The 72,089-nt window shown below is 36.7% G+C and overlaps 3 protein-coding genes and 1 pseudogene across 3 annotated transcripts; 3 read left to right on the plus strand and 1 right to left on the minus strand.

Moving 5' to 3' along the window:
* Positions 1-19,212: 19,212 nt before the first annotated feature.
* LOC128567376 (keratin-associated protein 26-1) lies at positions 19,213-19,845 on the plus strand. Its single transcript, XM_053564599.1, has one exon. The coding sequence runs from the start codon at positions 19,213-19,215 to the stop codon at positions 19,843-19,845; it is 633 nt and encodes a 210-aa protein (XP_053420574.1).
* Positions 19,846-45,347: 25,502 nt separating this feature from the next.
* Positions 45,348-47,788, plus strand: LOC128567377 (keratin-associated protein 25-1). The gene is given in 2 exon segments (XM_053564600.1): positions 45,348-45,506; positions 47,519-47,788. Coding segments are annotated over 2 exon segments (429 nt in total).
* A 3,675-nt stretch (positions 47,789-51,463) lies between these two features.
* Positions 51,464-54,585, plus strand: LOC128567379 (keratin-associated protein 24-1). The gene is made up of 2 exons (XM_053564601.1): positions 51,464-51,566; positions 53,846-54,585. The coding sequence occupies exons 1-2, from the start codon at positions 51,464-51,466 to the stop codon at positions 54,583-54,585; spliced, it is 843 nt and encodes a 280-aa protein (XP_053420576.1).
* A 10,216-nt stretch (positions 54,586-64,801) lies between these two features.
* The window catches only part of LOC128567380 (myosin regulatory light chain RLC-A-like), a 21,574-nt pseudogene continuing 14,286 nt past the window's right edge, over positions 64,802-72,089 (minus strand).

Here is a 72,089-nt window from a genome sequence, read left to right on the forward strand (position 1 = left end):
TGGAGGCTGCAGCTGATAGTGGCTTGGTCCCCAGGAGTCTGGTTTAATTTCCTGCAGTGAATAACTGCAAATCAAAGCATTGAGCTTGAGAAAATCCTGGAGGGGTTCTTAATCCAAGGCCAGAGCTCAGGTGCCCTGAGGCTGCAAATGGAATGCTCAGCAATCAAAAAAGAATATTCTACACTTTGAGCCATTGAGCTTTCTTCAAAGGACAAATATCAGCCCAAGCTGTGTTTTGCTCTGAAAGCTGTCTCCTTAGAGTTAAGTCTTTCCTATACTTCTACCAGGTACCTCAATGAAGTGCTAATGCCCTGTGTACTTGTGATAAAGGTCAATTGTCTGTTACCCTTGTTTTTTTTTCTTTCTTTCCTTTTTTTTTGCAGCTTTTGGCCAGGGCTGGGTTTGAACCCGCCAACTCCGGCAAATGGGGCCAGTGCCCTACTCCCTTGAGCCACAGGCATTGCCCACCATGTTTTTATTCTTATGCTGCTTCATTTATAGCACAATTGTATTTTCACAGAATCATAACTATCTAAGTGTGTAAGAGATCCTTAGTGAGCCTCGTTCACATACAGTTGAGCAAATACAGCTGCTGAGGTTAGGTGACTTACTTAAGATCATATAGCTCATTACCTGCAGAGTCAGGGCTGGGACTCAAGCCTGTGACTCTCTCACTCTGAGGGAGGATACCTGGGAAAAGTAAAGTCTGAAAGAACACGGGCTTCTCACAGAAGCCCAAGGACAGTCCTATAAGGTCCTCCTCATGGTAACCCAGCCCCTGAAAGCTTGTAAAACTTAGCTCCCTGAGTCCTTGAAACTAACACTTGATGCCTGCTTCCGCTTCTGTAAACCTTGCACATGACACCTCCCATGATAGGCAATGTGGTAATTCCTTTGTCTGGCTACTTGTGAGTCCAACAAAAGGACAGAGACAGAGCTGATTGAGGAGCTCAGCCATTCTGGACTCCAGTCTGCCACAGCTCCGCCAGCTGGAGTAAAGTCTCTTTCTCTTCTATCTCCAGTGTCTGGGTGATTCTTTCTCTCCACCAGGCCTAGTTTCCTGCCAGAATTCCAGTGCCCAACCGACTGTTCCTCAAAGTGGTCCTTCTGAGAAGTTTATTAAAATGTTTAAATGTACTAAGCACATTAATTTTTAGTGAGTCCTGTATGTACATTAAAGGCCACAGATAACATACATGAAAACCAGCAGGGAACAGCAGCTCACACCTGTAATCCTAGAACTCTGGGAGACTGAGATGAGTGGACTGCCTGAGCTCAGGAGTTCACGACCAACCTGAGCAAGAGTGAGACTCCAGGACCCACACCTTTCCCCACTCACAAAAATTGATTCAAAATGGATAAAGGACTTAAATTTAAGGCATGAAACAATAAAAATCCTCAAGGAAAGCTTAGGAAAAACACTGGAAGATATTGGCCTGGGGAATGACTTCATGAAGAAGACTGCCATGGCAATTGCAACAACAACAAAAATAAACAAATGGGACTTCATTAAACCGAAAAGCTTCTGTACAGCTAAGGAGACAATAACCAAAGCAAAGAGACAACCTACACAATGGGAAAGGATATTTGCATATTTTCAATCAGACAAAAGCCTGATAACTAGGATCTATAGAGAACTCAAATTAATCCACATGAAAAAAGCCAACAATCCCATGTATCAATGGGCAAGAGACATGAATAGCACCTTCTCTAAAGATGACAGACGAATGGCCAACAAACATATGAAAAAATGTTCATCATCTCTATATATTAGAGAAATGCAAATCAAAACAACCCTGAGATATCATCTAACCCCAGTGAGAAAGGCCCACAGCTTCTAGAAGGAATAAAAGTTGTTAAGTAAGTGCAGAAGATTTACCTAGCTTCTAAACTTAGGTCGTCATGTCTTTTGATAATTGTTCTGCTGCAAACTACAGCTGTCATCCCTCAGGGGTCATCAACTTGGTTCTGTCATCTCCTCTAATCTTCAGAGATGTCCTTTCCTAAACCTGCAGCAGCTGTGGCAGAACCCAGCTCCTGAGAGACAGCCAAGAAACCTGAGAGGAACCACCAGCTGCCAACCAGCAGGCCATATCCCGGGCTCTGCTAAAACCACTCCCTCCACCCCGTCTGCTTGGGATGTGTCCAGAGCCTGCCACACAATCATTCTCTGCCCTTTTCTTCCTAAGTCTTTAGTGCTTTGCACCCAAACAATCTACACTCAACACTTTGGGCTAGGTGGACGCCAAGGCTGGCCGGATTACACCTGTTCCCTGGCTGGCTGTCACATTCATGATTAGACTTTAGCAGCTGCTGACCCCTAGTGGAATGTCTTTGCTTAGTAACAAAAGAGCCATATATTCAAAAGCTTTTGCCCCTGACTTCCGTATCTTATACCCTGAGGCATTTTGAGTACTTCCTTGTAGCAACCGATTTCTAAATAAAGTCTCTAAACATGTCTACCTAGCATAGTGGGTGGAAGTGAGCAACCTCATGAAAGATTATGACTGGATTGCAAAATCTGGTAGACCCATTTCTTTCCCTGCTAGTTGGCCTTAAGACTATTTGTTAACTAAATCATCGTTGATATGTTTTCTTTTAACACCTTGTAAGCTACGGAGATGTTTTCAGTAGAGCATCATGCGGCTTTCTTTGTCTTCTCATGTCTTCTATCAGTCTCTGCTGCTCACTGCTACACCTGGGGATGATTTCCCCCAACAGTACCCAACCCTTGTTCTTTTACTTGCAGTTTCTGGGGGAATTTTCCTATGAGTATGGCCTTCTGCTGACTACTCTGATTAGTCCGGCCTACAGACATTGCCACCAAATCTCTTCAATACATCTCACAAAGCATTCAGGTAAGGACACTAGTAACAAGATTCCAAGCAGCTTCAGTTGGAGGCACGTTCCCATGACTAAGGCTCCCATCAGTAAAATCATCAATCACAGTGACTTATAGTTCAAAGAGTCTGAGAAGGTACCAGCACTTCCGCACAGACAATCAGGAGAACCCCTTTTGGAATTTACAGACTAGGGAAGTATAGATATAAACACATACAACAATAAAAGTATAGTCAGCTCTCCCTATCTATAGTTTCAGCATCTGTAGATTCAACCAAACACATATTGAAAACATTTTTTAGTTTTTCCATATTAAGAGAAAAAAGTGGATTGTCTCATACATATTGAACATGTGTACAATTTTCCACCTCTTTATTATTCCCTAAAAAATGCAGTACAACTATTTACATAGTATTCACATCATATTAAGGGTCGTAGGTAATGTAGAGGTGATTTAAAGTATATGAGAGGACATGCATGGGTTATACACAAAAACTAAACCACTTTATACAAGGAACTTAACATCTGTGAATTTTGGTATCAGTGGAGATCGTTGCCCAATATTTCAGGAATATTGAGGGTCAACTTATTTATTTATTTATTTATTTGAAGGCAAATAAATAATAAAAGGGAGCAGATGAGTGCATAACTGACCCGGTGGCACAGCAGAGCACAGTATTCTTGTGATTTATTTGAAGGCAAATAAATAAATAAATAAGTCACTTCATTTATTTTATTTTATTTTGTTTTATTTTATTTTTCACTATTGGGGAATCATTGAGAGTACAAAGAACCAGGTTACCCTGATTGCATTTGTTAGGTAAAGTCCCTTTTATAATTGTGTCCCACCCCCAAGAAGTGTGACACACACTGTTACCCCCACCCCCTCTCTCTCTGTCCTTCTCTCCACTCCCCCATTGCCCCCACACTCCACCATATACTAGCATCAATCGTCCTCATATCAGAATTGAGTGCATTGGATTCTTGTGATGCTTTACGAAGAAGAAAGTGTTCCACCTCCATCCAGGTTAATACAAAAGATGTAAAGTCTCCATCTTTTTTAATGGCTGAATAGTACTCCATACTATACATAAACCATAGCTTGTTAATCCATTCCTGGTTTGGTGGGCATTTAGGTTACTTCCACATTTTGGTGATGTAAATTGAGCTGTGATAAACAGTCTAGTGCAAATGTCCTTATGATGAAAGGATTTTTTTTCTTCTGGGTAGATGTATAATAGTAGGATTGGAGGATCAAGTGGGAGGTCTAATTTGAATTCTTTAAGGATTCTCCGTGCTTCCTTCTTAAAAAACTGTATTAGTTTGCAGTCCCACCAGCAGTGTAAAAGTGTTCCCTTCTTTCCACATCCATGCCAGCATCTGCAGTTTTGTGCTTTGTGATGTGGGCCATTCTCATTGGGGTTAAACGATATCTCAGGGTGGTTTTCATGTGCATTTCTCTGATAATTAGTGGCAATGAGCATTTTTCATATGTTTATTAGCCATTGGTTTGTCTTCTTTAGAGGAGGTTCTATTCATCTCACTCGACCAACCATTGATATGAAGGATTGTTGGCTCTTTTTTGTTGCTTAATTTGAGTTCTCTGTAGATTCTAGTTATCAAGCTTTTGTCCAATTGATAATATGCAAATATCTTTTCCCATTCTGATGATTGTCTATTTGCTTTGGTTGTGTCCTTAGCTGTACAGAAGCTATTCGGTTTAGTTAAGTCCCATTTGTTTATTTTTGTTGTTGTAGCAAGACAATATCTTAAATGGGCTCGAGGGCCCGCATCCCCAAGGTCATATTATCCTCCCTTCCCCACTGTGATCTCCTCAAAAACCTCATTAGCTGGATCCAAGCATTCCCCTTTTCCTTGCACCAGGCTGGGTAGAATGGCAACTTGGGCTTCTGTGTGTGATAGAGCTGTAAATATTTGAGTCCCTTTTTCCCCTGAACCTAGGCAGAGAGCAGAGATTTTTTGACTAAAGTCTTCCTCTGTATTCTTCTCTGTAAAATAAATCCTGTCTTACCATTCACTGATCTGTGGTCCCTGGATTTATTCTTAGAATCCCTGAGACCAAGGACCTACTGAAGAAAAAAAAATCCAGTAACACTGTTAAGCATAGTATTTGGTCACCCTGTTCCCTACTCATTCCAAGGAACTGCCCTTAAATTCCATTAGTCTGTGAGATTCTCCTCTTTTGTCTTTCAAAAAAGCCATGTCAGCATTCTTTTTTTTTGTCACCTAAACAAAAATGAGAAGGTTTGTGAGTGTGCATGGAAAAAGGAGCAGATGAGTGCATAACTGACCCGGTGGCACGGCAGAGCACAGTATTCTTGTGACTATTTAAGGCATCTAACCCATTCTCACTCTTTTTTTTTTGGCTGAAAATTTATTAAATTTCTCATATAAGAAAATGAGCTACTTGTTTCTGGTTTGAATATTAAGCCTAGTAATACTTCTTTTTTTTTTCTGAACACTTATTTCCAAGCCAATACATCAAAAGAAACACTACCCGACAAGCAGGGTAGTTGTCCAGTGCTCATGGGTAGCGACCAATGACCAGTCTAGTTTGAACCTTTGTATTCTTTTTCATTTCTTTGATCTTATTCATAAATTCATTATGTGTATCTATAACACAGTTCACTCATGCTCAAACCTAATGTTAAAATGATATATATTGGATGATTATTATGAAATGTCCTACATTTTTTATCATGAAGTTAGTTCCTTAATGGTCTAAATTATGTTTCATATCACATTCAAGGTTCTTACTGATTTAGTGGTTTTTTGTTTTTGGTTTTATCTTAAAGGGTCATTTGTTGCATAATCCAATCCACAGGCATTTCAGATACTGACCTTCCATTATTTTCAAAATTGCACTGCTTTCCTCTGGAGAAGGCTTCTTGGTGAGATAAAGTAGTTGAGAGCTGAACAGATCCCCTTTACTTACCACTAATATGAAAAACTGCAGCTTCTATTGATAATAGCCAACTCCCAGGATTTCAGAGTGTTCTTCCAAAAATTAATTTCCTTGTAGTTAGAATAAGACCATATCTAGAGGTATTGGTCCAGAAAGGTTTTAAACATAAGAAAACTTTCAGGAAAAAAAAATCCCTTTAACTCAGAAAAAAGCTATATTATCAGAACCTGGAAATGGCCTGTGATAGAGATCAGGATAAAGATTTGAGTCACTTAAATGTCAGTCTTTGAACTGAAAAAGAGTGATTTGTTATCTTTTATGGAGTGTTATAAAATAATGCTTCAGCATAAACACACGTTTTAGCCAATTCTGAGCTTTTATTTGTCCTGAGTGCTATTCTATGTGGTAGAATGAAAGTTCTCTAGGACCAAATTTCTAGAAATTACCCACTTATTTTAATATGACTGTTGAGTTGTTGACAAGTATTGCTATTTTGAACTAATGTTCTGTTAAAAAAAAAAAAAAAGGAAGTAGAAAACTTCTATACCCCAGTTTTCCTGCGTGACTAGAAAGTGTGGAGAATAAAGAGGCCAGGAGAGATACTTGTGATGTACAGGAAAGTGTCTAAGCAAGTATCCTCTGTGACCTGGAAAGTGAAGTGCATTCTTCTCCACTCTAAAAAGGTCCCAAAGACAATAGGTTCTAATTAGTAAAACTAGGGGTCAAAAGAGCCGAAGATACACATTTGCATCTAAATGGATAGAATAGAACCAAACAGAAAATATTACCTAAATCAAGACAAACTTTGCAAATGTCTAGTCAGTTTTCCATCATATACCTTAATATATATGCAAATCTTCATTCCTATGTGAAGACTACTTGAGATAAAGTAAGAGACAATAAAATGCACAGACTTAATAGAGAAAAACAATGAGTAAGTCCTTTTTTTAGTCATCATTTGAATAAATATTTACAAAAATAGTTAGCATGTTGGGCATTATAGCAATATAAACAAATCAGACTATGTTTTTTTAAGACAATTATTACTCAGAAGCAAAAATAAGATGAAAATTGAATAAAAAATAAGGTATGAACTAATTAGTATAATAGGAGATATGAAACATTGAAAAGAGCTCAAAAAGATGATAAATTGGGCGGTGCCTGTGGCTCAAAGGGATAGGGCGCCAGTCCCATATGCTGGAGGTGGTGGGTTCAAACCCAGCCTCAGCCAAAAACCACAAAAAGAAGAAGAAAAAAAAAAAAGATGGTAAATTACTTCGGTTAGGCAGAAATGATGGTCTCCTTATAGTGATTATGTTTGACTTGAGCCGTAAGAGTAAATAGACAAGGTGGAAGAAGATTTAAAACAACAAAAAGGAAACCAGAAATGGACATGATACATATATTGAGAGTGACAAACAGGGTCATCTGGAATTCTACATAAAGAAGATCTGAAGGAATCATGTTTGGAAATGTACGTTGGAAGCATATTGTAAATAGCCTGGAATGGCAACTTAAGGAGATTTGGTTGCATTCTGTAGCAATACAGAGGATTTCAAGATAGCTGTAACCAAGAGAGAGATATTACCAAAGTTGTATTTTACTATTAATCTCACTTCAAGGAATAGGATATAAATAAGAGGTAATCATAAGAATAGTTATATAACAGTGTAAGCCTCTGTGACTAAGAAAATAAGGTACCCTAAGTAGAAATAAAGCTCATGAAAGAAGGAATCAAGTGTAGAGAAAGCTTTATGTGTGAATAAATATTTAACTTGAAATGGAAGTTGTTCCCAGTGGAATAATCTAGACAGACAATTGCAAATGAAGGAAGACAGATCAATAAGGGAAGCAATTCTATGATTATGAATCTAGGAGAATTCATGTAGAGTTTTTAATTGAACACTTAAGACAAATAAAATGCGAATTGATAAGATTGAAGAAGAGGAGGATTAAGAAACATCTATATTTGGAGGAATAGGGTAGGAAAAGAGACAAAATCTGTTTGACAACAAAGGTGATATTAACTGTGATATAAACGGAACCATGAGATTAGAGCATTTCTGAAATTGAAGTAGGATAAGATTCATAATAGGAAGTATAAACAGCAGTATCAAATGTGCTCAAAGGAGTTAAGATTGAGGGAAACAATTTACATTGGATCTAGAGAAACCATCACTGATAATATTAAAGATAATAGATTAAAATATTGGGGAATATAGATGCTAGGTTTTTAAAAATATACAATAAAAGGAGAAAACCTTTAAGACTTTAGAATAAATAAAAGTGTTTAAGATACAACACCCAAAACACAATTCATAAGGTAAAAATTAGTAAAGTGTACTTCATCAAAATTAAACATATCTGTTCTTCAAAACTCATATTTGCATGTATGAAAAGACAACAACCCAGCCTGGTAGAAGATATCTGGAAATCATATCTGATAAAGGATTTGTATTTAAAAATAGTTAAAAAAAAACTTTCCACGCCCAAAAATAAGAAGCCAAACAACCAAATAAAACCATGGACAAAACATTGAATAGGTCCTTCACTAAAAAAGATACCAAGAAAACAAAAATAAATGAGACTTAAACTAAAATTTTTCTGCATAGCAAAAGCAATAGTTAACAGAGTACACAAACAACCTACAGAATGGAAGAAAATATTTGCAAACTATACATTTGAGAAAGAATTAACATTCAGAATCTACAAGGAACTCAAACAAATAACCAAAACCAAAAATAACCCCATTAAAAAGTGAGCTACCCAAGATGAAGGGGAAAGGGAAAGGGGAGGGGAGGGGGAGGATGGATGGAGGGAGGGTAATTGGTTGGACCACACCTATGGTGCATTTTACAAGGGTACGTGTCAAATCTACTAAGTGTAGAGTATAAATGTCTTAACACAATAGTTAAGAAAGTGCAGTGAAGGCTATGTTAACCAGTTTGTTGTAAGTATTTCAACTTGTATATAAAACCAGCCCATTGTACCCCATAAATGGATTAATGTACACAGCTATGATTTAATAATAAAAAAAGTAAGCAAAGGACTGGCATTGTGGCGGGCGCCTGTAGTCCCAGCTGCTCGGGAGGCTGAGGCAAGAGAATCACATAAGCCCAAGAATTAGAGGTTGCTGTGAGCCGTGTGACGCCACGGCACTCTACCCCAGGGCGGTACAGTGAGACTCTGTCTCTACAAAACAACAACAACAAAAAAAAGTAAGCAAAGGAAAAGGATAGATATTTCTCAAGGAAGATACACAGATGGCTAATGAACACATGAAAAGAAATGTTCAACATCAGGGCGGCGCCTGTTGCTCAGTGAGTAGGGCGCCGGCCCCATATGCCGAGGGTGGTGGGTTCAAACCCAGCCCCGGCCAAACTGCAACAACAAAAAAATAGCCGGGCGTTGTGGCGGGCCCCTGGGAGGCTGAGGCAGGAGAATCACATAAGCCCAAGAGCTGGAGGTTGCTGTGAGCATGTGACACCATGGCACTCTACCAAGGGCAGTAAAGTGAAAAAAAAAAAAAAAGTTCAGCATCAGTAACCATCAGTACAATGCACTTTAAAACCACAATGAGATACCACCTTATTCATGTCAGAATGCCCATTATTTAAGTCAAAAAAGCAGTATATGTCAGCACAGATGCAGTGAAAAGGGAACAGTTATACTCTATTGGCAGGAGTGTAAATTAGCACTTCTATGGAAAATGGTATAGAGATTTCCCCAAAGAACTAAGAATAGATGTATCATTCAATCCAGCAATCCCACTACTATGCATTTAACCAAAAGGAAAGAAGTCATTATAGCAAAGACACTTGTACCTGTATGTTTATTGCTGCACAATTCACAACCGCAAAGATCTGGAATCAACCTAAGTGTCCATCAATTGATGAGTGGATAAAGAAAATGTATTTTTTTATAGAGATAGATGATTGATAGATATATAGATAGCATAGAACACTATTCAGTCATATGAAAGAATGAAATACTGTCTTTTGCAGCAACTTGGATGAAACTGGAAGCTATTGGTCCAAGTGAAGAAACTCAGGAATGAAAAAAACAAATAATGCATGTCCTCACTTATAAATGGGAACTAAATGATGAGCATACAACTCTACAAAATGGTATAATAGACTTCGTGGACTCAGAAGGCAGATATAGGAGGGGGTTAGGGATTAAAAATTACCAATTATGTACAATATATACTATTTGGATGATGTATACCCTAAAAACTCTGACTTCCCTACTGTACAAATGATCACATAATAAAAACAACTTGTATTTTCTAAACTACTGAAATGAAAAAAATAGATGTTAAGATTGTAAAATTTTTAAAGTCTGACTATAACAAATGTTGCGGGGGGAAAAGCCATGAAAAAACTGGAACTCTTCTATACTACTGCTGGAAGTATAAAATTGTGCAGTCACTGATAAAAGAGTTTGACCATTTCTCAAAATATAAAATGTTGACCTATTATATGAAGTCTGATAATTAAGTCCACAGACGTGCAACTGTGTGCTTATGTTGGCAACACTGTACAAACACCTTGGTAAAGTTTCATAACCTTGGTATATCAGTGACTCACAATGTGTGTTGATGTGTGGTGTTGTCTTGCTAAGTGGTATTCATTATTGTTGTTGTGTGTTTTTTCCTGCTATTGCAAAAATTTCAGAGTTTGAATTAGAGAAATAAACAGACATTAAATTCCTTGTTAAACTTGGCAAGAGCGAAGTGAAATCAGAGACATGTTAGTCCAAGTTTATGGGGATAATCCCATGAAGAAAACAGCAGTGTACAACCCTGAAACAAAAGTATCAAAGTGTGTCATGGAAGTCAGCCAATTTTCCACAACCAAAAAGTTCTGTCAGTCCAAATCCAAATTCAAAGTAATGCTGCTAATCTTTTTTGTTGCGAGAGGGATTGTTCCTTATGAATTTGTGCCGTCTGGGAATATAACTAAATTTACTATTTGGAAATGTTGAAAAGGCTGCATGAAAATGTTAGATGAAAACAAAATGAAGTTTTTGACAACAACTAATGGCTCTCGTAGCATGGCAATGCACAAGTTTACACGGCACTGTCTGTGAGAGAGTTTTGAGCCAGGAAACAAACAACTACATTGGAACACCCTCCCTACTCATCTGTTCTATCCACAAATAACTTTTTTCTTTACTTGAAGACAAAGGTAATATTGAAAGGAAGACATCTTGATGTCAAGACATCAAATATAATAATATAATAACAGCTCTGATGGCCATTCCATAGAAAGAGTTTCAAAATCGCTTTGAAGGGTGGACTAGGCACTGGAGTCAGAGCACGGCTTTCCAAGGAAAGTACTTTAAAGTGACCATAATGATATTCATCAATGCCATATGTAGCACTTTTTTAGGATGTGTTCACGCTGATTTATGTCAGACCTCTGTATGACATAATCCTATATATGCAAAACCCTAAAGACTCTACCCCAAACTATTAGAACTAATAAATGAATTGGGTAAAGTTGTGAGATACAAAAATCAACATATAACAATCAGTAGCATTTTCAAACACTGAAAACTATCTGAAAAAGAAATGAAGAAACCAATTCCATTTATAACAGGATCAAAAATATAGAAATGTTTTGAAATAAACTTAACCAAGAAAGTGAAAGATTTGTACGCTGAAACAAAACACCGATGAAAGAAATTGAAAAAGACAAAAATAAATGGAAAGATATTCATAAATATGTCTTTGAAGAATTAATATTAAATTTTTCATAACTGCTCAAAAAAATGTATGTATTCAACATAATTACTATCAAAATCCCAATGGAATTTTTCACAGAAATAGAAAAAAAAAATCTAAAATTTATATGTAACTACAAAAGACATCAAAAGGCAAAACAATATTGAGCAAGAAAAACAAAGCTGGAGGTAGCACATTTCCTTATTTTAAAACATAGTACAAAGCTAGAGATATCAAGCCATGGCTCCAGAAAGAAAATATACAGACCAACGGAAGAAAATAGAAAGCTTAGAAATAAAATCACACATTTACAGTCAACTCATTTTTGACAAAATTTCCAAGGACAGATAATGTGAAAAGAGTGTTTTCTTCAATTAAATTGTTCTTGGGAAAACTGTATATCTACATGCAGAAGACTGAAATTTGACCCGTATCTTACACTAGATGCAAAAGTCAACTTGAAAGGGATTAAAACTTAAACATAAAACATAAAACCAGTTCCTGTAAAACTACTAGAAGAAAACAGAGAGAAAAACTCCTTAATGTTGGTCTTAGCAAAGAGATTTGGCTATGACAGAAAATGCATGGGCAATAAAGCAAAACAGACAAGTGGAATTTCATAAAACTAGAAAGAAGACAATTAATAGAATCAAGAAGCAACCTACAGAAGGAGAGAAAATATTTTCAGACCATACATCCAAAAAGAGGTTAATATCCAAAATATGTAGCAACTCATACAACTCAATTGCAAAAGAAAAAATAATCTAATTTGAAAATGAGCAAAGAATCTGAAAAGGTATTTTTCCAAAGAAGGCACCGAAATGGCCAACAGATATATGAAAATGTGCATCAGTAATCATCAGGGAAATGAAAATCAAAACTACAATGCGATAGACTCTCGTACTTGTCAAAACAGCTACTGTAAGAAGATAGAGATACTTGTTGGCAAAGATGTGGCAAAAAGGGAAACATTGTACATTGTTAGTGGGAATGTAAGTTTATACACCCATTATGGAAAACAATCTGAAGTATCCTTAAAAATTAAAAATAGAACCACCATATGACCCAACAACTTTTGTCTATGTAGCCAAAGGAAATAAAATCAGAAATTTAAAGAGGCATCTGCACTCTGATGTACTTTACCACATTATCACAATAGCAAAGATGTACAATCAAGATACTTGTCCATCAATAAATGAAACGATCATGAAACTGTGGATGTTATTCATCCTCACAAAAGAAGTAAATCTTATCATTTGTGACATCATAGATGAACCTGGAGCACACTATGCCAAGTGCACTAAGCCCGGCACAGAAAGACAAATATTATACGAAATCACTTATTTGTGGAATCTACAAAGTCAATCACACAGAGGCAAAGACTGGAATGAAGGTTATGGGGGTTGAAGTTAGGGAAAATGGAAAGATGTTGGTCAAAGGGTATAAAGTTTCAGGTACACAGCATGAGTAAGTTTTGAATATATAATATATAAAGCACAGTAACTATACTCAATAGTACTGTATTACATATTTAAAATCACTAAAACAATAAATCTTAAATGTTTTCTTCAAAAAAAGAAACACAATAACAAATGGTAACTGTGTGAGGTGATGGAAATGTTATTAATTTGCTTATGGTAATCATTTTACAATGTACGTGTATATTAAAGCATCACATACACTTCAAATGCATTTAGTTTTTATTTGTCAATTTTATTTCAAAAAAACTGGAATAAAATGAAAAATGAAAGTCTTTCATATTTAAAAAGAAAAGTAAGGCAAAGGGAGAAAATTGGGAAAGATCTTGTAAAGATGAAAGGGTCACAATTCAAATAATGGAAGGAATACCTCCAACTTCAGAGTCTTTCCTATGGGTATAAAAGAATGTGTTAATAAACACAAAACAACAAATGGATTAATAAATTGTGGTATATGTACACCATGGAATATTATGCAGCCTTAAAGAAAGATGGAGACTTTACCTCTTTCATGTTTACATGGATGGAGCTGGAACATATTCTTCTTAGTAAAATATCTCAAGAATGGAAGAAAAAGTACCAAATGCACTCAGCCCTACTATGAAACTTGGGGCTTTCACATGAAAGCTATAACCCAGTTACAACCTAACAATAGGGGGAAGTGGGAAAGGGAGGGGAGGGAGGGGAGGGGAAGGAGGGGGTAGTGGGTAGAGGGAGGGAGATTGGTGGGATCATACCTGTGGTGCATTTTACAGGGGTATTTGCTAATCTTGGTAAATGTAGAATGTAAATGTCTTGGCACAGTAACTGAGATAATGCCAGGAAGGCTATCTTAACCATTGTGATGAAAATGTGTCAAATGGTCTATGAATCGAGTGTATGATGCCCCATGATCATATCAATGTACACAGCTTTGATTTAATAAAAAAATAAACACAAAAACAGTTTTCTACCATCATTGGGGAATATTTTGCATGTGAATGAAGAAGAAATGAGGAAGCAAATAACGTTCAAATCATATATCCTTTCCATACTAAAGAGTGCTGTAATATTGTAAAAATTCAACTGAAAGTAGATTTTTACCTGACAATATGATCATTTACTCAGTTTTCTACATAGTGGATCAGAGAATTACTCAATTCTTTCAATCGGTTATAATTCAATGATTTTGCAAATGGCATCGAACAGGGGATGCTATACTTTGGTCACTTTATTTTATTGTAGGTTACAATAAACTAATTCCAGTTCGTTGATTATCTTCTGTAAGCCAAGCTAAAATGAATATTAATTAGAAAAAAAAAAAAGATAAAAACTTGACAAAGTGTGTGAAGTCTTCCCAAACTTCCTTCTATCCTCATTTCTTTTATATACAATGGAAGTTGATTTTCCCAGATGAAAATCAAAAGACGATGTGAATAAGCTGTACAAAAGACATTATTGACTTAATTAAGCAAAGGTATATGTCTATTTGATAAGGAAAACTAAAGTTGTATTTTATGTTTGTTGTGATACTGGTCAGCCCATGTATATTAAGACTAGATTAAGTTTCCTTACAAGTCTTGAGAATAATGATCACAACTCCTCAAACAGAGACAGTACCTGGTATATGAAAAGGGGTCTAATAAAAGTTCTATAATAAATGGGAAATAAGACACACAAAGAATATTTGCTTGCAAAGCAAGTGTGTTTGTGTGCACACGCGCGTGTGTGCACGTGCTCATGAGAGAGAAAGAGCACTGAAGCCCATGAGAAAGACCTACATGATGATAATCACACAAACTTAAAAGCTGGACAGATTTAGTTTGGTATTAGTGGTCTGGAAACTATTTACAAAGAAGGAGCTAATGTACCTGAGGTCTGAATGAGAGATAAAATTTAAAAATTATTCCAAATGAAAGAAAGGGTAGATGAGAAAATGAGGTGAAAAAAAAAAATGATGGAAACCCAACCAGGCAACGCAGAAAGGTAGACGATGTTTACAGGGAAGCAGAGAAGGACCCGCCCGGGGTCTGAAGAATTCTCTGTGTACGAAGTTTCAGTTTGTGAATAAAAGATTTATATGACGAAATTAATTTCAGGAGTATTAATTTAAATACAAATAGACAAAATAGAAGATTACAGAGATAGGCTAAAATGGCAGTAAAAATTTCACCAAATGGGAACAAAACCCAATGGTAGTGAAAACAGAAAGGGAAAACTGGATAAAAAGATAAAAAGGCATAATTAAAGGAAGAAAGCATTATAATGGGTTTTTCTACTTTCCACCCTATACTGAAAATTAGTCTGAGCACTCTCTTCTTGAAATTAGTTACTGGACTACCATGCGTTAGAACAAAATCTTAACTGCTCCCTTGCTAAGTGAATGGGATTCAGCACGTGAATCCAAGTTTGGTTGCTACAGCTGGATTCTAATATTCCTTCAGTGAAAGCCACGAGTTGTCATTCTTTATGCCTAAATGGCTCCCTCTTCCACAAACCCTCTGGAATTTCCACCCATTCTTCAAAATTAATAGCAAATGCCAACTGTTAAGTAAAGTCAATGAACCCTGTTTGCCCTTCTTTGTACATGACTTATAGAATTTAATAGACACTGGCATGGATTATGTCTCTGTCTTATTGATACTGGAATTTCGACTTCAGTAGGTCCTTGGTCTCGGTGACTGGAAGAATGAATGCATGGACCACAGATCAGGGGTAAGACAGGATTTATTTTACAGACAAGAATACAGAAGGAAAAAAAAAAAAAAAACACCAAAGCTGGGAAGAAAGCTCTCACTCACCCTCACCGGCTCGGCTCACACTCTCTCTCTGCCTGAGAGAGAAAGAGTTCTTTTTCTAGGGGCATGTATAGTGTCATGGGTCCTGTGTAGTTACACTAGGCCAGGACTTGGTAACAAGTGAATGGATAGAGTCCCTTCCCTGGGTAAGATGAATGAGTGCATTCATGAAGGGATACAGTCCGTTCAGCTGGGGCAAAGTGAATGAGTACATTAAGGAATGGATACAGTCCATTCCTGAAATCGCCTGGCCTAGGAAACTTCCATGAAATTGACCAGACCTAGGAAACTTACATGAAATTGACCTAGGCGTAAGAAATGGGAGGTTCCCTGTTCAGCCTTAAGAGCAAGAAGACACTAGGGCTCTGGTGTCTCCCGATCCATTGTCTGGTCCCCACTGCCGCCCGCCCCACCTACCCTCCAACCTGCTGGTTCTTCTGCCAGCTGCCACTGTACCAACACTGCCAGGGCAAAGTGGCAGGTCCCCCTCTCAGCTCCACCAAGCTGGCTGGGAAGCCAACCGCCCTGTATCATTATCACACCTACAAGATGGGATGTCTCTGCAAGTAAAAATCAGTTTTATGTTGATACTATTGCCAGAGTCTATCATAATGTTTAGCATATACTAAGTGGTTAATAAATATTTGTTGAAGAAACCAATTAATGAAAGGCATGCCATTTATAGATACATTTTATTGTTGTGATGCTCTGAGAATTCTTTGTATCCAAGACAGAAAAATTCAGAATCCTCCCTCAGGAGGAGGAGAGGTAAAGATCTCCGGTTCATTTAGGAAAAAGCAACACTGGGGCGGCACCTGTGGCTCAAAGGGGTGGGGTGCCAGCCCCATATGCCGGAGGTGGTGGGTTCAAACCCAGCCCTGCCCAGAAACTGCAAAAAAAAAAAAAAAAAAAAGCAACAGTAAGTTTGAGGGAGCACAGAGGACACTCAGTTCCTCAGATTATCCCTGGACTTTCGTATGAGAAGAGGAGCCTGAAAGCTGTAATTTAGAGGATGCTACTAATGAGGTACCTGGTGTTAGGCCTACGTGAGTCCTTCCAAATGACACAGCTACTATGAAATAACATCAGTTCAACCTGTGTCATATTAAAGTACAACTTACATTCAAAGCACTGGTTTCTGAATGACCATGGATAGTATTTCAGTGTTACCTATGTGTGCACATGCACACACACACACCAGTGAGGAATTTATGGTTATTCTCTACAGAAAATTAAATACAAAGTTATACTTTCTGGAATGGGATACCCAAGCAAAAAAAAAAAAAATTATGCTTGTATAATACTTTGCAGTTCACACTAACTTCTAATTGTATCACAATATATCTTTAAAGTGGCATTAAGCAGTAGGTGTTGTTAATACTCCCATGGTTTCATAAACAATACTGATAGTGACTAAAAGATCAGAGCGAATGTGCAGATTGCTGAGGTTCATGCAGTTATTAAATTATGGTATAGATACATTCTATATAATGGCACATTGGATAAAGTGAGAAAAAAAGTATTTTGGAGTTAAAGAATCTTTGTTCAAACATTTTTTTCTTCATATCTATTACAGTAACTTTCTAAAGGTGAAGTTTTCTCATATAAGTACTTGAAATAGTAAATTTTAGACTGTATATAATTGTAAAGATCAAGTGACATCACATACGTGGGTCTCCATACGACAAAGTTTATCACCAAGTGGGCAGGACGTGAAAGCCAGTTTCCTCTTATTCTATGTCCCTAGTCTTGAGAGAAAAATCCAGGTATATATAGAGCAAATATAATACATATCCATCCTCCCAGCCGTACATGTATGTTGCTGTACTAATGACACAGCTATTGGACCCTGGCTTAAATTAGAGCAGACGTAGAGAGCATCAACACATAATTTGATAAGCGTTGAGCTAAACACGGCTGTACCTATTACTAACGCCATTCAGCTGGCAGCCAGGAATTCACATGAAGACTTTGGCAGCTATGTACAAAGGGTACCAGATGATCACAGCCTGGGGGTGAGAGCTGGGGTGAGCACTTGAGGAGCGGGTCCTCAGACAAATCAGGTACACATCATCAAATAGTAATAGCCTCTGGCCTAAGATACTGAAATAAATTCAACAGGTTAGTATACGGCCTCAGAGAACTATACCATTTTGTGTTTACATTTCTACCCCTGATGGTAAAACAGTTCCCCCTTGCTTCATAGAGAAACCAAACTTCTATTTCAGAGACTATTCCTCTTGGAGGGAGGGAGACTTGATATGTTCATCCAACATTAAAATAGAAGTGTGGTGATTTAAATTGACATTGTAGCCAAAATGAATTGGAACTTAGAGGCGGCAGGTAATTTAAATTCTCATTAAAATAGCTACTGGAGCCACTGGGTCTGTCAATAGGTAAAAAATAAATAAGCAAAATTTTACATGTTTTAAACAATTTTTATCAGAAATATATATCCATGAATGACACGAAAAGGACTCAAACACAGGACAATGATGCATTTATCCTGATTCTATGGACTATATGAAGAAGCTTCTTTTTGGAAATTTATATGACAGCCAATGGAGAAAGCAAAATAAATTCATGTCTTAATTACTGTATTTTTTTTTTTTACCAAGAACTATATTTTTCAATTGGACTGTAAGTAACCTTACAATACATAAGCTTGTAATATTCATGAAACATGTCATGTTGTCTGTTCATTTGCTGTTGTTTACAGTAAGATACACAATTTTAACAGAGTCTAACTTCATTATCTGTATTTAAGGCTTAAAGATAAACCAAGTTTTTGGCTCCACTCAGATTACTTGTTTATTAAAGTGAACAAAATGAACATATGACTTTTGAATAAGAATATTTTGGTGGGAAGTTTATTTCCACTAGGATTCTGAAGGCAAAGCACAAATTTGGGTAATGAATTCTGAAATAAGGCAAAACTGAAATTTTTCGTATTACATTCTAGTGCCTTAAACTCTTTCTGCCATATAGTTTAGGAAGATTTTCACTTTCTTCTGCAACATTCTTGCTTCCAACTTGCTTACTTTGAGCGGTTTCCAAAAGGAATAGGATTTCCCTTCAAAGAGAAGTAATGTTTCAAAGAAGTCTGCCACAAGTGTTACAGATAATTCCAAAAGAGGAATTTTAAGAATGTTTGTGCAATGGTGGCTAAAATTGTAATAAGCATGTAGTCCTCAAACGTGTCTGTTTTGGTTGGATAATTTAAGAAGGAAAGCGCTTATTAAAAGTCAGTCACAATGGTTGATACATAGGCTTAATCCACGGAAGGCATAGCCATGTTTTATAGGACGTGGGGACATCAGTGCCTGGGCTGTAATAGAGACCTGATGCAACCTCACACAATAACAAGGAAGAGTCTGTGTACAGAAGAAGCACTGCGTAGGGGTATATAAAGGGCGAAGCCCAGTGAGGGGCTCAACCACAGCCTGCTCTGAAAACCTCACTATGTCTTGCCCCAACTACTGCTCAGGAAACTTCAGCTCGGGAGCCCTCAGGAACTCCTGCCCTGTTCCTTCCACCTCCTCTGTTGCCATCTGCTCTACCAATGTGAGCTGTGGCGATGCCCTCTGCTTACCCAGCAGCTTTCAAGACCATACCTGGCTCACAGACAACTGCCAAGAGACCTGTGGTGAACCAGCCAGCTGCCGGCCAGCCAACCTCGAAACCTCTTGCTGTTCTTCCTCTGCTTACTACCTGGCCAAACCCTGCCAAGGAAGCAGTTTCCTTCCCGCTTCTTCCTTCATCTCCAGCTCCTGCCTCCCAGGATCCTGCAGACCTCTGAGCTTTGTGTCCAGCAGCTGCTGTCCACAGAACCCCCTACTCAATAGTGGCCAGCTGGTAGGAGGCTGTGTGCCCAGCGGCTGCCGCCCCTTACCCTGCTTGTCCACCAGCTGCCAACCCCAGGGCCTTTTCACCTATGGATACCGACCTGTGGGTTGCTTGACCTATCGCCCACAAACACTTCCCGTTGTGTCCAGCAGCCTCAGACCTCTGGGGCCTTCGTCCAGTGGGTGCCAGCCTCTGACCCGTGTGTTTGGCACTTGTCGTCCACCTTGCTCTGCACAGGGAGGCCAGTAGCTCCCTTGTTCCCGGTCAAGAATCTCACTGAGGATCCAGGAAGAAAATTCAAATGCTGTGAACATTCGCATCTTTCCTCATCGCTTTCCTTTTGCTTTTTCCTTGTTTTAACTGTCTCAGATCTAATGCAAACTCCTCTTTCTGCATTTTGTGTCTTCTGTTTATCTTTCCTCAGTATAAATATTAGTTTACAGTGGTATTCAATATTCCTCTGGTGTGGAAAAAATGTATTTGACTCTGGCAATAATAAATGAGATTACGTGAGAACTAAGAATCTGGTTCATTGGTTTTTATTTCATTACTTCATTTTAACACAAAAATGGCCCACCTCAACTGCTTGAAAAATAAGTCAGTAGGACTTATGTTCTGGCAGTAGGCAGATTGCTTGATAGTTGATTCAAGCTGATATTTAAAGTTCTCATCCTGTGTACTTAAGAGACCCATGAAGTCCTTAACAGAAGTTACTTTGAAAAGACTAGTTGAGGAATGATCTCTTTTGTCTCTCTTCCAGTGAACACACTTCCACCAGAATGTTCTAATTGCAAGACTAATCAAGCTTCTGCTTAAGCCATTCATGGCTTCCTAGCTCCCTCTTCCTTAAAACAAAAATCTAACCCCCTTAGAATGACATCTTCCTTCATTGTTTCTCTCCCTCCTATTACTTTGGTTCTATTCCTTCCTGCTCAATATTGCAAACACTAAGTTCCTGCAATCCTGACTGAACACGCAGGTCACCAAACATCTGCTTTTTATAAACGGCTGCCTTTTGGATGTGTCAGAATCAAGACCAGGATGTTCTTCAGTTCTGTCTGCCTTGAAAACTCATACTTGCCTCCAAAACACGGTCTACGTTCATTTATTAACCTGTGGATTTATTCAGCAAAAAATTTATTGTTTGCAAACTGTGTGCCAAGCTACCATATGCAAGGCACAAGAGATACTCAGCTGAACAAGACAGTCTTGAGCCACCAGAGTTTACCAGAGTCACGAGTTATGGAACACATCTCAATTATAGGTAGTTTTTCTCCCTTACTCCACATAAAAAGCTTGGAGGGGGGTATATATTTTACAAATTTAAATAAAACTAAAGTATAAAGACATGAATGTTTACCCTTTCAAGGAACTGGGAACCTGGAATCTATGCTGATGTGCAGCAGCCGGGCAGCTACTCCTTCTGGAAGAGATGTGTGCCTCTAGTTTTGTCCCCATCTTGCCCTGTGGACTTCCTGACCCGGAAGCAGAATAGCACATTTATGCTGCTGCTTTGAATTCCATTCTAGTTCCTTCTTTTGCCATATTAGCCTGACTCTCCTGGATATTTTGAGTTTTTGACATCTGTACCCTTCATTTTCTGAAAATTTTCCTGAGCCCTCTTCTTGTCTCTTACCCTAACCACACTTTGGCTTAGACTGCCTTTATCTCAGGCATACACCTATCATTAATCTCATTGGACTGTTAACTTTTTAATATCATTTAAAAATAACATTTTAGTTTAAATACAACACACACCAATTTGTGCATAAGCCAGGAGTCCACAGATTTAGTCATGGCTTTGACTTCTAACCCATATATTAGTTTTGGCTGTTTAGAAGCTTAAACCAAAATTACAATCTATGTAACCTTTTTTCTCTGTCTTTTTTTTACTAAACATTGTGTTTATGATATTTTTCCAACATGTGTACCAGTAATCTGTCTTATTTCCTTGAAACATTTCAGTATAACATTCAAGGTATTAAAACACCAGCATTTACTTATACAATTTTGTGGATGAAAATTTGAGTTGTTTCTAGTTTTAATCTTTTATGAATAATGTATGGAATATTCTCTTGTTCTATCTTTTGATACACATATGAAATAGTTCTACTGTTGCAATATCTAGCTGCATAGATGTTTAATCAATCAAGGATCTTTATATTATGTGTCTATTTCTAGACTCTGTTGTGTTCTATTGACTATCTGTCTCTCCTTATACCACTGTCATGGCTTCTTTTTCATCATATTATTTGCAATTTGAGCCATTTGAAGGCAGGGTTTGTGGCAGTACATGCCTGGGTTTTCTGTGAACATTTATGAATTTGGATCACAGTAAATGATATTTTGATCAGGTGGTTGTAGAAGCCAGAAAAAAAAAAAAGATGTTTAGATTTACATAATAGGATAGTGTTAATAAGAAATTCAACATTTATTTTCCTCTAGAGTTTATTCTCTGTTATCTTTGTTGAGGCTACACGGCAAGAAATGTTCACTTTTCATCTCCCAGTTCAGAAGTCTAAAAGCTGTAATTTAAGGGAAAATCTAGACATCTGTATCTACTACTGAAAGATCTGCTACTATTTATACCTTAATCCACATGGGATAATTTTCTGCTAGCTATGTTAGGTTTATTATCTTATTAGTTTATTATCTTAATATCTGGAAAGACATTTATAATTGATCTTAATTAAGGCAAGATCATACATATTCTAAATTGCTAGTCTGGAATTTACTTCCAAGATTTCAAAAAATGTATGATTCTCCAGGAAACTTTACAATATAAAGACTTATTTATTTGAGGCAGTAAATTATAGGGCAATATGTTAGGTAATACTTATTGCTTTCTATCTTTATAGGTGTATTTCCTATGACTAAAAAAGTGGGAGACAGTTCTTCAAGGACCTCTTTTTATCTTAATTTTTTCTTTATTAATATTCAAATACCATGTGTTCCTTTTGATTAACCTCCTCAATAGTCATCTTCAAACTGGATTTTGTGAAATTGACTTTCTTTTATCAAATAATATATCATCTCTCCCAAGTGAAACTTAATCAAAAAAGCATGGTAAGTCTCCATCAGAGTTTTTACATGAAACATACATTTGAAAAATGCAGGGGAGGCTAACAGAAATTATTTGTAATTTGGATTCTGAGTCTTTTCTCTCACCATAACTCTGAATAGTCACTTGACAATGTAAATAGTATTTTCTTCATTGTCCACTGAGACTTTATTTTTCCTTAAGGAAATTTTCTAAAAATTGGAGGATTTGGTGCCATTGGGGTGACTATTAAGGAATGTATAGACTTCTGGTTTCTTATGTAAAGATCTTAAAAGTCACCATTCCTAGCTTACAATAAGGAAAAGAAATGGGCAATTTAAAAATCAATGACTTTTTTTCCGAGAGCTGAGTGTGCAGGGCAAAATTTCTACCCCCAAATTTGGAGAGATGGGTGAATCTCTAGGAGTCACAACTAAAGTATGCTTACCTGAAACAGAAGCTGCTAAAGATTTAAATAATAAATCTGGAGAAATTACTGAAGGCTGAGCATATACTAGCGTGTGTATGAAAACTCCTTGGGGGCCACAGTCCTAGGGATGCCTCACACATCACAGATTTTGCCTGGTAGTGATTCCACCAGTTTCCTTTAGGGAAAATCCAGGAAAGATGCCCCAGTGGTTCCCAAGGGAAAGGGAGCAGTGTTCCTAGAGAGGCATGCCCAGAATCTCCTGAGTAACACATTCTCACTCTTTGGGAGAAAAGACTTTGCTAGAGTTTTATTTAACCTTAGGAAAGGACAATTCTCTCTCTTCAGCTTTCAAGAGTGTAAACAAAAGTTAAGGATACTAGAGAAATCTGCAGCTTCTGCCACTTACAGCTGCAACAAATATTAAACACAACCTGAATCCTAGATAGATAGATGAACTTCAAATCTCACACTCACTGTCTATTCCTCTCAGCTCTCCTACCCAATACAGCACGCTGACTTTGAACAAAAAAGATTAAAAGAGACACCAAAAGGCAACAAAAATATAGTCTCTGGAGAAAAGCAAGCATTAAAATCAGACTCAGATATGATATAAACAATGGAATTAGCAGATAGGAAATTTAAAATAACTCTGGTTAATACATGCCAAGCTGTAAAGGGAAAAGTAGATAACATGCAAAAAAAGATGGGCAAGGTAAGCAGAGAGATAGAAATTCAAATGAAGAATTTAAATGCAAAATCACTGCAAAAGAATTGAGCAATTCTTTTGATGATTTCATTAGTATATTGGACATGGTCAAAGACAGAAGTGAGCTTAAAGACACACCAATAGAAACTCTCCAAACTGAAATGCAAAAAGACCTACAGCAGCATCAATAAAACAGAAGAGAAGAAAAAGAAAAAATAAAAAAAACAGAAGAGAACATACAAAAAATGTGGAACAATTTTGAAAGGTGTAATTCATTCTTAATTGGAATGTCAAAAGAAGAAGAAAGAAATTTTTGAAGTTATAATGACTGTGACCTTTCAAATTCTAGTGATGAACACCGTATCACAGATTCAGGAAGCTCAGGGAACACTAAGCAGCGTTTAAAAAAAGAAAAAAAGAGCATCACACCTAGACTTATCATAATCATACAGGGACTTTACCTAACAATTGCAATCAGTGTAACCTGGCTTATTGTACCCTCAATGAATCCCCAACAATAAAAAAAAAAAAATGATGTATGACCTCGAAAAAACACAGAAAAAAACACTTTATTTATAGAATAAATAGGACAGGAATTTCAGTGCCACAAATGCAAGTAGAGAGCTGAGTGAACTATTTAAAACATAAGCAGTGGTGTGATGACTTAGTCATGGTTCCATTCATCATTTAAGTCATTAAATCAGTCATTTGCTTTGTTTTACTTTTTTGGATTATGTTTCCTGACATGCTTGAGAGAATCTACTTAAACATGAGGACCATTTCAGATTGATAACTCAATCAGTATTTCATTGAATTATTTAATAAATACACTTATATTCTTTAAAGTAATTTCATGCAATATGTTTCAGTCAACATTAAGGCATTCTTGTCACTTGCCAAGCTGTCTTCTAGGAGCTGGGGATAGAGTAATAAACAACCCAACCTGGAAAAGTGACAAAAAATAAACAATAACTATTGATACAAGAGTATACAGAAGAGTATAAAGGGGATACGAATGTGACTTTAAAAGAGGGGGAGAATGCTAAAAATTTTAACAAAGTAGGACATCCTGTCTTTAACAAAAATGGTGTTGGAATCACACCTAGAAAGAAAAAAAAAGGAATATGTGATACAATTAGTGGGGGGGGAGGTATTAAGCACAGAGTACAAGGTCAAAGGAGGGTACTTGGGAAGCATACAGAGCAAAAGGAGGCCAGTGTAGCTGTCAGGCAGGGAGGAAAGAACAGCATGAGAGCATTTGCCAATATAGTCCATGTACTAGACCCTCTTGCCAACAACAGGGTCAACTCTATTGAGAGTGTCCAAAATGTGTTTGGTAGCATTACTTGTTTTCCAAAAGCAGAGTAAACGCAACCAGATGGGCCTCCAATTAGACGTGACTATTTCACCTGTGCCTGCTATGAATCATGGTATCTTGCTAAGGCAGTAAGACTCAAAGTGGTCCCTAAGGGACTGATTTTCTCACAGGACAATCTGTAAGCAAAGCTAGCCACCATAATTTATAGACTGTGTTCCTACGTCCTTCATCTGATGTCTTCTTGGAGTCATGCTAGGTCTGACAGAGGATTGTATAAGGCAAGTGCCTCTGAGGAAGAAGAGCAGGGGGGCGGGCTGCTCAGTCCTTGTTCTCTTGCTACAATAGAATACCGCTGTTGGGTAAATGACAAACAATAGATTACTTAACTTATGGTTCCGGAAGGTGCAAAGTCCATGACAGAAGAGCCTCATCTGGGGAGGGCACTCTTGCTGTGTCACAACAGAGCAGAAGGCATCATATGAGGAGAGAGGAGGGTAAGAGAGTAGTGAGACAGAGGGAGAATATCCCAGGGAACTCATTGTTTTATTAGGAGGCCCCTCCTGTGATAACTAACCCACTCCTAAGAGAACAGCATGAATCTAATCAACTATTAAAGGCCTCATTTCTCAAGAGCATCACAATGGCAATTACATTTCCATGTAAGTTTTGGAGGAAATATTTAAACCATAGTACTGATTAAGGGTTTTTTGGGGGGTGGGGTATGAAACAAGTCATCAGTTGGGCAGGAATAAATAACAATATTCTTGTCTAGATGCTTTAACAAAATCTCTTATTCCTCTTCATGAATTTATTTTATTCGCTGAATAGAAACATGAACAACAGAGTTTAGACTTTCAGATAAATCCTTCTAAGTTACTATGTGATAGAAGAGAATAGAGTTTGTGTAATTACTAAACCAATAAAAGTGAGAAATAGTCAGTTTGTGACTATAGAGATGAAACATGGAGGTACTCGTCCTAGCTAGATAAGAAAATGGACTTAGTATATTTTTCCCTTTAACTATTAAAAATCTTCTGAATTTGACAGCAATGTTTATGTACTTTCAACAAAAGCTGTTAAACCAATGCCTTGCAAACATTTTGCTCACTTTTTGAAAATTAGCGAACTACCTATATATATGTGTGTACATATATATGTACAAAGATAGTAACTTTGATTGTAAACTACAAAAGAAATACATAAAATAAAACATTCTTAATTCTCTAAGTATTCTGATGTATTTATCAGGGCAGTCCTTAAATATTTGTTTGACCTTGTTCAAGGTCCAAGCACTATTCTCTTATATTATTTGAACATTTCTGCTTTTTTTTCTTAAGAAAAAAATAGTTTCATTATTTTTCTTGAAAGAAATTGCTTTTCAAATTTTAACATGTCCTTTTGATCAAATAGTCACATGTCATTAATGGATATTAAATATTGCTGACATGTTCATCATGGTCTTTTTTTTTTTTTGAGAATGCAGATGTTCAAAGTTTGGGTTGTGCATTGAAATAAAAGCAGTTTGTTCTCATTTCTTGCTAATCTAATTTGTGCTGAAAGAAATCCAGCAATGAAACCAAATATCTACTGAAAAAATACAACATGAGGTTATTTATACTTTAAGATGTCTAACAATTGTCTTGATTAATAGCATTAATTGGAAAAAAATTCTGTGGATTAATGAAAGTGTTCATGTCCTATGCCTACTCCAGCACGTTCATTATGTGAAAGGCAGTGACCTTTCCCCAGCAGGTGAATGCCCTTTATATGACATATGGGCCTCTAGGATGTCACGAGCAGGCAATTTACTGCACACAAGGCACCTATATAATGTGCCATACGTAGAAAATATTGCTAGTAAGAAGTTATAGGATAAACTAACAGGAAATCTTCAAAGTTCGTAGCCTAACAATGGTGGAATGAAGAACGGCCCTTTCGTATAGAACGTGTAGTTTAAACACACTACTCTGAAAATCACACTACTCACCTGAAATCCACAGAAATATGCTGCAAATCGAACTTGGATGGAGGGATTTTTTAATCAAATGCTTAAACTTTTCAGCATCGGAAGACTAATTTTAGCCTACTTTCAATGTGATTTAATCTAATCACAGTTTAGGTCATGGTCCCTTAAAAACATAACTAGCCCTTAAGGTCCCATACTAAATTCATCTGAATATGAAGTCAATAATAAGCACCACATCATTATTGGATGCTTCACTGCAGGACACACAATAAAGTGTCACATGAGTGGAGAGGAGGGTAAGAGAGTAGTGAGACGGAGGGAGAATATCCCAGGGAACTCATTGTTTACCAGGAGCCCCCTCCTGTGACAACTAACCTACTCCTAAGAGAAAGCATGAATCTCATAAACTATTAAAGGCCTCATCTCTTAATAGCATTGAACACATTCTTTTGCTTTCCTAATTACAGATATACTGAACAGCTCTATCACAATACATAAGTAAAATTATTTACCAAATGTTATATGTCCTTTTTTAAGCAGTAATGTTCATGTTCAAATGACCCTAGAAATTAGGCCCCCATGAAGATTTAGAGCAATAGGAAATTCACTTATGGGAGCTCGCGACTTCCTCTGCACAAGTTGTGGTCAATCCTAATGGACAGCCTCTATGGACATTAACTTGTAGTTTTCTAACTGATACTAAGTGTGGGACTGCTGTTTTAACTTCATATTTCCTCTGCCATTACCTTATTTTCTTATCCAAGATCAAAAGAAATTAGTATTCTCTCAAAAAACAGATCACAATAATACATGATTCTTTATCAACGATTTTCATGTCTTGGCAATGATTCAAAAATCAACGGAAGACGTAAGGTTTTGTGATACATAGTACAGGTCACACTTCAGTGAGCAGAATCATCTGTAGGATAGATTTTCTTCTAAACTCAAACCATAGCTTTATTGAAAATGTTAAAATCATTTTAACTTCTATGACCTGAACAAATGCAGTTTAGTTAATAAAGAATTTTTTTTTTATTTATTTTTTTTTTATTAAACATAGCTGTGTACATTAGTATGATCATGGGGCACCATACACTTGGTTCATATATCGTTTGACACATTTTCATCACATTAGTTAACATCGCTTTTGTAGCATTTTCTTAGTTATTTTGCTAAGACCTTTCATTCCACATTTACTAGGATTCACATATACCCTTGTAAGATGCACCGCAGGTGTAATCCCATTAGTCCCCCTTCTTCTGCCTCCCTCCCCCCTCCCTCCCCTCCCTTTCCCCCTTCTCCCTATTCTTAGGTTATAACTGGGATATAGCTTTCATGTGAAGGTCCTACATTAGTTTCATAATAAGGGTGAGTACATTGGGTACTTTTTCTTCCATTCTTGAGACACTTTACTAAGAAGAATATGTTCCAGCTCCATCCATGTAAACATGAAAGAGGTAAAGTCTCCATCTTTCTTTAAGGCTGCATAATATTCCATGGTGTACATATCCTCGTAGAAGCAATTTAGCCTTGCCTGAGCACTTAAGGCCGGTGATTTCAGGGGTAAATTGAGAGGACACAAACAAAACCAACATTTCGCGGCCTCTTCAGTTTTCCATTCCTCTTAATTCCATACACAAGTACAAACTACCTCTGGCTCCCAATACAAATAGGCCATTGTCAGATCTAACTTTACAATGGAAAAGAAAAAGCATGTGAGCAAATGTTATGCGCCCCACACATAACTTGTCCCTGTTTTCTTTAACAGTACTTGTATTGATGAATCTTCATTGCCCATTAAAATAGAGGAGCATTTTCCATTTTCTTTATGAAATTCTTATTGGTTGATAAATATCTGATACCGTCAAGTCAGCGTGTGCTGCATCTCTGGAGGTGATCATGACTTGCCAGATCTATCTGCAATACAAGTTATGAATTGATTACAGAACTGTTGCATTTGCAGGGTAAAAAGACTGCTATGTTTTAAGTATATTTTGTGTCTTGTTTTGTATAGAGAAATCTATTCTTCATTACTCTATTTATTTTTAGGATGCAACAGTGCAGTAAAACACAGTGCTTTCTATATCCTTCTTAGCGGTGGTAAGAGAGGATGAAAAAGAAGAAAAAGAAAGAGACGGAAAAGGAAAGTTTAAAAGGAAAAACTAATTTTCTTGGGAATCTAAAGCCACATTGGTGGAAAACAACATAATGCCTTTGAAATTTTATCTTCAAACAAATTCCTTCAGCATCATTTATTCAACAAGCATTTCTGAGGTGCTATCACGTACTAAGCACTATTCTGGGTGCCAGTCACACAGTTGATTTGCATGGACACCCATTCTTCTGAGTCCTCTGCATCTATAAACAAGCAGTTTGCAACTCCTACCATGTAAATGGTAGTAGAATGTTACTAAACCCTCAATCCCATGTGTTACTCTAAACATCACCATCATATGCCAAAGCCATTTGATATGTATGGGGGCAGGGGGTTGTTTCTGGAAAAGGAAATATTTGGTGACAGTTTTGTGAGAGCTTTTGCCTAGAGGTTTCAACGGAAAAGAGTTTGTCTTAAGATCATCCAGCATACAATGGGTTCATTTGTTTGTTTTTAATTTCAAAATATTAAAGGGGTACACATGTTTTTGTTACATGGCTGAATTGATGAATGTTGAAGTCTGGAGTTTCAGTGGGTCTGTCACCAGAGTAGTGCACATTACCTCTGACAGGTATGTTTTTATCCATTGTCTTTCTCCTCCTCCTTAGTTTCCAACGTCCTTTACACCACTACATGCCCACGTGTACCTACCGTTTAGCTCCCACTTATTAGTGAAATTTCTGGGATACTTCACTTAGGGTAATGTTATTGAGTTTCATTCCAGTTGTTACAGAAAGAATTATTTCATTCCTTTTTATGACTGAGTGGTACCCACGGTACGTGTGTGTACATATACACACACAGACACACACGCACGTACACGTTATATAACATTTTCTTTATACACTCATCAACTGATGGACACTTAGGTTGATTCCACATCTTTGCAATTGTGTATTACGGTGCAATCAGCATTCAGGTGCAGATATGTCTTTCTGATATAATGACTTCTTTTCCTTTGGGTAAATACCCAAAAGTGAGACAGCTGGATGGAATGGTAGGGTTCATTGAGGAATCTCCATCCTGTTTCCCATAGAGGTTGTACAAATTTATAGTTCCACCAACAGTGCATAAGTGTGTTTTTTCATTGTACCCATGACAACATCTATTTTATTTTTTACTGGTTTCTTGCCAATTTGTTTGAATTCTTTTCACTTTGAGAATTGACAGATGCTATTTAAGGAGGGTTTGTGAAGATATCTTCAGAGTAAATCAGGTTTGGGGATCTAATTACAACTCTTCAAATCTGAGACTCTGTGAGGTCCAGAAATGAGCTTTATTTTTTTTCTAAAAATCAGATTTTTCAAAGCAAAGTTTAGCTTAGCAATAAAGAATCTATCAAAGTACACTTTTTGTTTGCAGTTTTTGGCCAGGGCCGGGTTTGAACCATCACCTCTGGTATATGGGGCTAGTGCCCTACTCCTTTGAGCCATAGGCATCACCCTTTCTCAAACTAGTCTTTCTGGAAATTCTCGTTTTTCTTTTTTTTAAGAAAAGATTCCCTTTCATGAAATAGATGTTTCTTGAGCAATGTTAAAATTGACAATCAAAATAAACTCAAGATTAAACATGGAAATGCAAATAAATTAATAAAGATATGCCCAAAAAGAAAATTTCATCAGTCATCTAATAAATGTTTATTAGGTCAATAATAAGATAACTGCTTTCCACATGCAACTGGAAAAAATAATGATAAAAATACCCAATGTTACTGAAGCGTGAATTAACCAGACACTCCTGCCCTGTGGCAGAAGTGTGGACTTGGGCACATGCATCAAAGTCCTTAAAATATAGTTGGTTAGAATTGTTTTTTAATTGAAGTAATAAACTAAATAAGAATAAACTAAATAAGAATAAAGCAAATAAAGACAGCTTCTGAGCAAATCTTAGTAAATCATTGTTTGTCATGGGTTCTATAGAAATGTTTGCAAAATGTCAAAGAACTTTGACATCCAATTTACCTCAGGTACAGTTTCAATTAGCTTTAATTTTACACGCTAGTATGTTTTTTAAATGGAAGAATTACACATATAATGCACATATAATCTGGGTAGAAACTTCTAATGAATGGTATTATTTTTATTGAAGAGTTTAGTTGATAAAAAGTCCACTATATCCCATGGATTTTTCCCTTTTTGCTGATAGCCATAATTGTAAAAACTTCAGGGATGAGAAGCCGCCTTTGCTTTGTGAGCCACTAGCCCATTCTTGGTAGTGGTACAGACCATTGCAGATAGAACATTTATGGTCTTCTTCCCTCTTGCACTACTCTTCTAGTTATGATTCTGGTTCTTTTCTGGACATAATGAGAAGAATGGGGGTTAATAAGATAAGAGTACATGAAAATATGTAAGTAAAATTATACAAGAAAATCAGAGGATAATTTCATTGGCATCTTAACAATAGGTAAGGGAATGCTGTTAGGTAAAAGAATCTCAGCAAGACAGAAGTGAGTGTGAGTGATCTATCATTCATATGAATGTGTATGTGATTATATATTGGTTTTATAATAGTACTGAGTACATTGGATACTTTTTTTTCCATTCTTGGGATACTTCACTAAGAATATGTTCCAGATCCATCCAGGTGTAAAGTCTCCATCTTTTTTATGGGTTGATAGTATTCCATGGTATATACATACCACAATTTGTTAATCCATTTATAGGGTGATGAGCATTTGGGTTGCCTCCATGACTTGGCAATTATGAATCAAGTTGCAGTAAACATTCTGATGCAAAAGTCTTTGCTGCAAAGTGATTTTTGTTCATCTGGGTAGATACATAGTAATGGCATTGTGGGATCACATGGTAGATCAACTTTTAGTTCCTTGAGAAGGAGAGGAGAGGAGGGGGAGTGAAGGATGGGGGAGGGCAAGTAGAGGGAGAATATTTGGTGGGATTTCACCTTATGTGAGTGATACAAGGGTGCATTTCAAAACAACTAAGAGTAAATTATAAATATCTTACCACAAAAAATAAGTTAAGAAGTGATGGTTATGTTAATCAGTTTGATTTAAGCATTCAACATTGTATATCAAATCATCACATTGTACCCCATAAATGTATACAATTATGATTTAATATAAAAATAAATTTTAAAAAATTTTAATAAGTGAGTGTATGTATGGAGCCATCAGGAAGTAGTGAGGATATAGAAAAGATTTGTCTAGAAAGTGACCCTTACATTTAAGAAAATCTAATTTGAGAAATATCTTACTGGTCTTCTGAAACACATTCTGTTAACATCATGTCTTTCAGCAGCTCCTGCTCTGGAAATGATAGCCCCTGCTATTTGGGAGGGTATACCTACCTTTTTCCCCCTAATCTACTGCTCTCTGCTCTGGAAGAGTAAGCCAAGGAGTTGCACTCTACTTACCTGCTGACAACTACCTCCCCCCAGCTGCCAACCGGCGGACTGTGGCTTCAGGAGCTGTCAAATCTCTTACTGCGCTATTACTAACTGCTATGTGTTCAGACCCCAACAAGAGACTCCGTTTGTTCTTCCTGCTTCCTGTGTCTCCAAAGTCCCAGTGAAAAGACCCACCAGGAGATTCAGTTTGTTCTTCCTTCTTCCTGTGTCTTCAGGTCAGGAGAGCCACCAACATCCACCAGATGCCAAAGTTCACAGTTAACAGCTCCCATCCCCTGACCCACCTTTCTCTGTTCTCTAGAGCTTGAACTGCATGTGCAGAGTGGCTCCCCTTTGATGCATCCCTCTTGCTGTTGCCATCCAGTGATGATGTGCCTAACAGTGGCCAGTCACTAACCTCATTGTCCAGTTACTCCAGATCTTTGATATGTACATCTGGTGATTTTTAAAGCTCATGCTTTCTGGAGGACGCAACATTCACCTTCTAGTAAGTTTGGCTAAGCAGAATTAGTATTAAGATTGAGATTTCTTGCTAAAAATAGCTTACCATGTATTACACTTCATAGAAAACTCTTCCAAATAAAAGGCTTCCTCTTTGTGTGAGTTGTATCATCAAAGTTCTCCTGGATGACACAGTCTCTAACTTGGGTTTTAGTTTGCATGTCTTCCAGCAAGTGAGAAAAGTTTTGCTTCAACTCCTAATAAATGTGCTTCTTGGGGTACTGGAAATATGACTTTTGTTAATATTTATTTGTTAATTCTAGTGAATTTATGACATTTTTAATCAATCAGAGAGCTCTATCCACTTGAATAAAAATGGCAAATGTAGCCCGAGGGATTTTTTTACTCCTTTATTGATTGAGTAAGTAAGTATTTGAACTTTCAAAATTGTGCCAGATACTGCATTGCATCATTTTTGGGGTATCCTTCCGGGTGTTAATCTTCCTAAGGGTTTCCTATCATTTGTAAACTACCCTAATTAAAACCACTCTGAAACCCACATTCTAAGAGTTTCATGGACATAGTGTTAGAAGGGATTAAACTTCAGTCAATGGTGATTCCTAGAGTCCCAATGAGAAGAACATCCTTAAGGTTTATTCTACCTTCTCCCGGCTCTCAAAGATGGCAAGTAATTGGAATTCTACAGTCTTTTTGATGAGACTCCAACTGACCACTGTGATTAAAACCTTGAAGCTACTAAGTAAACATGATGGGGCAGAAGTGTGGAAGTTCCATTAGTGATTTTCGAGTAAAACATTTGTGCATCTGTTGAAATTTCACCACCTCTTTTGCAACTAGAAAAATTATGCTCAGATTATTTACAAAATGGTGTTCTAGAATGAATGCTTTGTACCAGTTACTGAAAACCATACATCTGGGTGTTTAACTATGAATGTAATTTGACAGAGAAGTATGTGATGTGTATGCAAGCAAGTTAAATCATTTTCAGTGTTTTATTCACTAGTACTAGCAAATTAGTCACATTCGTCGGCACATAGTGTTGTCACAACAGGCCCATTTAGATTTTCTGTGAATGCATTAGTTTTCATAACCTGTTAAAATCAAGAAATCGTGTGTTTTTAAAATTAGTATCCCCCAATCCTCAAGAAGACTTTGGAAACACCTACCAATGGCATATTTATAGTGATAGCCTGTTGGTCAGAAATAGTCACTAAATTGTCACAAATGTTGACTTCAGTATACATGTATACTGCCTGGAAATATCTTGAAAGTGTAATAATGAGGTTTCTCACCATCAGGATCATTGCCTGAGAAATAAAGTATAAGAAAAGCTACAATCAATTGCCCAATTCTTACTATTAGAGGGAGAGAATAGTCCCTTCAGAAGGTATATTATCATCATGGTTTTAGAGGCTCTAATGCGCTATTTACCATTCAAAACCAGTATAATAATATATTCCTTGCTTTCTGACTATAGTCAAAGGGAAAAGTATTTTCAGTTTTAAAAATGGTATAGTTTTTTTTAAGGAAACACCAAGAAATCCTGGATAAGATGTCACGAAAGCTGGTTTATAGACTTAGCCCTGCTTCTTTATAGTTCTATGACATGGATAAACTGAGTAAATTTTTAAATTTATCTCTTTGTCAGGAAAACAAACCTACCTTCCTGTCTCAGAAAGCTATCACAAAACCAAATGGAGCAAAATATGAGAATATTCATTGTAAAGGGTAGCAAAATGTTGATTGTTATTAAAGATTAGCTTATTTGACAAAAGGAGTTAAGTCTTAATAATCTATGACATAAGCTGATGCAGATGTGAAATAAATCTCTTTGATTTTTCATTAGTAAAGAATTTAACCCATTATTTGCATTATAAATAAATTGTTTATTTTAAATTGCTTTAGATTTACAGGTAATTTATGAAGATAATACAAAATTCCATGTACTCCACGTCTAGTTTCTTCTATTAGTAACAGCTTGCATGAGTATTTACACTTGTCACAATTAATGTACCAATGGTGATTTGTTATTATGAACTAAAGTCTATAACTTATTTTCACTTCTTTAGTTTAGTCTGAGCAATATGCTATCACATACCACCATAATAACAGAGGATTTTAACACTCCTCTTACAGATCTGGACAGATCCTCTAAACAGAAACTAAACAAAGATACAAGGAACTTAAATGTGAACCTAGAACAACTGTGCTTGATCAACATATATAGAACAACATATCCCAAAGCTAAGGAATATACGTTTTTCTCATCAGCCCATGGAACATTCTCCAAAACAGATCATATCCTAGGACACAAATCAAACTTCAAAACAATCAAAAGAATTGCAATTTCACCTTGCATCTTCTCATACCACAAGGCAATAAAGATGGAACTCAACTCTAACAAAAATGTTAAACCCCACACAAAGGCATAAAATTTAAACAACCTTATGCTGAAAGATAGGTGGGTGCAGGAAGAGATAAAGAGAAAATCATTAACTTCCTTGAGTAAAACAATAATGAATACACAAGCTACCAAAACCTGTAGGATACAGCAAAAGCAATCCTGAGAGGAAAAGTTATCGTTTTAGATGTCTACATCTGAAAAACAGGAAGAGCACATCAACAAACTTACGAACCATCTTATGGACTTGGACATGGTTTTCACCTACTGTCCGTTTCATGTTCCAGGATCCCATTCAGGGTATCACATTACATCTAATAGTCATGTCTCTCTAAGCTACTCTGGTTTGAGATAGTTTCCAGATATTCCTTTTTTTTATACCTTTAAGGATTTTGAGGAGTATTGATCAGGAACTCTGTGGAATGTCTTCAGTTTAAATTTGGCTAATACTTTCCTCAGGATTATATTGGAATTCTGAGTTTTTAGGAGAAAAACCAAAGAGGTAAAATTACATATCAAGAGTACATATTACCAAAATGATTAACCATTATTGATGTTAACCTTGCTCACACCACTGCACTAGTGTTTATCATGAATCTACTGTTAAGTTATTAATTTTCCCCTTTTCCATGTGTACTTTACTATGTCAAGTCCACATTTAAGTGGGTGTAATGTTTCAATTCTGTAAGATGAGAATATCTACATATATTATTTGGAATCTGCTGCATTGACTCTTTTCCTATTTTCCCCTACTTATTATTTATACATTGATTCATTTATATTGGTAGGACACACACACACACACACACACACATATATATATATAATTTATACCTTGATTTATTTATATTGGTAGGACACACACACACATATATATACACATATATATACAATATATAATATATATTATACTTTGAATTATTTTCTATATTACGGGGTTTTTTGTTCTTGTTACTCAAATTGTTCAAGCTTTGGCCATTAGGAGCTCTTTCAGTTGGCTCCTGTGTCTCTTTAACATTCCCCATAATTTGTTTTTTTCTGGAGTGCTCTTCATCTTTTGGCATGAGAAGGTCTCCAATTTCATCTCGTATATTCTTTGTGAGGAATATATATCTATCCCATGTGAGTAGGACATGTTTTAATAGGGTATGAGGTAAAATACATCATAAACCCTTGAAAATTCATTGAGCATCTGACCTTAGAAAGGTATAATTTAAGTAAGGCTCATCAAGATACTCCTCACAGTAAACTTATGCTTACTTCATAATTGCTTGTCAGTTTTGACAGTTGTTATACCACCAATTTATCACTGAATTGAAATCTTTATGAAAAAGAAGAGAAAAATCTCTAGGACACAGATGATCCCACAATGCATATGGAGATATACAATGAAATAATATTAAACATTTTTAGCTAAAATGTTATGTTTCTTTAGCCTATGAGAGGCTTTTGATAGAGTATTGCTACTTGTTTGTTCTTTTCAAAAAAATAAATAATAAAAAAACAAAGAAACTGCTTGAATGTGTGTGCATGTCTATGTGCATGTCTATGTGTATATATATGTATACACACAAACACACATGTTCACACACGCACACATATATATGAATAAAGTAATGGGGCTTATTTTGCCTAAAATTGGACATGATTTATTTATTTTTCTTCAAAAATATCCTGTAAAATTATTCTTCACACTCAAAATGACTATGTGTGAAAACAATGGCTAAATATAAAAGAGGAATGGGGATTGTTGAGCACAAATAATATCTTTATAGTAAGGAGAAATGTCTTTAAAATTTTCTACAAAATATGAGTTATGTATTTAATTATCTTCATAACATACATTATATTTTGGATATTTACCCATATGAAGGCAAATAGATGATTTAGACTTCTGCTTCCAGACAGGATGAAGTAGCAGGGACAACATTTATTTTTTCACCTGAAATAATCATAAAACAAGATGGAATATATAAAACATTAGTTTTCAAGACTTCAAACATAGACAAAAAATTTGGGGTAGTGTTCCCGGAAAGAGATTTGAATAGAAAGGGAATTCCAGGATCCACCAAAGCCTTGATCACCTGAATCATAGAGATCAGTGTGGGTCATAAAACTGAGAGGAGGACCACCTGAAATTAGGAGAGACATACTCAGAGCTTACAGATGGGTGAGAATAGCTCATATTATATGCTCGCCAGACACAGGAGAAAACTAAATGAGAACTAAGATAGGTTTTCTCTCAGTTTTGGGGGAAATTAACTCTAGTTAACCCTGCTTTAGTTCTACCTAGTGATGATCTAGGCAAGATTTAAAAGGCTCAAACTCTTTGAAAGTAACTTTTCTGTGTCCAGAACAAAATTCCAGTATATTTATAAGAATACAAAAATGTGTGACAGACACAAAAAGTTAAATCAGAATATCTGGCATCCAACCCAAAGTTACCAAGTGTGCAAATAAGTTGGAGAAATAAGCCCTATAATAGGGAGAAAGTCAATCCACCAAAACTAACCCAGATATTACACAGCTCATAGACAAGGACATTAAAACAGTTAATATAACTACATTCAAATGTTTGAGAAGTTAGAGAAAAGATTATTCGTGTTAGATAAAGAAATAAAATACATAAATAAAGGCTCAAATCAAACTTACAGAAATGAAAACTATAATGAGGTGGAAAATACAGTAAATAGGATTAACAGAAGATTAAGCATTGTGGAAGAAAACATCAGTAAATTTCTAAACAGGGTAATAGAGGCCAGGCACAGTGGCCCAGGTCTGAAATCCCAGCACTTCTGGAGGATGAGGCAGGAGAATATCTTGAACCCAGGACAAGCCTGGGCAAAATAAAGAGACCCCCATTTCCACAAAAAAAAAAAAAATTTAAAAAAATAGCCATGTGTCTTGGCACATACCTGCAGTCCTAGCTTTAGAAGGCTGAGGTGAGAGGATCACTGGTGCTAAAGAATTCAAGGTTGCAGTGAGCTATGAACATGCCACTGGACTCCAGCCTGGGCAACGGAGCAAGACCCTATCTCTAAACAAATGAAAAATAAATAAACAAAAGCCATAGCAATAGAAATTGTCAAAAATAAAATGTAAAATAGAGAAAAATACTGAATAAAATGAGCAAACAAGTTGATTAATTGGGTCTTTCTTAGCTCTACAAATGTATGATATAAAATATAAATAAGGGTAGAATGGAAAACAGAATTTTGTCCTCATGTCATACTTGGCTAGAAATGACTTGATTCCTGCCATTTCAATGGCCTATAAAATTCCTGTCTTTCTGCTTCTACTGCTTCCCTCAGGATTACAGCACTGTTTATTTTCAGCTCCTGCTATGGCTGGCTCTCTCATAGTCCACCCAGATGCTATGCATATCCCTTTACTGCTTTCCCAAATAAATGAGTTAATAATATTCTTCTGAAGATTGTTCAAATGTCGGGTCATGTAACAGTGCACATAGCATATCTGTTTCCCATAACAGCTCCTGTGCTCTTCTTTCCATTTCTTTCAAATTTGTATTGATTCTTGAAGCTCTAAAAACTTCTCCCTCTCTAATGAGAAAAAATTCGGCCCTCTTCACATCTTACTCCAAAACTTAGACTTCTGTACCAATCAATGGGCTCACTATAACAAATTGACCTGCTTGTAAGTTGACCCATCTTTAGAAGGCAGTTAGGCTATGAATGGTTTGATTGTATTTGTTTATTTATTTGTCTGTTTTTCTCTTGCATTTGTGTGGCCTGAGGAGAGAGATAGCAACATTTCTATTCTTTTGATACTTTGGACATTTTTTCCACACAGATACTTGTAAACATAGTATTTGGAGATAAGTCAGCATTATTTACTTCACTAAACATGACCTGAATAACAAAAAGGAAAAAATGCCTAATTTACAATGATTAGTCATGCCATGGGTGTCCAATGATGTGGTTCTAATCCCAGGTAATAACAATCCAGAATACAAGAATATCCTCTATCTAGTAATACAACAGCACAGTTCTATGGTTAGCCATTGATAAGTTTAAAGGATATTGGAGATGCTTTATTTGTGAGTATATGAGAACTTTATTGGCTTGAGAGTCAAATATCATTAGAGAATATCACTTTGCAGAATTAGAAAAGATGTGTTGCCTATGGTAGCAAATTTTTAGATTACATGGTCAGTTGTCCAAATGTTATTGCAGCCCAATTCACAATTGCTAAGTCATGGAAAAAGCCCAGGTGCCCATCTAACCACGAATGGATTAATAAATTGTGGTATATGTACACAATGGAATATTGCACAGCTTTAAAGAAAGATGGAGACTTTACCTCTTTCATGTTTACATGGATGGAGCTGGAACATATTCTTCTTAGTAAAGTATCTCAAGAATGGAAGAAAAGGTATCCAATGTACTCAGCCCTACTATGAAACTAATTTATGTCTTTCATAGGAAAACTATAACCCAGTTATAACCTAAGAATATGGGGAAGGGGGAGAGGGAGGGGAGGGAATGGGGAGGTTGGGCAGAGGGAGGGTGATTGGTGGGATTACAACTGCGGTGCATCTTATAAGGGTACATGTGAAACTTAGTGAATGCAGAATATGATTGTCTTAACACAATAACTAAGAAAATGCCAGGAATGCTATGTTAACTAGTGTGATGAAAATGTATCGAACTGTTTATAAAATCAGTGCATGGTGCCCCATGAACGCATTAATGTACACAGCTATGATCTAATACTAATAAAAAAAAAATTCTCCAAACTTCATTGAGGGTGAAGGAGGGTGGAGTATGTTGTTAGTTATAACACTCTCCTACTCAATAAAAAGAACTTTAAGCTGACTCACTCAATTTTTAGTTTATCCAAAGATCATAAATTGTGTTTATAAGGTTACTAGTTATTATGGGGCTTTGTATAAACATGACTGCTGAATATACATACACAGAAAATAGATGTATACTCAGTGCCAACATGAAAAATGCTATGTTGTCTCAAATGTGGAGAAGGCTTACCTAACTGCTAAACTGTCATAAATGAGCCATGAGAGATTTTAAGAGCTTCTAGCAGCTGGATGTAGTGGCTTATGCCTGTAATCAGAGCACTCTGGGAGGCCAAGATAGGAGGATTGCTTGATCTCAGGAGTTTGAGCAAGAGTGAGACCCTTTCTGCACTAAAAATAGAAAAACTAGCTTGGATGGTGATGAATGCCTAGTCCCAGCTACTCATGAGCCTAAGGCAAGAGGATTCCTTGAACCCAGGAGTTTGAGAGTTTGAGGTAGCACTCTACAAGGGCAACAGAGTGAGACTCTGTCTCAAAATAAATAAATAAACTACTTTTGTCAATGTTTATTTCAATTCTATAGACAATAAAGTAAGTAATAGAGGAGTTTTAAAAAAGAAATGATGCTCTATATTCATTGCTACCTTCAAAAAAATATTTAGTGAATAACTACTATGTGGACTGCATTATTCTATGTATTGTGATAAAGCAGAGAGTAAAGACAACAGATTCTTATTGTCATAGAATTTGACATCTGGTAAAGGATGTGATCAGTAAACACATAAATAAATAATTTTATGTATATCTAAAGTTCTTTGTAGTTCTCATGAAGGAACTAAATTGAGCTCATTTACAGAGACATAAAAGGTGAGCAGAGGAGTTGCAAATAAGATGAGATGCACTGGCTTGGCACCTTTAGCTCAGATGCTAGGGCTACAGCCACATACACTGGAGCTGGCGGGTTTGAATCCAGCCTGGGCCTGCCAAACGACAATGACAACTACAACCAAAAAATAGCCAGGTGTTGTGGCGGGCGCCTGTAGTCCCAGCTACTTGGGAGGCTGAGGCAAGAGAATCATTTAAGCTCATGAGTTTGAGGTTGCTGTGAGCTGTGATGCCATAGCCCTCTACTGAGGGCAACATAGTGAGACTCTGTCTCAAAAAATAAAATAAAAAATTTAAAAAATGGGATGCACTGTGGAGTCCTCTCCAAGCACAGAAATCTTATCACTTGATGGATGACAAGAAACCAGATGCACCAAGAGCAGGAGCAAGCATGTTCCAGGAAGAGGAAACTGAATGGACCAGGATCAGTGGTTGAAAATTTTCCTTGGTAAATTCAAGGAACTAAGTAAAGATCAGTATGGCTAGAGTGTTGAGGAACAAGAGGAAAGAAGAGGGAAATGAGGTTGTAGAAGTAGACAAGGCCCAGTATGTTAAAGGTCTCGAAAGAAATGCTTTTCATTTTACTTTCGAAAAATAAACAATGACAACAACAACAAAAAAAAACAGAAAGTCTATTAGAATTTTAAATTAAAGAATGTCATTATCTGCTTATAAAAATACTTTTCTGAACTTTTGTTCTCTGTGGCATCATATAAAATCTGAAAATCATCATTGTACATCATTGTAGTGTAATTGCAAAAAAAGTGTAACATACATGTAATCAGACTATTAGAAATAAAAAGGAGAGAAAGGAACAGAAGGAATAGATGAAGAAATAATGATTAAGAATTTCCAAAAAATAATGATAATCACTAAAAATCTGATTATCTAAATCTGAAGTTTAGAACATGTTAGTCAGAATAAATATCAAAAAAATCCATGGCTAGGCTTATCATGGTTAACCTAAAGAAAATCAAAGACAGAAAATCTTGAAGGAGACCATAGAGAAGAAAAACCCTGTACCTGTAGAGAAGCAAGAATAAGAATTACTGCAGACTTCTCTTTAAACACCATGGAGCAAGAAGACAGTGGAATGGAAAATTTAAAGTATTGCAGAAGAGGTACCCTTACTTAGAATTTTGTACCCAGTCACATCATTCTTCACAAATGAAGGAAAAATAAATAATTCCCCAGATTAAAAAAAAATTACAGAAATCTGTTGCCTGTAGACCTACTTTGCATGAGTTGTTAAAAGAAATCTTTTGGAAGAAAAGAAAAGATATAGCTCAGAAACTCAGATCTACATGAAGAAAGGAAGAGATGTAGAAAGGAATAAATGAAGAAGCAATATTACTACTGTGGAAAGAATAGATTGAAAGGGTAGAGTGGGGTGCATAGGTAAGGAGTGTAGTTGTGAGAATGAGGGCAGCCTGGAGGACTTAAGATGCGATACATAAATGGAAAGACACAGAAATTTTTGAAAGATACTTCAAAAACTAAACTTAGCACTTGCTTATTGTTGGTAAATGGTAAATAAGGGATAGAAAAAAATCAAGATTGATATTCTGATTTCTAGCTTGAGAAAATAGGCAAACAAATTTCAACTTCCTGAGATAGGGAAATATATGAGAAAAAAATTGCAAAATGAAGTGAAGAATTCTACTCTAGATGTTGAATTTGAGTTTCTAATTTAAAAATTATATATATATATATATATATCATCTCCTTTGATATCAAAGGAGAGATGTCAAATAGGCAGCTTCGATTAAAAAGAAATCCTAGTGTAAAAAAAAAGATCAGTTTATTCATCCATCATTCAAAAACATTTATTGACTGTCTACTTTGTTCCAGGAACTAGCAACTAGTGATGTTGACAGTAAGGAAAACACACTTCTGGATTTAAGAAGGTCAAAGTCTTTTTATCTAAAGGACCTTTAAACAACTAGGTTCAATATCATGTACAAATGTATTAATTAATTTGTAAATAAAGTTCTGTAGAGAAAAGAAAAAGAAAGAAGGAAAAATTAATAAAAACTAAAGAGGATCACTTGCCTTCCTAATATGGTTGGTTGATGTTATTGGCCTACAATATACATTAGAATTAATAGATATTTCAAATATGAAGATTTACTGGATAATGCTATTAAATGTTTGAATGAGTACTGTTTATTCTGGGCCAGTACAAAATGCATATAACAAGAACAAAGAATTTAAAAAATTATTATGGGAGCAATATTGTATTAAGAAAGTCAGAGTATTTCTAAGAAAGAGTGAATAAGGAATTGACAAAGTGGTCCCTTCCCTATCTCCACATATAGCCAAGAAAATTAGGCCTATATGAAAATGTCTTCTAATTTTTACAGTAACATGGGAGAAATAAAATTAAATGTTTGCAGTATTGTGCATGAAAATTGGAAAGAGGTGCAGAAACTGTCTCTGAAACATTCCTGCTGTGAAAAAAAAACAAAAAAACAAAGTACAGCAAATTACAGAAGGCACAAGAAAGAAAGGGGTAGCTTGCTCAAAGTCTCCGAGACTGACAAAACAGAATTTTATGACATTTTGGACACTTAAATGATACCGAAATATGAGGCTCTGGAACAAGATAGTGGAGAAAGGCTGAAAGCATATGTTGTTTCCATATAATTAATATGATTGTATTCACCTCATTCAGGACTGTGGGCTTTATCATGTAGGCCAATAGGGAGGCATGGATATTTATGTTTTACAAAGAACTCAAATGAAAATGCTGAGAATGGATTAGATCAATGACCTATAAATAAGATTTAGCATGTTAGTGAACTATTATGGGAAAATGAAAATATTATAAATCCTCAGATGTGATTTTCATGATTTTCTGTTAATTTCATTGTATTGTCCATCAATCAACTCTAACAAAATGTATAAATTCTTACTAGTATTTTTATCTCAGCCTACTGGGCTGGCAATGTCATGGAGATGTGATAAACTGAAAAAATTATTAGTCTCTAAAGACACTTTAAAAATTATAAATTGAATTAAAAATAATATATTAGGACATATGTCAAGTGGGCTTCTCTTGCATTTTTCATCAAGATGTGATAAATTTGTTGATAATACCAGGCTTCCATAAGTTACCTGTCCTGCATATAACTTACATTTTAATTACTAATGATAAATATGGGATCATATTTAATTAGATAACTCTAGCCCAACTTATTTCCTAGTTCCCAGATAAATTTCAAAAGCAGATCTACAGAGATAAAATCTATTTTCACTATAGCCTAAAAATAAAGATGTTAGTTTTCTTTCAGAACCCACATGTTGCATGCCTAAGTGTTGAGGGAGACATTTTATAAACCAGTTGGTTATCACTTGTTCTCAAGTTTTACAAAGATCAAAAAGATGCTAAAGGGGGCGCCGGACCCATATACTGAGGGTGGCGGGTTCAAGCCCGGCCCCGGCCAAACTGCAACCAAAAAAATAGCCAGGCGTTGTGGCGGGCGCCTATAGTCCCAGCTGCTCGGGAGGCTGAGGCAGAAGAATCGCCTAAGCCCAGGAGTTGGAGGTTGCTGTGAGCTGTATGATGCCATTGCACTCTACCAAGGGCCATAAAGTGAGACTCTGTCTCTAAAAAAAAAAAAAGATGCTAAAGGAAACTTGAACTAAATCATGGGGAAGGTAGGTGAGGCACAGACACACAAAATACTTCAGTTAGGAGTTATCCAGGTGAGAAGAGGAATGTTCTTTGAAAGCATGAGTTTGGAAGATTTCATTTATCTGATAGTCTTAAAATTCTTAGAAGAGATGGGAAGATGTCAGATAGACTCCTCAAACTTATTTCGGTTCCCACTGACTCCAATCTTTTCTATGCTTTTCTACCAGTAACAGGCCTTGCATTGATGTAAAGTGATCTGAGACTTTCTTTTAGAACAATGTAATACATTGATTTTGAACATTCCCAGCATGAAATGTCAAACATTTTTTTCTCTTCTGTCTGAAATAAAAGATAAAATTCAGAGGAAAGACCTTATATTACAACTGCACCAAATGTTATGTTTTATGAAAATAAATAAAACATCAAAACAATGTCACAAATGTGATTTTTCTCTCTCTCTTTGTTCCCTTCTCTCTATTGTTCTCACTTGCATGGATGTATGACATCTCACTTTTCCTGAAAATCTCTGTAAGCATTTTTTTTTTTTTTTTTAGTATCTTTCAGAGAAAAAAAAAAAATCAGCCTTTCAGACTCTTCAGTCTGGGACAATGGGCTTGCGCAACAGGAAAGCTTCCACCAAAAGGAGCATCAATGATGGTCTAAGATGTCAAGTGACTGATTGTAATCTTTACTATTCTACCCTCATTATCCACAACATTGCCTTTGATGAACTGAGAAGAAGCTTGAGAAGAGATATTTTTGGTTTTGTAAAACAAATGACTCCAAAAATAGAGATCTGTAAACATTACCTATCAACTTTGAGGAAGAATCCAAAACAAGTGCAGAAATTACTTCTTCCAGGGTCCAAGTAGGTACTCTCCAGGTTATCTTTCCTCCTGGAAATTTTAAAATTTTGCTTGATTCTTGCTCAGTTTGATTATGTAAAGATTAAAGTCTCCCAGTAAATTGTGTCAGGTGAAGATATTCATTAATTCTGGAGTGCTGGTGTACTAGGTCACAGATATTGATACCATGTTTATCCCTTTTTTGAATAAGGGATATTCTACTAATAATTTATATTTTTACTAGTAAAAACAAGTGTGTCATCAGTGTTATCATGTAGAAATATCAAGTGCATTTCCTCATGTCTTTGGAAATCAAACCTAATTTTTAAGTATAAAGGATATTAAATTATAGGGTGGAATTCCTTAAAATATACTCTAAGATGCATATATAAAATTGGCTGTCAAGACAAAATACACAGATAACAACATCACACAATTAGATGCTCTGCTGAGTATGTAAAATAGGGAGTTCCATATAATTTTTTGTCTAAAAATAAACTGGTGGAACTGTAAACTAATACAGCCACTTTGGAAAAAGAATCCTCAAGACCTAAAAATAGACCTTTCATTTGACCCCAAAATCCCATTATTAGGCATCTACCCAGAAGAAAAAAAAATCATTTTACCATAAGGACATTTTCACTAGAATGTTTATTGCAGCTCAATTCACAAATGCCAAGATGTAGAATCAGCCAAGTGTCCATCAACCCATGAATGGATTAATAAACTGTGGTATATGTACACCTGGAATACTATTCATCTATAAAAAGATGGAAACTTTACATCTTTTGTATTAACTGAGATGGAGTTGAAGAACGTTTTACTTAGTAAAGTTTCCCAAGAATGGAAAAGCAAGTATACAATGTACTTAATACTAATGTGAAGCCAGTAGATGAACAACTCAATGCTCACACAAGAGAAAAACTCAATTCAATTCAGGGGAGAGGAGGGGGATTGGTGTGCTTTCACCTAACCAACACAATGTAAGGGTATATGGCACACCTCCTAGGTGAAGGGCTCAACTACAACTGGACTTTACCTAACAAACAATGTGACCTTGTTATCTATACCCTAGTAATCTTAAATAAAAACATAACAATAAAAATTTCAGTAAGTTTTGATATGTGGAAACTATCTGAGGACATCAACACCTTCTTTAAGCATTGAAATATTATATATTTTTTCAAAGATGAGGACTATATCTACCTGTGTTGTTCCTTGCAGAAAATGAATAGGATAAACAGACATTCAAATGGATTCCTTTTAATCACATACTATTGAGAGGTGGGAGCAGAAGAAAAGCAGGTAACGTACACAAGCAATTACATCACACACCTTCTGAAGCCTGATAAACAGGAGAAAGATTTGGATTTCAGATATATAGAAAGTACAAACTGAACTTATTTACACATGATTTGGAAATCATTTTCAGAGACAACTCTCAATGAATTAGTGAGATGTTATGAGGCAAACTGATCTAGAATAGAGGGATGAGGGGAGTCTGGGTATGCCACCATCAAAGTATATAAACATCTGATATAGTTTCATGTAGATTTAGATAAGTTGCTGTTTGCACTTGGGACTTTCCCATAACATCCAACATGTTATTCTGGAAACCATAGCTCTCGCTCTCTTGGGAATTACCAGCATGTTCTGTCATCTCATCCACTACACTCTACTGTATTGGTATGAACTGTGCTGATGAGTTTGCCCAACCAACTTCAAATTTGGCTTCCAGACAACTCCTCAGAGACATGTGGTAAACCTTCCAATTATCTTATGCCCACAACCTGTGAAATTTCTTGCTAGCCTTCCAGTGCTTGCTATATCTCAAGACATTGCCACCCAACTATCTACTTCCCGCTTTGTCCTTATCTCCTGAGTTCCTGACAAACATCAATGTGTAACAGACCTTAAAGCTATATGTCTAGCAGTTACCATCCCCAAACCACTCCTCTTATGGCTTTCAGCCACTGAGCTTTATTTCCAGATGCTGTCAACCATTGAATTTTGTGTCCAGGATGTGCCATCCTTTGAGTGAACTCTCCTAGTTATCATCTTTAGGTTATGTGTCCAACAGCTTCAGATCCCTGAACTACATGTCTGATAGTTTTTGACCCGTTTCCTATGTGCACAGCAGTTTTCCACCAGCTTGCTCTTCATTTGGAGGTTTGCAATCTCCATTTTTTAGAAGATTGTGCTGAATCATCATCTCAGTATTTTGCCTGATGGCTTAGTAAAAAAAAAACATATATATAATATATATATTTAATATATATATATATATCTTTAGGCCGATGAGTGGTTTTTAGGTTGATGGTTCATTATGCCTCTGATTCAGCAGCAATTTTAACCTGTACCATTTTATTTGATCACATTCTAAATTATTTGGTTTGTTTGTTTCTTCACTAGAACATTTCAGTGTCAAGGTGATTTCTAGGCCATTGCCGTGGTTTTAAACAGAAAACATTTTCATGGTTATTGCTAAATGAACTGTCTTCAAATTAAGACTTTCAGTTTTATTAAAAAATACGTTTAAAAGAGAAAAAGAGTATCTCAAAAATCAGAGAAGACGTATCTCTTCAAGAACCTGATTAAACTTTCCATACTGTTTGAGCATTAAATTGTGTACCTGTATTTCTAACACTTAAGACTGAATTAAAAATATTGCTTTTTCAGAATAGACTTTTGCCGTAACAAGCAACTCCAAAATTCGAGGTGCTTAAAATTGCAATGGTCTGCTTATCACTCATACTACACATTAATTGTTTCAGCTCCAAAATCATTCATCTTCTGGAACTCAGATCTAGACACTCTTCACCAACTGGAATATTTTTAGTAGAGGTAAAGAAAAAATAGCATGAGGATTAATTGACTATCAACACTATATGTCTTCTTAATTGTCATTGAACAGAGCAAGCTACAGTTACAATGTCCACCCTACCTTATGGGATTAAGTGCAAAAGGGTTACATACATTTTAGTTTTGGGCAATGGAAAGCACAACATTACTTTTTTGTCTTGAATTAAACTTAAATCCTCCCTCCTCCCCTCAGGGATCCTCTCACAGAGAACATCATTATCTCTCAGTATCTATTTTTTTGCTGTACTTATACCTCTAATGAACCAAACTTGTTCTCCCTGCAGGCAAATTCTCTTATCTCAGCAGCTATTGCCACCATACTGATTGCCATCCATTTGCCAGACATACCCCTACCTCCCAAAGTACCTATGAGAAGATATTATTCTCCCCATTTTTACAAGCAAGTAAACTTAATTAGGTTACGCAACTTGACCAAAGACCCCCTAAGTGAATTCCAAAGATTTTCTGTGCTCTCCATACTTTTCTTCATTCAAGTAATGACTAACCTGGAGGCCACTTGGAAGTTGTCAGAAATTTGGTTGCCATGACCTACTAAACTAGAACTTCCAAGTCTAAAGTGCACAGAGTACAGTGATTTCCTGTCTGCCCCAGTACTAGACCACTTTTTTTGTCTAGGAAGACAAAGTTGAATGGTTTGTACCCCTGTGGGGCATGCCCCCTCTGGAAGTCTTGCTTCCCATGGAAATACCAGGACATGCCTTCAACTTAGTCAATTCCTCCTAATCGAATTTCTAAGATCAACATATAATTTATATAGATCATAGCAAGTTATCTAGCCTAAAACATAGCCAGTTCTGGTGTTATCTTTTTCTTTCTTTTCTTGTCTTTTATTTTTCCTTCCTTCTTCTTTTGAAATTTTTGGTGCATTCAAAAAAAAGTGCAGTGGGTTTTAGATGAGATCCAATAATGGCAATAAAAATAGTAATAACGATAGTACTAACACTGTTATAGGCTGAAGCTATGACAGAAGTTCACATCAAAACTTCAGCTTTAACCATATTTCCTACCTCGCGCTTGACAACATCATTGCTTGGCTCCACAGACACCTATGAGAAAATGCTACTACTGGCTCCGTTTTGACATGTGAAAAGTGAGTTACACAAATGTGGTAACTAATTGAACATCAGAGATAGGATTAGAATAGAGGGAATATGAGTATTGAGGAAATACTTTCCTTATCCAGAAAACCTGCATATACAGCCTTCCAGGAACGCACGGCACAGAAAAATACTAGTTATACAAAAGGAGTCATTAGTAATCAGTTGTCAAGCAAAGCATTTGTTAAAACTATATAGGGTAGAACTGTTCATTTTTCCTAAAATATTTTCCTAAATATTTTTATTTAGCCTAATTGATGACTGGAAATTTGAGCCTAAATTATAGCTTTAGAAAATTAGAAAGAAAAATAACATTTAATATGCATTTACTATGTGCCATGCACTTTACTAATATTTTTACATTTACTATTTCATTCTGTCTTCAGGAAAGTCCTGCAAAGTATGTGTATCAGCTCTAGTTTTATAAAAGATGGTACGAAAGGACTGAGAGAGAACAGTTCTCCAAGTTTTCTTGCTAATAAATATGCTTAAATTGTACTCAGTGAGAGAGTAATGCATAACTCATTAAGGCACAGTCCTGACAGTTCCATCTCAAGATATTTAATTCATATTATGATTATATTACATTACACATATACCATATTCTCCTGAAATGGACAACATAAATCAAACTCAAATTCTTGTCTTTCCAGCCACTTGGGTTATCATTTTAAAAATGCTTTATCTTCATTTATTTTTGTTTCCTAAAGTTTTTATTTTGCTTATCTGCCCTTCAGTTTCCAAAACTATTAATCATCTATTCAACCAACAACATAAATTTAGCAAGACTGTCCATATTTTATGGTATTAATGCTAAACTTAAAAATCTTTTTGAAACAATACAGTATCTATAATTTATTTGCTATATGAGTACGAACCTGCATACATTTTGCTTTTAAAATCATAAGATCAGTTTTGCAACATTTAGCAGCATTTTGGCAAGTGGGAAAACATCAACAATTGTATGTATGGTGGCAAAAGAGTAAGATAAAAGTACATGTGACCTAAAAGACTAGAAGGTGTCCTCCATTATTTTAAAGGCCACTTACCAGAAAATTTAGGTTTCTTTTGATCTTCTCTTTTTACCCTAAAGGATTTTTAACCTTTGGGTAAAATTGGAAAAAAGATTCATAACTCCTTTTTAATGAGTTGAAAGAAATCTACTGGTTAATTAGATAAAGAGAGTTTGTTTCTTATTCCTCAGATGGCATAGATATTTATCTGAATTACTCATGCCTAGGAAGCGTATTTCTTGCATCTTAAACTGCCCTGGGTACAGAGCACAAACTGTTGAAACTGCATAAAAATTATCTATTATGTTTACCTATATTTTCTGACAGCTGTAAAAAATCACCACTAACTAAATGGCTTACGACAACAGAAATTCGTTCTCTTACAACTATGGAAGCCAAAAATCTAAAACAAGTCTCACCAATCTAAAGGTATCACAGACTCTTACTGGAATCTTTAGGAGGAAATCCTTTCCCTGCCTCTTCTAGGTTTTAATGGTCGCTGGTATTCCTTACTTTGTGAAGACATCAGTCTAAATTCTGCTGCTGTTATCACCTCTCTCTCTCTCTCTTTCTCTCTCTCTCATATACTGTCCCCCTTTTACAAGGATTTCGGCAATTACATCCAGCCCACTTAATAATCCACGTCAAGGTCTTTAATTTAATCACACCTGCAAAGTCCCTTTTGCCATATCAGGTGCAGCATTCAGATTCTTAGTATTAAAAAGTGAACAACTTTTGTGGATTGGAAGGTGGAGACATTATTCAGCCTTCTACACGTAGCAATATTAAAAATAGGGGAATTAATGGAAGAAAAAAAGTCCTTTAGTAATTAAGTGAAAACACAGTAATGCGTAGCTTCTCTGGGGCCTTCAGAGGACAGCACACGATGCTAAGCCTGCCTTTAAAACCTGCTGTGGGCTGCATTACTCATGCCGTCAGCCCAATCTCTTTCAAACATGGAAACCAAAATAGAAGACAACGCTGTGGAGGTATCATTCATAGAAAAAGGTGGAGTGAGGGTAGCGTGATGGTCACATGCGAGGGGATAGTCTGAGTGGTAGGAAGATAAAACATGAAAGCAAATGAGAGAAACTGAACTAACTCTGCCTCACAAATCCCTAGTTACTTGTTTAGAATACTATCATACCAAAATAAATGTAAATATGATGTAAAGGCTCACACTTTGAATACTGGTTTTGCAATATGATGTTAGGCATTACTTGGCTGGGCTTATACTTACAGGAATAATATTAATTTAAAAGACCTCGCTGTTTAATGCTAACATGAAGAAGGTGTGTGTAAACTTTATAGCACCTTATAGAATGCGGATTTACTCATTTGTTGTTGCTGTTGTTTTCCCTGAAACCCACTACAAGGAAGCCTAAAATAAAAGACGAGAGGCATCAGTGGTATGACAGATAAATCTTTTAAAATTTCAACCTCGGGACTTTTCTATGTATCACGTGAACTCAGTAACTGAGCGGAAAGTTGTTCCTTAATGAACTGCCTTAGGTATCTTTTTCCTTATTTTGCCTGCCTTAGGATGAAAATTTTCTGCACAAAATCCCAAGGTTCTCGATAGCCAAAGATTTTGCTAAAAATTTGGTTTTCTGATCATGACCCTTTTCACCTGAGAGAAGCTCCAGAAGGCAGAAAAATGTTCTTAATAAAGAGTTGTTTTTTATTGTCACCTTATACAATAAATACCAAAAGAAGCTTTGAAAAAAATTCAGATATAAAAAAAAATAGAAGAATATTTGTAGGTTTAAATTGGTACACATTTAAAAAGAATGTAGCTGAAAAGTAGAAAACAGCAAAGGAAATCTGTCTCCTGCAAGAACAATTTCTGTTAAAAACAATCTCTATACCTTATCCTCCTTACAAAAGTCAATATTGTACTCTGTCTGAATTCTTCACTGTTAATTAATGAATTGCTGCTTCCATTTCAATGGAGGCTGTAAGTAGGAGCTATAGGTATATTTCCAAGAACAAAATATTAACTCTTCATACTGAATTAAAATATTAAAAAAATTCCTTTGGCCTTCACCATATGGAATGAAAAGTGCTATTTATTTTTCAATTATCATTATTTTTTAATAAATCCATTTACCATTAATAAATACTAAGGGAAAAACTACAAGAACAACATGGCCATTTCCTATAATTATAGCTACTAACAATTTAAAACATAATTATCTGAGGGAGAAAATCTTTTTAGTACATACAGTGCCTACACAGGTCATGCAAATACATTTTTAAACATAATCATTTCCTTTTGTTGGCATAGACCAAAAGTAACTATATTCTTCAACACAAGAATGAAATAAAGTCTACGATGTGTGAAATCAAGGAAATGAAGGATGAGGAGCACTTGAGAAAAGTGGGGGGAAATGTATTTCTGACAGCAATTGGAGTTTACAGCAAAGACAATTGGAACATTTGATGTATAATTTCACTTAATTGAAGAAGTAGATATTTGATAGTATATATCAAAGAAACGCTTTCAGAAAGGGATTTCATGAAAGTCTTAGTTGCTTAGCAACCACTGACCCATGGAGACAAGTTAATTTTTAGCCTGGTGTCGGTCACTGAGTCTCACTGCGATTGCTGTGAATCTCACGTATGGAATTCTCCAAACACATCAGATGAGAATTTGTCACTGCTACATGGCCTTCCACAGGTACCCAAGAGTCTCCCATCAATAATAGCACATCTTTGAGAAAACTGACTTTTTCTTAATAGGTCAATGCCTTACCCTTTTATTTGAGTAACAATGTTGAGACAACCAAAATGTTTATCTTGCTTCAGAGTACAGAACCAAGTACTGAAGTATTTGGGAATAGTCGAGAGAGTAGAAACAGTCAAGACAGGCCCCTGCCTCACTTGAACCTTGTCAACCCTTTAATAACCATGCTGCAGACACATGAACTCTTGTTAACCTCTGATGGACAGACGAGTGTTTGCTTATTAACATTAAAATCACTATTCACTGAAGCTATGGCCTACAGATAATAAGCAATGGGTGATGGCCAAAGTGGCAGTTGGGGATACTTTGAAGAATCAAAATAAACTTATTTTTGTATGTGCGTGAAGACAACAGCAGCTGTAGATAAACATCACTCTAATGAGTTGCTGCCATGTTATTGTCCCAGCAAGAGAGAAGGAGGAGAGTCTGGAGAGGATCCCAGTCATCCCCAGGGAAGGTATAAAAAGTCCTCAGGTGGCAGCCACACCACACCTGCATGACTACCGCTGAGCACGCACTCAGGCTCCATGTCTGTCCTCCGCCATCCTCGGGTTTACAATGCTGCATCCTGCAGAACTCACTGTTCCATCCCAGTGACTCCTTCAGATACTGCTTGCCCCAATGATGGAAGCCCCACTTATGGACACTGCTTACCCAGTAGCTACCAAGGAAATCTCTGGCTCCTGGATTACTGCCAAGAATCCTACTGTGAAGCACCCACCTGCGAATCCAGCTGTGAGCCCAATTCGTGCACCACAAGTTGTGACCCATCAGACTCCTGTGTGCCCTGCAACTCCCCATCAGAGGGCCAAGCCTCTAGCGTCTGTGAAACTACCAACGTTGGTCCCAACTGCAGCCGGTGCTCTCAGACCAGGGGGTATGTATCTGGTTGCACACGCACCGGATGTGCATCCAAAGCCTGCCAGACCCTGAGCAATGGTTCAAACCGCTTTGGGCAACTAAACAGCTCCCCCAAGTGTATCCAATCACTAAGCCGCTGCAGACTGGGTGGTTTGGAATACAGAAGCTACCAAAATCTTGGCTTCATGCCCACTAGCTTCCCGGCATCATGCTATATCGCCGGCAGCTGCCAACGCCAAAGCTATTTAATGAGAGATTGCCAATATGCAAGTTATAGGCCAATGAGATGCCGACCATTGGGCTATTTATATAGAAGCTTCCGGTCTCTGAGCTGTATACCCAGTACCTTTCCACCTCTGAGGTATTTATGCAGTAGTAACAGAACTCTGACTTGCTATTAATCAATTTATAGCATATATAGCAGCTGGAAATTTCCCAAAGGGGCCAATTTTAAGTAATAGAATCTCTAACATTCTGCTGAATTGCTTTATGCATCTTAGGAACGTTGTTACATCAGCTTCAAATGTAACTTCCAGGCTCATGAACCATAGCCATTATTGCCAGCTAGCTTTTGTTCTATTACTCCTTTATTACGCTTTGTGTTAAAAGCTGATCCTGAGGGTAGTATGGTTATTTCTGAGATTGATTACGATGGACTCACTGAAGAGACTCCGGTGAAAGTCAGCCATCACCAGCTGTGCTATTTCAGCAGTCGTTGTTCCTTGGCATCTACCTTTCCTGATGAAATGAGATCTGCCTCCTTGGTTTGCCGATTCCAGGATGCAAGTTATCTCTCCTGGGTTTGCTTTTTATCACTAGGTTTGTCAACTGCTAATGTCGTAAGAGGCAACATTATCGTTAGCATAATGAGGAGAGTTATTTCATCCTTTCTCTACTGACTGATTATAAGATCATACAAATGGTAGTGGGGACTGAAGCTCAAACACAGAAAAAAAATGGAAGACTTCAGGAAGTCTCTTATAAAGAAGCCAAAAACAAGATTGTCTGGAACTTGGCTTTTGTCCCCAGTAACTAGGAGAAAGCCTTGGAAGTAGCTGAAGCATAAAAATGATTTGTCAAAAGAATGACAAAATATTGTTACAAACTCTTTATGATTGCGTTCATCATCTTTGTTTGGGATTCTCCTATAATTTTGCCTTAATTAGTGTGTTCTGATTTAGAAAATGTCCTGGTTCTTAGTTGTGTTGTGATTTAGAAAATGTCCTGGTTCTTAGTTGTGTTCTGATTTAGAAAATGTCCTGGTTCTTAGTTGTGAATAAATTTATGTATGGAAAGAGTGGTTTTCCTTGTGCTTTATTTCACATTCACTACAGTTTCATCCCAGCTCTGGTCAATATGTATAGCATATACAAAAAACTAGTTTCCCATATAAAAATGTGAAAAAAGAAAAGAAAGAAAGAAAGAAACCTCAGGCTTTTGGCTTCTTTTTTGTTTTGTTCTGTTTTTAACACATTAAGTGTATGTCTCTTAGAATGTCTGTGATTGATATTGACACAGGGAAAGTTGAGCTAAATATTTGTAAAATAAGCCAATGTAATAAAAAGTACATAAAGTACTAAATGTATGTGTATTTACCTGCACCGTATGTGTAATTATTGGTTTTGTAGAAAAGGATTCAGCATGTGAGTAGATTTAATGTTGAATTTCTGGAGAAGTGACTCAATTTATATAAAGTTCTCATCCAAAAGAAATGAAAATAATGTCATCTATCTCAGTGGTAAAAATAAAGTGATATATATCCTAAGCATTTTTGTAAATAAAAATTAAATCATGTTTAAAGACAAATAGAATGATCCATGGACATACATGCAACTGAAGTTTGGAAGGATGAGAAAAAACATCAATATATTAATATTTAGAATTAGAACGGACGGAGCCTACAAAGAACTGTACAATGATTGGATCATTGTCCATAGCAGCCATCTATTGACAATAGAGACCTAGTTCAATTCCTTTAACATAAGATAGGTATTAATAAGTATTTGAAAATAATTACTACATGTCCCAGCTGAGCATTCAGAAGTAAAAACTAAACACATTCCTTCTCTTAACCTACTTTTTGAGATGTTGAGTGGAACAATTTGAGGATATCAAGGCTTAGATATCCCAGGCTCCAAGTATTATTCAGGTGAGTAATACATTGAAACAAACACAATATTGTCTTGATTGTTTTAAGTATAATACGAAAACTTTACGTGAAGAAAGATCACTTCCAACTAGAAGAACAAGAATTCTCTCAGTAAGAAAATGGCATTGCCGTGATATCTGAATGGTGAAGTGACTAGGATGTGTACTCAGTGATAGGGAATGAAGTATAGGGGTGATCAGTAAAGTTTAAAGGAGGTGTGGTGCAGTTTGAACAGGGAAAAACAAACTTAAAATCATTTGTGTTTTAATTTAGGAGAAAATATAGAAAATTAGATTTAGAACCTTGGGTAGGGAAGATTTTATTAATTAAGAATAAACAAACAAACAAGCAATAGTCAATAAAATATTTGTAAATGTAACTATATTGATATCAAAAGCTCATGATAATAGAATATATCAAAAAGAAATTAAAAATAAAGAATGTAAAAAAAAATAAATAAATAAAAATAAAGAATGTATAGGTGTCTGTGTGTGGTGGGGATGAAAAGCAATATGATGATTCCATGAAATTTCCATTGAATTTTTCTGTAAAAATTGAGCTTGAAGATACAGGCTATCAAGAAGAAATCAAATGAAATAAATAAAAAATAAGAAAAAATCAAATAAAAGAAATATCATAAAAGCAGATTGAGAGAAAATGTGTACAATGTGTACCATAAATTTACTGTCCAAAATATTTAAGAACTTTTATAAATAAAAAGAAAGACAAATGACTCAATAGAAAATAAGCAAAAAAGATGAGTGGGAATAAAGGAAATATGTACAAGTTGTCAATAAAAATATTGAGATGTGATCAACATCATTAGTAATTAGAGACACAAGATATTATTATTTTTTGCTATCCATTGGGCAAATATTTTTAAGTTAGTTACATGCCAACTTAAATAATATGTTCCCAAACATTACAGAAGCAAGTGAAATTTAACAGAGCCACTGTCTATGTGAATATTTAAAATGCACACACTTTATGACTAGGTAATCTGACTTCACACTGCCCTGCTAAAATGGCCAGCTGGAAATCATGGTTCCTACATGATTTTAGAAGCAAAGTAAATCTTTACTCAGATGTCATATGTATTATCTCAGGAAGAGCTGGATAAAGTTACTTACTATGCCCACAGTACTTATTCTTTTGATCTGTGAGTTTAAACCCATTGACAATAGAGACTCAGTAAATCACCAGATTATATAACTATAGTCAGTTCGCTAACAAATCAGAAGAGCATAGATGGTCAGATTTCACCTTTGATTTCTGGGTTTTACAATCTGGAGTCCAGATTACTCAATCAGGGGGTATCCAACCTGCAGCCAGTGGGCCACATGCAGATTATTTGAAGACTGTTTTGCTTACTTATGTATTGGATATCATGAAAGTTATGTAGGGAGCTTTTCTTTTGCTCATCAGCTTTGGTTAGTGTTTGTGTATTTTAATGTGTGGCCCAAGGCAACTCTTATTCTTCCAGTGTGCAGCAGAAAAGAGGTTGGACACCCCTGCTCGATTGTTGACTGCTCTCATTCCAAGGTCTCGTGTATTTCAATTAGAAAAATTATCCAATGTACTCAGCCCTACTATGAAGCTAAATTATAGCTTTCACATGAAAACTATAACCCAACTATAGCACAAGACTATGGGTAAAGGGCCAAGGAAGGGGAAGGGAGAGGGGAGGTTTTGGTGGAGAGAGGGTAGTGGGTGGGGCCACATCTATGGTGCATCTTAGAATGGGTACAGGCGATTGCACTAATGTACACAGCTATGATTTAACAATAAAAAATAAAATAAATAAAATAAAATATATGAAATAAAAAAATATTCAAAAGTCAGAAATAATTATCCGGTTTTTTTTTTGGGGGGGGTGGGTTTGAGAAAGAGTTTCACTTTGTTGCCCTTGGTAGAGTGCTGTGGCTACATAGCTCATAGCAACCTTAAACTCTTGGACTCAAAGGATTCTCTTGCCTCAGCCTCCGAAGTGCTAGGATTACAGGTGTGAGCCACTGCGCCCAGCCTGTGGAAGTAATTATCTTATTTTTAAATCAAAAATATATGATCTCCAAATTTACCTTTAGATTTTATTTAAACATTAAGAATTATGCTGGTTTCTTTATCTAAATTTAACATTATTTCTATAAAAATAGAATAAAGATTCTAAGTCCAGAACTTTTTCTTTCAGGAAACAATTATGATTAAAAAAAATCGTCATGATTATGATTTTTTAGTGTGAACCATTTCTTACCTACTAAGAATAAGAAATGAAAAATTATACTTCTAGAGTCTGTTCTTTCTTTTCAGTCTGCATCTTTTCTCAGGGGAGATGCAGAAGGAGAGAGAGAGAGGAAGAGGAAGTCTGGGAGAAGGAGGGGAGAGGGGAAGAGTTTACCAAGATGTGGAATCAACCAAGTGCCCATCAACACATAATCCACTATGGTATACATATACCATGGAACACTATTCAACCATAAAAAGATGAAGACTGTATCTTTTGTATTAACTAGGATGGAGTTGGAGAACTTTCTACTTAGTAAAGTATCACGAGAATGGAAAAGCAAGCATCTGATGTACTTAATTCTAATATGAAACCAATAGATGAACAAATACATGCCCACACAAGAGAAAAACACAGTTAAACTCAAGTGCAGTAAGGGGGAGGTGTGAAGGGGAAGAGGGGGAGGGGAGATTGGTGTGCTCTCAACTAACAGGCACAATGTAGGGGTATATGGCATACCTTCTGCATGAGAGTCACAGGACAACTTGGACTCTATTTAACAAATGCAAACAATGCAACCTAATCATCCGTACCCTAGTATAAAGCTAAAAGACAAAACAAAGAGAGGGAGAGAGAGAGACAGAGAGGAGGGAGAGGGAGGCAGATGGAGAAGGAGAGAAGAAGGTTAGGAGAACAGAAAGTGTGAAAAGAAGGACAGGGAAGGAGGAAAGGGCAAGAAGGTGAGAGATGGCTCACACCTTTTCTAGAAACTTCCTTTCCTGTCCCTATATCAGAATCTTAGACTTGAAAACTCACAACCTGAGCACCCTGGTAAGCTAGGGAAGCCCTTATACTGGAAACTAATAAACCTCATCCTGCCCTGGGTCTCCTCACCATGGTGGGTCACATCTGAGTCTGACTTCCACCTCCTATTGTTAAATGCCCTGCTTGTTGGTTTTCAGAACAGAGTCTGGTACCAAGTTAGTGATGGGTCAAGCACACATGCACTCAGTTCACACACACAGTCTTTATTGAATAAGCAGGAAAACAAAGCAAAAGTACATCCCCAAAGAGAGCTGGGTCTATCTCCATGTGTAGAGAAGGCCATGGGCTCTTAACTCATCTCCATTCTTTTTTTTTTTTTTTGCAGTTTTTGGCCGTGGCCGGGTTTGAACCCGCCACCTCCAGTATATGGGGCTGGTGCCCTACTCCTCTGAGCCACAGGTGGCACCCCTCATCTCCATTCTTATGCCTATGGCTAATGACTATGCCAGACAATAGCAGGAATATTCTTCATTTTTCTTAGAAAGAATTGAAAATTTCTTAGGACTTAGGGCCCTCCCCATTTCTAGCCTTCCAGGGTCACTTCCAGGGCTCGCCATGGCAATGGTAACCTGTCATGGCACTAGTGGTGGTGCTTTTTACCATGCTAATGAGGCTAGATGGGCAAAAAGTCACCCTCAGTTGTGGGCCCCTGATTCTGTACATGTCCATCCCTGAGAAAGCTCCTAATCTCAAGTTTCTTGCTGTTGTAGGTTTAGTGCTAACTGTTCATAGATGTTTCTTGTCCTCCCTAAGTTTGCTCCTTCTAGGAAGCACCCACTGAAACAATGGGTTTCAGATGATGAGGGTCAAACCCCAGCCACAAAACCTGTCAAAATCCTTCTTTCCGAATCTAAACTTAGAACCCAGTTTCTGTGGTAAAGATGTTACTCTGTTCAGCATGTACCTAGGCTGTCAGGCTGCGCTTGCTCTCTGTCCTTTAAGGAAGATCACAATTTTGATTTCCTACTAAAGTCTGATTTCCTGCTAAAGCTAGCAGGTTCCTTGAAGATTATCTTGCAACCAGGTAGAGACAGTAACCGTACCAACTTTATAAATAATTGTGACTAGGCATGCAAGCTTATAAATATATTTGTATACATACACATATGTACCTTTTCATCAAGATTATTAAATTTTAGTGTGTGTATCTGGAAGTCATAGTCCTGTTTTTGAAATAACACATTTTTCTTATGTTTTAGTTATCTAACACTTGGGCATAATAATCATAATAAGTATGTCATCTTCATAGCTTAGAAAACTGTCGATAAAGAAGAGAGGGACAATTTTTTTCTTGTCTCTCTTGAGAGCTAGAACTTTGGAGATTTTAAGCATAACAATGCTATTCAGCCTGCGGCACAGACCATCTGCATTACTATTTGCTTTCAGCAAAAAGCGGAGCATTGCTGTCATATTAATAGTAACATAATATAAAAGCACAAGTATTGCAGTGAACTAGTATGAATGTCTATTTGACTAAAATAGTAGTAGTGATTTTCAAGGAAAGTTTTTCTGCTCATTCAGAGGAAACACGACCTCATTAGTCTAAAAAACTCTTAAGCAACTCAAAGGTGAAGGTCCAGTGAAGGTGGCCTCATCCACAGTGAAGGAGGCCCAGCTCCAGGGAAGAGAAACTCAGAGTCCCAATTTCTGGGAGAAACACTTGTAGGAAGCTCTCACTGAAACAATGATTTTAGATGATGAGGGTCAAACCAGTCACAAAACCTGCAAAATCCTTTTTTCCAATCTAAACATAGAACCCAATTTTGTTCTATATTTTTTTTTTTTCTAAACAGGGTCTCAGTTTGACACTTGGGTTAGACCAAAGTGGCATTATCATTGCTCTCTGCCACCTCAAACTCTCATGTTCAAGTGATCCTCCTGCCCCAGCCTCCTGATTACCTGGGACTATAGGTGTGTAATACATTGTCTTTTAGGTTTTTTACAGAGGTGGGGTCTTGCTTTTGTTCAGGCTGTTTTGAGCACCTCCTCTCAAGCATTCCTATTATCTCAGCCTCCCAAAGTGCTTTTCACTACACACCACCCCTATGTCTGATGGATCTGATTTCATAACTGAAGATACTATGCACCTCATCGCCCAATTTCATTCTTTTGATTCCATTTTTGTCTGTGCTCTGTGCCAATCAAGAACATAACTTTGTACCTCAACTGTAGTTCCAGAGTTCTGTTCTTTTTAGTGATTGTAAAACAACAGTCCATATAATCAATATTTGTTTACCAAGTTACATAATTTTATTCTGTATGTGAAACTGTGTGCATATGTTCCACTATCTCCATGTAAATAACTTTAGAAATATTCATGCAATGTGTTCTTGAATGAACTATTCAAGGCAGAGGATTTTCAGGACAACCACCAAGTGGGGTTCATAGTGTTCACAAATAAGGCTGTCTGAAACACTAGGTTGCTTTTAAAAGTCTGTATCTGGCCCCTTGTGATGGCCCTTATGCATTCTGAGGGAGAATGTGGAACTAAAAGCCAATTCCAGCAAAGTCATTTAGGTCTATGACTTTAAAATCCAAAACTAATAATTTTTTTCATTGAACAGGACTTTAACTTTTCTGTATAAAACCTAAAGGCCATTTGAATGGTTGCATGGTGAGCTATGGGACCACCGGCATGTTTGTGAGAAGAGGAGGTGAGTAGACCAGTCATCACCAGTCAGATGGCTGGGGACAAGAGACACAGAACATGGTCATGCCGGCAGACCCAGCTTAGGGGCAGGAGGACATTCTCTAGTTCCGATTTCACCTGTAAATGGTTGTGTGACCAAGATAACACATTTCTCTCTGAGCCTCAGTTTCCCTGCCAGCAGGGAGGAAGCTAACGTTAATGAACACGTAGACCTCTCAAATACAGTGACTGACACTCCAGATATAAGCTGTGTTAAAATCTTTTATGATGTTTGGCTATGCCTTCCTTTTGTATGTTTACAAACCAAAGTGCTTATCAGACTCCACCAAAGCCTGGGTAATGTCTGTTAATGATACAGGGGTATTTTAATTACATGTTGAAAATAAACTATTAAATCATGAAAGGTACAAGGTGCATTTAGTTCTGTCCCACCTTAACTATTAAATTGTCGAGAGTTACCCATGGAAGCTTTATAGCTAGGGTACATATTCCCTTAAAACTCTGCATTTGGGCTAACGTTAATTTGTTTCTAGGGAAGAAAAACAAAGGAAATGCCATAGGAGATTGGAATTTTCTCCATGAGCCAACTTTCTGAGAAGCTGTGAACTCTAGTCATTTTAACTCAGAGATTCTACCTCTCCTGTAAAACATGTGTGCTTAGTATTGTAGTAAAACCTGCCTGGGCCCCGGGCCAGATCATTAAAACTTTTCACTAGACACCAGCTCCTATGTCTGATGGATCTGATTTCATAACTGAAAATACTAAATGTTGTAACAAGGTAATAACGAGGTACGCCCTAACGTTGACCATTTAATCTCTACAATTATTAACTTTGTAAAAGAGTAAAATAATAAAAAGTCTGACATATATTTGCCAGCAACGTATTAACTTGGTTGGGCTTGTATCCGGACTACCCAGCAGTGGGTAAAAAAGCTTACCAGTGTACATATCTCTTCATGATGTGAAGATCCAGAGATATCATGGGTTTATTTTCGAGGACATAAAATAAAAGGAAAAGGTAGAAGGAAAGACCAGGCTTCTAAAGGATGCAATCATCCTACTTAGACACTCCAGGAATGCTGAAGGTCTGAAGTTTTTTGTAGCCAGGCATCAGAATATAACCCGATCGCAGAGAAAGATGGGGTAACAGAGGAAGATTTCATGAATAGATTATCTTTAAACAATGCAATCTTTTACAAGAGAAAAAGCAATGTGCAGAATTTCTACTTGATTTCCCAAACTGGGGCATGAGTTTCAGTTACTAAATCACTCAGGAGTGACATTTCAACAAAAGGCAAAAACAAATAGTTCTGCCCCCTTCTCCGGCCTCTTTCTCCCTCTCTCTCTTTGTGTCTCATTATTCTTGCCAGGAAGCAGCACTAGTTATACAATAATGCATCTGTGAAACCACCTTAAATAGCGCACAAATGCTTTAAGCTAATTTCTCAAAAGCAGCTCCTATTGCCAAGGTGCTTGCTTTCTGACTCTTGCCCTAATTGCAGATACAGATACTGTGCAATGAGTGTGCTTGGTGAGATTCTTTGTTTGCTTTTCTTTTAACTTTGACTTCTGTAAGTCCTCCTGAGTACCAGTCTAGTCACATGACCACTGGTTTGATGATAGGGTAATGCTGGCCTGTTCTAGAACTGACTTGCATATTAAATGAGTTGCCATCTATCAACAATGGACCAAGAATAATTGAAGAATGACAATTGGAGAGTTTACTTTTTCTAAGTGGACATGATACCCCTGGCATTTGGCAACTACACAAAGTCCACAAGGAAGACAGAAACTAAGACAATTTAATAGAGAGAATTGGGTAAACAAGCACGAGGGGTCTGGAAATGCCAAGAAGACGGGAATAGTAACTGCAGGAAGGAGCCTCCCTCCCGGAATCGGGGACAAGGTGAAGAACCTGGTAAGCCCTGAGCGAGTGACTCTGACCTCTGGAGAGAGGCACTGGGCAGGCAGAGGTGGTGCTGTGCTGAGGGGGCGGGGGGCTGGTCTCTCTGGTGGGGCATGAAGGTGGGAGGCTCAAAGCGGCTAGATCTTCAAACCAACAGCTGTTTACAGGCTGTTGTTAACAGGAACAGAAAGCCAAAGAACAAAGGAATAGGTCCTCTCTTCTCCTGCCTGCAAGTTGATCTCTAGCACCTCCTATAGACACAACCTACTGACAGAGAAGAAAGGAGGTTTTCAGATTCTCAGCCAGGGCATCTCAAAGTGGAGGCTTCAACTAAGAGGTAATAGCTTCATAACCATCATGACAGACTCTGCTCTTCTAAGCTAACTCTAAGAGTTTATGCTACATATTTGTCATTTTAGATTACATCTATAAAATCATAATTGCATGAAAACATAGATCTAGCCAGAAGATTTTGTTTTTTCTTTAAAAAGAAAACACTTCAGGTCTTTGGTATAATTATGTCTCCAAGGCCCATAGTGGGGGTTTCCATATTTTAATACCTATGTCAGCACAGAAACTCTTGGGTGAGTTTCAGGATAGACACACATTATAAGGAATCCCTCTCAAATGAATTAAAACATTTCAATGTAAAAGATGTCTGTTTTGGAAACAATACTATTTCATTAGGAAAAACAAGAAAATAAAGAAAACATATGCAACAAATAGGAATTAGATGACTTAAAATTAAATATCTAGTCCAACTTTCATATCTTCTACTCTTGCGTGTTTCTCTAGGACCTTATACTTTTGCTATCGTACAAACTGATCTGAAGGGATTTGTTAGGGTTTGATGATGGTCCAAAATCTAAGATGCCTTAATCTCAGCAATTTCTGAAGCAATCTAGAAACAAGACAAAAGAGTCAGCAAATAAAAATAGACTGCTGCTTTTCCTACTAAGATTACTACCCACAAGGATGGGTGCTTCCATTTAAAGATAAGAAGTGTTCTTGGTATTAATTCCAGAATTAAATATTGATCCATTGCTATAGCCTGAATATTTCTATTTCCTCAAAATTTCTATGGTGAGATCCTATCCTCCAAGTTGATGGTATTGCAGTTGCACAGGGGAGTCTTTTGGAGATGATTATGTCGTGAGACAGGAACTGTCATGAGTGGGATTAGCGCCCTTATAAAAAAGTCAGAGAGTAGCCTTATCTTTTCAACTAGGCAAAAAGACTGAGAGAAGTTAGCAGTCTTCAACCAGAAGCAGGTGATTCCAAATTGTATATAAAATCAGCCCATTGTATCCCAAAAATGCATTAATGTACACAGTTGTAATTTAATTAAAAAAAATTGTTAAGAGGAGAAAAAAAAAGCAGGTCCTCACCAGACACCAATGCTGCCAGTGCCTTGATCTTGGACTTCTCATACTCCAGAGCTATGAGAAATAAATTTCTGTTGGTCATAATCCCAGTGTATGATATTTTTTGTTATAGCAGCCCAGATAGACTAAGACACTCACATAGCAATAGCTGTAGACCACTGGGAAGGTCTAATCCCATTTAGGAAAGAAGCGGAACAGAACAGAAGCCACCTGTGAGGAAGGAAGGACAGCAGTTCTGAGAAAGGCACCCTCAATTCCTTCACCAACACCACCGATCAGACAAGAACATCTCCCTCCACCTGGCTAATGGGCAGAGGGAGGGCAGGAGCTTTCCTTAATGCAGCTGCTACCACATGGAAGGAAATACTAAGAGCAGGGGCTTGAGGCGCAGGTCATTGTCCACATCCTCTAAACCACTATCGTAAATTCTTTGGAAATAGTAATGATATCTGTCTTATTATCAAATATTCAATTGTTTGGCAAGTAATAATCCCTCTATAGACATTCGTTGAATGAGCTGAACAGGTTCATTCTTAGTTTTATGGAAATGTATATGTTTAGAAAACTTGAATTCAAATATCAGTTTTGATACTAACAGTGTTACTTCAGGCAAGTCATTCAACATCTCTAGACCTCAATCACTTGTCCGTCCTAGGAGTGAGGGGCCTTAAATGAGTGAATTCTGAGACCCATTCTGATCCCACAGTTCTAGTAGACTTCTCACTGATGCTTTGGATAGTCCATGACTGCTTTTGTGATCAGAGAGCCTATAACAAAAACAAACGCTAAAATAAATACATTTAGTGGGTAGCCAGAAACACATAGGCTGATTCAATGTGTAGGGTTGTCCTTAATTTTCCATCTGCTTAGTATTTTTGATTCTTCTTGATCATGGTACCAAAGTTGGAAAACAGTACTGTCACCCCAGGTCCTACCTCGTAAGTGTCTTCTTTGACTTTTAGCATGAGCACTGGGAGTCCAGTGCAGTGTGTTGGCACAGCTATCTAGACATCAACCTGAAATCTTATTTTATAGAAGACACTACAGATTAGAAAAAATAGCATTAAAAAGAAGAGAGAGAGGGAAAGAATATCTGAACTCTCCCCAAACTTCGTTAAGTATCTCTGTGTAGAAACTTACGGGAGTCATATAAACTCTCAAGAGATTCAAGGTTGCCATTATAAAATAAAAGACTGCAGTATATTTCTATATTTTTCACCTCCAACAGTCATCAATTTAGAGCAATGCACTTAAGAATTACATGAGTTTGTATAACTAAAGATTTGCCCCCAGGAATACAAATTTTAAAACTTGAGATGATTTTTTTCTTGATCAGATTGGGAAAAATAAAAGACTGAAAGTACTACTCTTCTTAGACTTTTGCTGGAGTTAAATTTATAGAGCACTATTTTCAATGTAATTTGACATCCCACTGCTAAAATTTAGAATATGCAGACCTTTCAGGTCAGGTCTCCCATATCTAAGAGCAATGGAGAGTTGGAGTTAAAGCACAAAGTCTCTGCAGCTGCAATGCCAGAGTTTGGGTTATAGACCTACAAGGATATAGCCTCTTTATGGTCAGTTTCCTCAACTATAAAATAGAGATTGCAAATAAAATTCCCTCAAGAGGTTGTAAGGGCTGAATGAGTCAATACACATCTTAAAGAGTTTAGAAATGTGCCAGACTTAAAGTAGCCACTTAGCAAATACCAGCTACTACCAATACTACATTTATTACAGGTTGAGTGTCCTGTATCCAAAATGCTAGGGACTGTGCTTTGGATTTTGCATTTTCTTTGTTACAAATTATTTGCATTATACCAATTCAGTATCTTTAATCCAAAAATCCAAAATCCAAAATGTTCCAATGAGCATTTCTTTTGAGCATTGTAATCCATTGACAAAAAAATTCAGATTTTGGACTGCCAAATAAGGGATACTCAACTTGTATTATTATTATTGATTTTATTGTTGATAAATATGTGAACGTGTACACAGAATACATGTTTAAGGACTTTCTTTCAACAAAGCTCTTTTGGCAAATGATAAAATTTCTGCTAAATTACCCTTAGCAGTGGAATGTAAGGTAGGAAGATGAATAAGTAGATGAATAATGAACTTGTGATACTAACTCCCTCAAAGCCAACCATAGGAACAGAACTGGAGAGAAAAGGTTGGGGATGCCACTGAAAAAATTATGTAGAAACTGAGAAATACCTGGGTATAAGATGATTCTGTCAATGTGTAGAAAAATGACAATTTAGAGCAGAAGTTTTGGTGCCAAAAATAGGGAAAGAGAAAGGTCAGGAACATTGATTTATTTTCCCACTGTTCTTACTCCTAAATGTCCGAAAAGGATCATTACCCCACGACAAAAAAGATCTAACAGCACCAGCCTGCTACCTTCACAGAAGTTGGTACGTAAGGCATAAAAATCCAACAAGGGACAGTCTTGCTGCTGCAAGTCTCAGTTGATTGTGGAAAGAGGTCATATTTTGTGAGGGCCTCAGGGATGTGGTCTTAAAAAAAAAAAAATTCTTGTCAAATTTTTAAATTATGGATAAGAATTCTAGCACCCTTATAAAATATTAAAGACTGAAAGAGTCTGTAAATTGTGTTAATCCCTGCTAAATCATGGAGAACTGCCATGATTGCAATTTTTTTCCTAAGGGAAAATCCGCAATCCAAGATTTAATTCTTGCATCTATTTAAACTTCTCTCCCTCCATCCGTCTGCACTAAGTACCGATGGCAGGCATAGTAGGCAGATACCACACATTTCACTATCGAGTGGATTATGTCTACGTTGACTTATCTTATTCAATATCTGACACGTCAAAATGCTGCCTATGTCCTGACTATCTTAGACTGTCACTTGTTGTATACTTGATGAGAACACTGGCGTTGATTAACTTCTAACAATACGTTTCACCATCTCTGCCAGTGTTTGCAATTCAAGGAAGAATATCTAAAGCCTAGTTTTGTTTTTTAAAAAAATCATTTGGGAACACATTTACCATCAACTTAAAAGGCCTTCATTACCTATTTCTAATGAGAACTCCAACTATAGAAAACCATTTATTTGTTCTGTGTGTTGATTTACTGATAAGAAACTTTGACAACAAATTATTCAAGGGTTTCTTTTTATTTTTTTCTGAAAAATTATGGGAAGGGGATTGATGAGTCTTTTTCTTGTTAAATTATGTCCATTTTAAAGACATTACAGATTCTCAATTTTTCACTGTGGAACACAGAAGCTATGAGGGTAGAATGATCTTCCTAAACCTTAATAAATAATTCCATAAAAAATAGGTTATTCCTAGTTGTGTTTTCAGCATGACTGACAGGGAATAATTGGAAGACGCAGAATTAGGTAGGCATTAGAAGTAGGGAGGGGCAAGGAAGAGACTTGTATGGGATAAATCATGCTCAGATGGAGCCGAACACTAGAAAACTTTAGAAATTACTCACGGCTTACTTGCTCATTTGTTTTCTTCTGTATTTCTAGAACTCAAAGGAAAACACTATTTGCCTTACAAAACTTCATCGAGGTAAATCAAAGCCTTACTTTCGTCTCTCTCCCTGTCCTTGTTTCTTCGGTCTTTTTTTCTCTAGGAACAAATATTTATTGCATGCATATATATCATTTTATATATTATAGTAGTTTGTGAGGTGAGTGAGAAAAAGGCAACAGATGTTATTTTTTTGATGACAGTTCAATTTTATTCACAAATGCTGTTAAACATGAGAGGTTAAGTGTTTTGCAGAAACTCAAATTTCTATAAGATACAAATATTTTTGGTGCTTTTTTTGCAATGAAATATTGAGCAATAATAATAATGCAAAAAAGGAACATTCACATTGTCATACAAGAGTATCTCTATCATAGAATGCATATAGATGAGATAATATATTTTAATATCACCTTTCTCGAAGGACATCAAACTGGTCACAGTGGTAGTAAGGAAATAGTATGATTTTCATGTTGGCATAAAAATAGTACGGAGAAGAGTTGAATTTCTGTAATATTAAGGCCTCTAAAATTCTAAATTCTAATCCTCTATCAAATATCAATCACAGAGACTAGATCTTAAAAAAAAAAAGCAAAAAGCTATTTTTTTGTTGGTCCATTGGTTCATTTAACATGTATCTGTTGAGGATTACTTTGCGCATAAATCTTCTGGTATTAAAAGGGTTATTTGGGCCTGCTCTTTGCTTTCTAAGAGCAATCTGAACGGATTGATACACATCTAGTTTATTCTTCTCTGCAAAGCATGGAGAATCACTTATTTCTGAAACGTGAACCTTTCAGGAATACTTCGGATTCATTCTCCTTTTTAGATAACCTTAAAGAATGTTCTGTCTTTTCCCCTATTTTTCTCTTCTAGGGACTCGGCAGTAGGTACTTAGATTAATAACCCATATGGTATGTGTTTATGATACTGTCTCAATAATTCTATGTTCAGAGTCAGTATCTCAGACTTCTTTCTTAACTAAGTCAATTTATAATACAGTTGGGTTTTGTTGTTGTTATTGGTTTTTAGGTTGATAACTAATGTCTCTCCCATCTCTACTGAGGCAGCCAGTATTGGAAATTTTAGACAGACTTACAAAGTTACCACCATCTCGCTACTGGGATGGTTTATATCATCGCATTTATTTCGCTGTACTTTCCTTATTTCTAAATTCAGAACTCAAATGGGCTACATGACACTTCATGTATCTTTGATCTCTAAGGCTCATTTCCATGCAGAATCCTTTGATCTCCAAAACTCATTCCAATGCCGAATTCTCTGAAAACCTTGACTTTCACCAGCATAAACTGTAAACTAATGAGGAGTCAGATATTTCTGCAACCCCTTTCAAATGTGAAGACATTTCCCAAAATCTATGAATAGACTGAAAGAATGCTATATCCAACAAGATGTTCTCATAAGTAGACCTTTACATTCGGCTGGGGTTTGGGAAGGGTGGAGAGAGAGGAGAGAAATTATAATTGATTTTCTATCCTCAAAGGTAACATTTTTTCTCTGACCTTTTCCTGCCTTCCTGTGTCTCACTCCCATTCTTCCCCCAGGATAGTCACTGAACTAGAATCCCTCTTCCCCAAGGCAGGCCATAGAAACCCCAACCTCTTTTCCCCAAAACCAGCTGTAAAATCTAAAAATATTACTCTAACATTCCTTCTGCCTTTCTGTGTAAACAGTGGTTATAAGAAATTATCTGACTTGCCTTGTCTGTAGGTAGATCACAAGACCCCCATTCCAGAGAGGGCCCTGCCTTGAGCCCAGAGGGGAGGAATGTCATTCAGGGAGGCCAAGAAGAATCCACACAGACAGGCCCTGCTGGGTGTCCCACTCAATCTTTCAGCTTTAGATCACACCCCATTGACCAAACATATTTCCATGGCTGTCCATACTTGGTTGAAACTAAGCATAAAAATGGACAATCTCCCCTGTTGCTTTGACACTTCACTCTGAAGTCTCCCGTGTACACACATTACACAGACTTGTCTGCCTGTTCTCCTGCTCATCAATCTGCATCTTACCAGTGATTTGTCAAGGGAACGTTCAGAGGGCCAAGTCCCCTTGACTTCTATGTATAAGACATATTTTTATTAGTATTACTGAATTATCTTTGTTTCATTTTAACCTGAAAAGTTCTTTATTTCTCTTGAACAGAAAAGTTTTAATGAAAATAGTGACAATAATACCTTATATAGTGAGTTGGTACTTATCCTGAAGTACAGGTACCTCAGCACTGTGATAAGTGCTTTGTATAGAATGGTTCATTTAGCCCTTACACCAACCTATTGTTGGTCTTATTACTCTGTTGTACATAAGAGGACACTTAGGCTTTAGAGAACTTAAGAGGCAGATTTAGGATATGAAGTGTCTGACTCACTGCACAACCTTCAGCCTAGGCTTTTTAGCCTTAGCACTACTGATACTTGGGATCCTTTGCTGGGGCCAGGGGAATTTCCCATGTACTCTAAGATGCGTAGCAGCTTCCCTGTTCTCTATACACTAGATACCAGTGGTGCTACTTCCCCAAACATACACACAAAAGATGTGAGTACTCTAAGACATGTAGCAGCATCCCTGTTCTCTATCCAATGGTGCTAGTACCCCAAAACATACACACAAAAGATGTGAGAATTGCCAAATATGCCCCGGGGGATGGCAAAGTTACCCAGGTTGAGAACCGCCTCTCCACACTGCCCTGCTTCCCTGCCATTCCATTTAGAGAGGCACTTTGGTAACCCCTGAAAGTATTAGAACATGGTTTGGGAATTATGGGGATACCTAATTATCTTGTTGTCTATGTTTTTTAATTCTATATTCTTTGGAATTTGGGGGTTTGATAGGATTTGATCTTAGAATTGTGTACCCAGCTTGTTTGACATGCCTTTAGGATGACAAACATACCCCAAGCATATTTGCTACTAAATCTGACCCAGCTGCATAACTTAAGCCAAGAGCTGTGTGAGCAGGTAGTTAGAATACCTCAATTAGAAATTAAAGTTAAAACAGAACACAGAAAGCATAGCTGGGAGTTTAAACTTCTAGGTGGCCTACTGCAAACTGCATTAGACTTTGTTTTTGTGGGCATGAATTCTTCAGGAAGAAATGAACGGTATTTTTCACCTCTCCCAGGAAGGGTAGCCAAGTCTTTGCTTTCCTAAAAGTGTACACACTTTACCACCAGGGGGCAGTTACTAGCCTCCCAAGAGTGGGGTGGCCAGCCCTGAAAATAACTCATAAATAAA

This window comes from Nycticebus coucang, chromosome 16, assembly GCF_027406575.1.
Source record: "Nycticebus coucang isolate mNycCou1 chromosome 16, mNycCou1.pri, whole genome shotgun sequence".
Taxonomy (NCBI): Eukaryota; Metazoa; Chordata; class Mammalia; order Primates; family Lorisidae; genus Nycticebus; species Nycticebus coucang.

Coding starts and splice junctions, on each gene's coding strand:
- LOC128567376 (XM_053564599.1), top strand. CDS start 19,213: ATGTCTTGCCCCAACTACTGCTCAGGAAACTTCAGCTCGGGAGCCCTC.
- LOC128567379 (XM_053564601.1), top strand. CDS start 51,464: ATGCTAAGCCTGCCTTTAAAACCTGCTGTGGGCTGCATTACTCATGCC. Junction 51,567..53,845: donor TAGAAGACAACGCTGTGGAG/GTATCATTCATA, acceptor GCACGCACTCAG/GCTCCATGTCTGTCCTCCGC.